The sequence below is a fragment of the Somniosus microcephalus genome, unplaced genomic scaffold (genome assembly GCF_052327205.1).
Source record: "Somniosus microcephalus isolate GS21.2 unplaced genomic scaffold, FLI_Smic_1.0 unresolved_chr4, whole genome shotgun sequence".
NCBI classification, from domain to species: Eukaryota; Metazoa; Chordata; class Chondrichthyes; order Squaliformes; family Somniosidae; genus Somniosus; species Somniosus microcephalus.
In genome coordinates this window covers 4,272,821-4,335,146 of record NW_028225182.1, presented here as the reverse complement: position 1 = coordinate 4,335,146, position 62,326 = coordinate 4,272,821, and the positions used below count along the sequence as shown (strand labels likewise).

The 62,326-nt window shown below is 46.5% G+C and overlaps 3 non-coding genes across 3 annotated transcripts; all 3 read left to right on the top strand.

Annotated features, from left to right (window-relative positions):
* Positions 1-6,258: 6,258 nt before the first annotated feature.
* On the top strand, positions 6,259-6,331 carry trnav-uac (transfer RNA valine (anticodon UAC)). The gene has a single exon. It is a non-coding gene; the product is annotated as a tRNA-Val (tRNA).
* Positions 6,332-9,195: 2,864 nt separating this feature from the next.
* On the top strand, positions 9,196-9,269 carry trnan-guu (transfer RNA asparagine (anticodon GUU)). The gene has a single exon. It is a non-coding gene; the product is annotated as a tRNA-Asn (tRNA).
* A 37,114-nt stretch (positions 9,270-46,383) lies between these two features.
* Positions 46,384-46,455, top strand: trnae-cuc (transfer RNA glutamic acid (anticodon CUC)). The gene has a single exon. It is a non-coding gene; the product is annotated as a tRNA-Glu (tRNA).
* Positions 46,456-62,326: the final 15,871 nt, after the last annotated feature.

Sequence of the window (62,326 nt, the reverse complement as noted above, 5' to 3'; positions counted from 1 at the left end):
TTTTGTAGAATCAGACAGCACAGAAGGAGCCCATTAAGCCCCATCGTGCCTGTGCCGGCTCTTTGAAAGAACTATTCAATTAGTCCCACTGCCGTGCTCTTTCCCCATAGCCCTGCAAGTGTTTCTTTTTCAACTACATTTCCCTTTTGAAAGTTAATGTTGAATCTATGATTCTTTGACTCTGTTTTTATTTTTACACGGCCTGGTTCACAGTTCTGAATATTGTCCATATGCTGCAAGTTGAATTGTTGTTCAGAAGCTGCTCGACCAGTTGTGTATTTTGAGCAGTTTCACAGTTTATTTCCCTGTGATGTGATGATTGTGGGGGCTCGGTGTGTCTAATTGGATATGCTGCAGTCCGCCTGCAGCAGGTGGTGAAAGCGGGCCAGAGACAGTGACTGACAGGTGAGCTAGATTTCCTTACACACCTTGGAATTCAGGAGAACCTGGTTCATGGTTTGCAGAGCAAACTGCTAAAATAAAGTGTGTAAAATGAGAAGGGAAAAAATTCATGACATGAAATTACTGTGCGAAATGGGCCTCGGATAATGTTAATGTCAATATTTTTCTGCCTGACATGGTGGTGGAAGCAGATTCAATATTAACTTTCAAAGGGGAAGGAAATTGAAAAAGAAACACTTGCAGGGCTTTGGGAAAAGAGCAGGGCAGTGGGAATAATTGGATCGCTCTTTCAAAGAGGCACAGGCACTGTGGGCCGAATGGCCTCCTTCTGTGCTGTCTGATTCTATGATTCTATAATAAGTTATTGCAGTTTGTCTGTCACCCAGTAAACTTGTTATTAATTCCTGCAGTGAGCAACACAATGTTGTGGGTTGATTAATGATGATTGAAACAATTATGAAGGGTCTCACTGACTTGAATTATCCCTAAATACCTTTGGTTAACAAAAATCTCTCAATCGCAGATTAAAATGAACAATTGATGTTGTACCTTTGAAAGAGCTATCCAATTAGTCCCACTACGCTGCTCTTCCCGCATAGCCCTGCTGACACTCCTGCCAGTGGAAACTGTTTCCCCCATAATTTTGAACAACTCTCTTAAATCTCCCCTGAAATGTGGTTAATGGAGATCAATGTGGGCAAATGTCAAGTCATCCACTAAGAAAGATCAGTCAGTCTATGATCTGAAAACATTGGCAGAGAATATTTTTTTCCTGTGAAATAGCCGGTCCTGTTTAATTTAACAGAAGTTGCCCCAGATCCCTGCTCTCACAAGCAATGAACATTTGAAAGCATTCTCCTAAAATACGATGTGTAAAATGCGATATGGGTTAAAAGTTCAGCACATGCAAGAGCAAAATAATTCACTGTATTTCAACTGTCCCTCAGTAACCATATTTAAATGTATTTCATTCTGCAAAAGAAAGTTATTGGTTCAATAATGGTTATTAAATCAATTGTTATTTTATCGCATTAGATGCATGTTATTAATTTAATAAAATTACTTCGCATTAATTAATTAAAAACGGTGATAGCAAATTTAATTCCCTAACCGGGAATCGAACCCGGGTCACAGTGTTGAAAGGGATCGGTTATGAATCGTTTAAAGTTGTCCTGGAAAAATTTCACACTGCTAAATTAAAATCACGGTTACAATGTGTTTCGATGTAAAAGGGGATTAAAACTGACAATACAAACGCTAGGCAGCGCCCGCGGCAAGAGCAGTGCTTAAATTTAAACAGGTGTTAGCGAAGTAACCGCTGAGCTAAAGCTGACACCAAGCAACAAGTGAGAAACAACTCGATATAAAGGATGAGATCACAGATATCAGGGCCCGTGAAGTCTGGTCAACGTCAAGCCCCTCCTTTCTTCGTCAGAGACGTGAAAGGGAGTCAGACGCCACAAACTTTAATTAAAGGCACAAATACAAGTAACACTTACTTCCAAATCTTTTCACTGTAAAATTATTTCACTTTATTTTAAAGCTGATCGCGTTGATTCTGCAATTCAGCACAATGGGATTTTATGTTCACTACTGATTCTATTTTCTGTGCACGGTAGAAATAACCGGTCCTGTTAAATTTGACCAAAGCTCCCCAAATTCATGGTGCCATCAGCAATGACCATTTTTAAACCAGACTCCTAAGGTTCAGTGTATATAATGAGATGTGGGCAACGGTACAAATGATTGAACTATCGACACTACCTCAGTTAGCATTTCTTTCATTGTGCAAAAGAAGATTAATTAATGATGCTTTCCCGTGAAAGCAACATAAAAGTTTAACAAAATGCTTTCGCCCAACGTGGGGCTCGAACTAACGAACACTGAAATTAAGAGTCTAACAGTCTGGCGACTGAACTCACCGCGTTTAATCGCTTTAAGCATCTTTGTCGCTGCTTGCAGCCAGGCGCCTGGTGGCTCTGCTCCAGGGGTTTAACTTGTTCTGCAAACCATGAACCAGGTTCTCCTGAATTCCAAGGTGTGTAAGAAAATCAAGCATCAAAAGACCTTTCATTAACCACAGGGGTCCAGGCAATGTTCAGATCGCAAAGCGCCTTTAGACACAAAACTACGGCATCTTTCCAGCAATCTGAGAAGCAGAGTTCTCATCTTCAGTTTCTTCAGGTAATCCACTCCCCAGGTCATTACCTCCTTTATTCAGGGCTATGGGTAGAACCAAGTGCCGAGAGAGGACAGGTGGGCTGGCAATAGCAGCAATCTTTATAAACCCAGTATATCCAGCTCTGTGTTGATAGTTTTTGGGACAGGCTCCAGTTCTTCATCAATGATGACAGGTTCTGGTCTCGGAAACATCTGCTTGTCAATATCTCTTGCCTATTTCCCGGTGTTTCCCGATTCTGTCTGTCTCTCTGGCTCTGTTTATTCTGTGTGTGGCCACCTGCAGGTTGATTTTGAACGAATAACTGTATTTGTGAATAGTAAAATTAAATACATGAGGGCATCAGGCGCTTCTCTCCCTGACATTGGGGAAACAGTGAGACAGACTTTAGAGCAAGGATCTGGTTATTGTGAAACAGCAAAGAAAATATTAACTCCGGGATTATCCAAAAGAACGACGACCTCAACGTGATTTGAACATGCAGCCTTCTAAGCTAGAGTCAGACACGGTACCGTTGCGCCACGAAGTCTACAGGGCAAACAGCGATGTTTGTATATATACACGTACCACAAACACTGTTTCATTTCTCCTGCCTCGGAGTAATTAAAGGGCTTTAAAATCCCCGCCCACTCGAGTCCCCCGGGTGTCAGAAGCAGCGCCCACCTGTCACTCACCGTCTCACGCCCGCTTTCACCGCCTGCTGCCGGCTGACTGCAGCAAATCCAATTACACACACCGAGCCCCCACAATCATCACATCACAGGGAAATAAACTGGGAAACTGCTCCAAATACACAACTGGTCGTGCAGCTTCTGAAAAACAATTAAACTTGCAGCGGGAAAAAAATATTCAGAACTGCAAACAAGGCTGTGTAAAAATATAAACTGTGTGTGTGAGCCGAGGCCCTAAGCTCTGGAATTCCCTCCCTAAACATCTCCGCCTCTCTTTCCTCCTTTAAGACGCTCCTTAAAATCTACCACTTTGACCAAGCTTTCGGTCACCTGTCCTAATATCTCCTTATGTGGCTCGGTGTCAAATTCTGTCTGATAATCGCTCCTGTGAAGCGCCTTGGGACGTTTTACTACTTTAAAGGCGCTATATAAATGCACGTTGTTGTTGTGTATATGGGTCTGGTGTTTATATATAAAATGGGTGTTTATAGAATGAGTACGATTTGTAAATAGTGGTGAACGGTTATTTTTCAGGCTGGAGGGAAGTATAAAGTGCTGTTCCCCAGGGATCGGTATTAGGACCGCTGCTCTTTCTGATATATATTAATGACCTGGACTTGGGTATACTGGGCATAATATCAAAGTTTGCAAATGGCAGGAAACTCAGAAATGTAGTAAATATTGAGACGGAAAGTAACAGACTTCATGAGGACATCTACAGAGTGGTGAAATGGGCAGAGACGCAGCAGATGTAATTTAATACAGAGAAGTGTGAAGTGATCCATTTTGGTAGGAAGATTCAACTGAGGCAATATGATCTAAATGGTACAATTTTAAATCCTGTGCAGGAACAGAGAGACCTGGGGGTGTATTTATCTAACATTGAAGGTGGTGGGACAAGTTGAGAAGGCTGTTAAAAAGCGTACGGGATCTTGGCTTTATTAATAGAGCCATAGAGTACAAAAGCAAGGAAGTATTGCTAAGTCTCTTTACCTCATTGGTTACGCCTCAGATGGAGGATTCTGGGCACAACATTTTAGGAAGGATGGGAAGGCAGAAAAGATTTACAAGCATGTTTCGGGGGATGAGGCACTTTAGTTCCGTGGATAGACTGGAGAAGCTGGGGTTGTTCTCCTTAGAGCAGAGAAGATTGTGAGGAGTTCAAAATCACGAGGGGCCTAGACAGGGCAGTGTCCTAGGCCCAACCATCTTCAGCTGCTTCATCAATGACCTTCCCTCCAAAATAAGGCCAGCAATGGGGATGTTCGCTGAAGTCTGCACAGAAGGAAATGCATTGGATGGTGCCGACATGGATTTTAGGAAGGCGTTTGATTAAAATACCACATAGAAGGCTGGTTAATAAAATTGAGTCTGTCGAAATAGGTGGGTCAGTGGCAGCTTGGATAAGGAATTGGCTTAAGGCTAGAAAACAGCGAGTTGTGGTAAATGGCTGTTTTTCACACTGGAGAATGGTAGACAGTGGTGTTTCGTAAGGGTTAGTGCTGGGGCCATTGCTTTTGTGATATTTATAAATTACCTGGATATTGGAGTACAGAGTATAATTTCTAAATTTGCCGATGACACCAAACTTGGGGGTGTAACAAACAGTGAGGATGATACCAATCGACTGCAGCAGGGCATAGAAAGGGTAGCAGAATGGGCAGACAAATGGCAGATGGAATTTAATACAGAGAGGTGTGAGATGATGCAGTTTGGCAGAAGGAACAGCGAGAGGCAATACACGTAATGGCAGTTTTAAAGAGTGTGCAGTGAAAGAGGAACCTGGGAGTTAATGTGCATAGGTCCTTGAAGGTGGCAGGGCATATGGATAGAGTGATTAACAAACATATAGGATAATGCTTCATAAATAGAGGTATTGAGTACAAAAGTAGAGAAGTTATGCTGAACCTTTATAAAGCGCTGGTTAGGCCACAACTGGAGAATTGCGTCCAGTTCTGGTCACCACACTTTAGGAAGGATGTGAAGGCCATTGAGAGGGTGCAGAGGAGATTTACCAGAATGGTTCTGGGGATGGGGGATCTTAGCTATAAGGACAGGTTGGAGAAGCTGCATTAGTTTTCATTACAACAACAACAACTTCTATTTATATAGCGCCCTTAACATAGTAAAACGTCCCAAGGCGCGGCACAGGTGTATTTTAAGACAAAGGAGGTTGAGTGGTGAGTTGATAGAGGTGCACAACATTATCGTGAGTTTGAATAGGCTAGACGGGGAAAGGCTGTTCCGACTAGTTGATGTTAAAAGGGCTAGGGGCCACAGATTTAACGTTTTGGGTAAGAGATACAGGGGGAACGTTGGGAAAACATTTTTTACGCAGCGAGTGTTGAGGACCTGGAATTCGCTGCCGACAGAAGTGGTGGAAATGGAGACACACACTGCTTTCAAGTGAATAATGGATAGGCACTTGAGGGAAATAAACATACCGGGCTACGGGGATAGAGCGGGGGAATGGGACTGACTGGATTGCTCTACAGAACACCAGCACGAACTCGATGGGCCGAATGGCCTCCTTCTGTGCCGTTATGACTCTATGACTATGGCAGTGATAATGGGGCCTTCAACTATCCTAATATACCTGAGAATCAGGTTCAATATAGAAAGTTCAGAGGAGAAGTGAAAAGGAAAATAAGAGGGGCAAAGAGAGGGTCTGAGAATAGAATGGCAGCTAACATAAAAGGTAATCCTAAAGTCTTCTATAGGCATATATTACCAAGTTTAACGACACTAAGTTAGTGGCAGAGTAAGTAGTGCAGATGGGCGCAGGAAATTGCAAAGGGACATTGATTGAGTGGGAAAACTAGAGGCATCAGATTCAGGAGATTCGAGGGAAGACATTTCGGGACTTTAATGAGTTAGAAAGGAACATTGTTGAAGTGTGCAGTTTTGTTCAGAGAATGTTAGTGATGGGAAATTAAGTCAGAATCTGGGAGTCAGCATTTCACCTACTCCCTGAACAGATTTTTCTGGAAACGGCGTGCATCAGTAGTTTCCGTAGTGTAGCGGTTATCACGTTCGCTTTACACGCGAAAGATCCCCGGTTCGATCCCGGGCGGAAACATTATGGTCGAGAGTATTATTTACGTACAGTAAATTGATATACAGTGTGTAAAATCAGATAGGTGATAAAATTTCATCAATGAATAAAAGTTTCGCAAATTATTAAAGTTAAGTTATTTATTTTCGACTGTCCCTCAGTGTGAGCATTTCTTTCATTCTGCTAAATCAACGCTATCGGTTAATGAATGGTGATTAAGAGAATTAAACCACTAAACTACCAGATAACACTTTAAAGAGTTTATCACAATTGCTGATATTTCTTATCTTTTTTCTTGTGTTTTTTCAGCTCTTGGTCCTTTTCAGCTCCTGACCGGATATTCCTCTGATTAAACGTGAACAAAATGCAATATCTCGGAGCCCCGGCCTCGGTTAACACCAACAGATCTAAGCCGCATTTCAGGCACGGAGACAAACCCATTAATTATTCGCTCTTTCACAGCTCAGGTTGTTATTGTCCATCCCAGTGACCCGGGCCAAACCTCCCCATACACCGAGCACAGGCTCAGGAAGCCCCGAGGGAGATGATAACCCGGTCAATGAGCCTCCGTGCAACATTGAACAAGCACCCGGACTGAAACTTTCTAAATGCGGAAGTGAGAACTTGCAATGGAGCTTTCCAACAGTCAGGCTGGTCGGGAGGTCTATGGCGCTGCGTTCAAATCGCAGTCTCTTCTGGGAGCGTGCGTTCAAATCTCACTTTGCTTATATTTAATTACTAAGTGCAACTCATTTCTTTTGACGCCACTGTGAAACGCTTTGGGACATCCCTCAAAAGTGGGATTCAGCGGTTCAACTGCTCGCTTAACATTCCCATCTGAACTGGTGCTGAAAGTGGAGACGTTTCCGCAGTGTCGGAGCTATCAGGTACGCGGAAACATTTTGTTGGAACTTGCTCCTTATGCAGGTCCAGGGGCGAGTTTGCTCTCCTGTGAAAGGACATAAGAACGAAAGAATTAGGAGCAGGAATAGGCCATATGACTCCCGAGCCTGCTCCGCCATTCAATCAGATAATGGCTGATCATCGACCTTAACTCCACTTTCCTGCCTATCCACATATCCCTTGATTCCACTACAGTCCAAAAATCAATCGACCTCAGCCCTGAATATACTCAACAAATGAGCATCAACAGCACTTTGGGGCAGAGATTTTAAGGAAAGGGGCTGCAATCATTTTAAATCCAACAATGGCTGATGTCACAAGCATTTTTAAGCAAACTCCTAAAATAGAGTGTGTAAAATCAGAAGTGATAAAAGTTCATGACATGCAAAGCATGGAAATTACTGTGTGAAATGGGACGTGGATAACATTAATATCAATATTTTTCTGCCTGACATGGTGGTAAAATCAGATTCAATATTAACTTTCAAAAGAGAAATAAATTGAAAAAGAAACACTTGCAGGGCTTTGGGAAAAGAGCAGGGCAGTGGGAATAATTGGATCGCTCTTTCAAAGAGGCACAGGCACTATGGGCCGAATGGTCTCCTTCTGTGCTGTCTGATTCTATGATTCTATATTAAGTTATTACAGTTTGTCTGTCACCCAGTAAACTTGTTAGCAATTCCTTCAGTGAGCAACACAATGTTGTGGGTTGATTAATGATGATTGAAACAATTATAAAGAGTCTCACTGACTTGAATTATCCCATCATACCTTTGGTTAACAAAAATCTATCAATCGCAGATTAAAATGAGCAATTGATGTAGAGTCTTTGAAAGAGCTATCCAATCAGTCCCACTCCGCTGTTCTTCCCCCATAGCCTCGCTGACCCTCCTGCCAGTGAAAACTGTTTCCCCATAATTTCGATCACCTCTATTAATTCTCCCCTGAACTGCGATTAATGGAGTTCAATGTGGGCAAGTGTCAGATCATCCACTTTGGTGGTAAGAACGATCGGTCAGTGTTTGGTCTGAAAACATTGTCAGGGAATATTGGCCAGGCTTGAACCCAGGCTGGGGAATTATCGTTCAGGCTCACACTGGGTGACCGAGTTACTGCACAAACATTGAACACACCACATCGCTTAAACATTGTTAACTGTTCGTATATACAACTGGGCAGAGTGTAAATCAAAAGTAACAGAAAAAGAGCTCTTTAGTTTAACAAACCTCACTCTAACAATTATGATCGCACCACCGCTGAACAGCCCCTCACTCAGTCCCGGAATAAAAACAGCCGGCGGGACCCCGACTGGATTAGAATCCCCAGCCGGCGGCTGGAGCCGAATCCCCGGCTCAGGATGTGGTTTCACGCTCGTTGCTTTAGTAAACGCGGGTTCAGATGCGATTTTTTTTTCCTGATTCGCTCCTCTTATAGTGAAGGAGACAAAAAGTAACTAAAACCTGCCGAAACCCAGGATCGTCAACCTAACGCTCGCCCAACTAAGCTGTTTCGGCTTTACGGGCTGTGGTAGGTTCGTTGTTCTGCATTCGGTGTGTTACTGACCCCCATATAGAGCAGACAGGGCAGAGTCCCATCATTGGCCTGTGCTCTGGTGTATCTGGTTCCCAGGGCGCCCAGTGAAGCGACCACGTGTATATCTGATCTCCACATTGATGAACAAATACAACAGCAAAAGAACTCGTGGGAAGATTCCAACAGTTGTGAGAAACCCAGACACCGTGTTAATATCTCACCGTCACCATTGGTTGATGAACCGATCTAATGGCTCAAAGCTGGTTTTCAAAACAATTTGTTTAACGGATTTTCTTTCAGCGACTATTTCCATGTTCCGACAATGAATGTTACATTCTTTAATTTGGACAAGTAAACGGAGACTGGACAGTCGCTATCTTGCTCTCTCTGACCTGAGGTTTTATCTCTGTAATCTCCGGCTTTAGTATATGTTGTAATTAATTTCCCAACAGGTCTCTGTGGCGCAATCGGTTAGCGCGTTCGGCTGTTAACCGAAAGGTTGGTGGTTCGAGTCCACCCAGGGACTGTGTTTTAACATTTCCAGGTTTTCAAAATGTGCATTTTGGCTGCAAGATCATGGGATAAACTGCAGCACTGGGTACAATGTCGGTGAGTATGAGATCATCCACAGGGATCCGAAAAAACCGTTTCGTAACATTCTCTTATTGGTGACAGACTAATAGGAACATGAGGAGGCCATTCAGCCCCTCAGCCCTGTTCCTTCATTCAATTAGATCCTGGATAACCTGTATCTCAACTGCATTGGCCCGCCTTTGTTCCATATCCAGTTTCACCAGTTTGGAATGGCCTCATTTTTAGGTGCGCCTGGTGCCGCTCCTGGCCTGCTCTTCTACACATCTCACTGACCCAGGTTTGTTCCCCTGGTTTGACGGTAATGGTAGAGTGAGGGATCTCCCGGGCTAGGAGGCTACAGATTGTGGTTGAATACAATTCTACTGCTGCTGATGGTCCAGAATTGTACAGAGAAAATACACGTGTTTTATGAGATATTTTGCTTTATTGATATTTAATCACAAAATTATTTCAACTTTTTCATATTGATTCAGTTTTAATGGGAAATATTTTACAAAATGTTTCCGCCCGGTTTCTAACGGGACCTTTCGTGTGTTAGGTGAATGTGATAACCACTACACTGTGGAAACTCTGCTCCGTGAGCTGTCACTGGAACATCACAGAAGAGAACCGCAGTCTACAAATGCAAGTAATAGAATCATAGAGTCACAGAGTCACACGGCACAGAAGGAGGGCATTCGGCCCATCGAGTCTGTGCTGGCTCTCTGTAGAGCAATCCAATCAGCCCCATTCCCCCGCTCTATCCCAGTATCCCTGCAAGTTTATTTCCCTCAAGTGCCTATCCAGCCTTCCCTTGAAAACTGAGTGTCTCCGCTTCCACTACTTCCATCGGCAGTGAATTCCAGGTCCTCACCACTCGCTGCGTCAAAAGGTTTCCCCTCACATCCCCCCTATATCTCTTGCCCAAAATCTTAAATCTGTGTCCCCTATTCATTTTTTCTGTTAACTATTCCAAGGAGCATCCAAAAGGTTTAAAATTGGGGATGTTAAAAAGCATCCTTTCCATCGGGGATTATGAAGCCCGGTCTCTCTCGTGACAGGCAAAGATACTCACAACTCTACTAAGGAGAACTAACAAATATAAAATCTGTCAGAGCAACAGTCGAGCTGTGAACAGAGTGAGAAAGGGACAGAAGGGACGGACATAGAGAGAGAAAGAGACAAAGAGAGAGACAGAGACAAAGAGAGAGAGGGACACGCAGAGCGAGATCCTCAGTTTGACGTCTCAGAGTGGGCCCAGGGATGAGGGACTTCAGGTATATGGAGAGAATGGAGAAGCTGGGATTCTTTTCCTCAGAAGGTTAAGAGGAAATTTAATGGAGGTTTTCAAAATAAGGAGAATCCAGTGGCAGGAGGGTCGGTAACCAGAGGACACTAATTGAAGGTAACCGGCAAAAGAACCAAAGGGGAGATGAGGAGAATTTTTTTACACTGCGAGTTATTGTGATCGGGAATGTGCTGCCTGAAAGGGCAGTGGAAGCAGATTCAATAGTAACTTTCAAAAGAGAATTGGTTTACTATTGAAAAGGAGAAATTTCCAGGGCTGTGGGGAAAGAGCAGGGGAGTGGGACTAATTGGAGAGCTCTTTCAATGTGCCAGCGCTGACTTGATTGGCCGAAAGACCTCCTTCTGTGCCGTATCTATCTATAATTTCATGGTCTATGAGTCTCTCCGCCCCGGGGTCGAAGATGCAATGGATGTTCATCCAAATAATTCCCCATTGAGATTCGGTGTGGATTTGTTTCCTTATAAAGTTTGTATTTTAAATTTCATGAAAAACCGTAAATTGCTGAAAATATTCTGGTGACCCGGGCAGGGATCAAACCCGCGACCTTGGCGTTATTAGCACCATACTCTCAGCAATTGAGGTAACCGGCAACCAAGTGCCCCTTGGATAGGTTCGAGCCCAGGCTGGGTGATTGTCTTTCAGGCTCACATTGGGTGGCAGAGTTACTGCACAAACAATCAACACACCACATCGCTTAAACATTGTTAACTGTTTGTATATAAAACTGGGCAGAGCGTAAATCGAAAGTAATAGAAAAAGAGCTCTTTAATCTATTAAGCTTAATTCTGAAAGTTAGTATCACACCACCGCTGAACAGCCGCCCCCCCCTCAAACATTGTCCTGATATAAAACCAGCCAGCGCGACCCTGAGCCGCTGTCACCACAACCGGACTCGAACACGCAGCGGGCGGCTGGAGCCGGATCCAGAGGGTCAGATGTGGTTTACATGTAAGAACATAAGAAATAGGAGCAGGAGTAGTCCATTTGGCCCTTCAAACCTGTTCCACCATTCAATAAGATCATGGCTGATCTTCTATCTCATCTCCACTTTCCTGCACTATCCTCATATCATAAGAACATAATTGATTCCTTTAATATTCAAAAATCTATCGATCTCTGTCTTGAATATAGTCAACGACTGAGCTTCCACAGCCCCCTGGGGTAGAGAATTCCAAAGATTCACCACCCTCTGAGTGAAGAAATGTCTCCTCATCTCAGCCCTAAATGGCCAACACCTTACTCTGAGACTGTTGCCCCTGGATCTAGACTCCCGCAGCCAGGGGAATCATCCTCACTGCATCCAACCAGTCAAGCCCTGTAAGAATTTTGTATGTTTCAATGAGATCACCTCTCATCCTTATATTCTAGAGCATATAGGCCTAGTCTACTCAATCTCTCCTCAAAGGACAATAAACCCAGCCCAGGAACCAGCCTGGTGAACCTTCGTTGCACTCCCTCTATGGCAAGTATATCCTTCTTGAGGTAAGGAGAGCAAAACTGTACACAATACTTCAGGTATGGTCTCACCAGGGTCCTATGTAATTGCAGTAAGAAGTCTTTACTCTTGTACTCATATCCTCTTGTAATAAAGGCCAACATACCATTTTCTTTCCTAATTACTTGCTTAACTTTCCATGATTCTTTTCAAGGACACCCAGGTCCCTCTGAACAACAACATTTCCCAATCTCTCACCATTTCAAAAATACTCTGCTTTTCTGTTTTTCCTACCAAAGTGGATAACTTCACATTTCTCTAGATTATATTCATTTGCCATGTTCTTGCCCACTCACTTAGCCTGTTTATATCCCCCTGAAGCCTACTTGCATCCTCCTAACAACTTTGTATCATCAGCTTACAGGCAACTTACATTCCCATCCAGCTTTGTGTACAACATTTGGTCCCCTCATCCAAATCATAGATGAGGGGACCAAATTAATTCCTATTGGTCTGGGAGGCCGGATTCGAGATCGGAAAATCTCTCCTCTTATGGTGAAGCAGAAACAAATTAAACAAAATTGGCGAGACACTGGATTGAACCAGGGACCTTTAGATCTGCAGTCCAATGCTTTCGCAATGAATTGTAGCCGGTGCGCAATGGCGGACTGCAACTCCCACAATGCCAAGCGACAGCGAAAGGTCCCTATCTCTGTGACACAGGCCGCACTGCACTCTGGGGGCAGAGCTCGCACATGCGCACCTGAGGCACCCGATGAGCCGCCACTTTCTCTCTGCGGCGCGGGACAAACTTTCAGTCTCTCCGTTAAGAGCGAGCGGTGATTTTGCAGGAAACTGACGACACTTTTCCTTTTAATCGCGCGCTTTTATGGCCGCAACAGCGCTCCTGCGCAGTGAGCTGGGTCACAGCAAGATGGCGACCGGGCGGCGAGTGACGCCACAATGCTGGCTGACGTCAGAAGGCCGCTGATTGGCGGTTTGTCCCGGGGCCGAAGGTCAGGGGTGAGGGGGCGGCTCCAGTCTCCGGCCAGAGAGAGCGAGCGGGCGGGCGGGCGCTGAGATTAGAGGGAGGGCGGCCCGGATAGCGGGAGCCCGGGACAACCTGCATTTCCCCATCGTCTTTCACAGCCTCAGCCCGGCCCAGAGCCTCACACACAACGGAAGCCTTGTGAAGGGAGCTCACTCCAGGAAAAGTGGCAGGCACAGCAAGATCCCACAAACAGCACTGTGGGCACAGCAGGATCCCATACACTGCACTGTGGGCACAGCAAGATCCCACACACAGCACTGTGGGCACAGCAGGATCTCACACACAGCACTGTGAGCACAGCAAAATCCCTTACACTGCACTGTCAGCACAGCAAGATCCCACACACAGCACTGTGGGCACAGCAAGATCCCACACACAGCACTGTGGGCACAGCAAGATCCCACACACAGCACTGTGTGCACAGCAAGATCCCACACACAGCACTGTGAGCACAGCAAGATCCCTTACACTGCACTGTGAGCACAGCAAGATCCCACACACAGCACTGTGGGCACAGCAAGATCCGACACACAGCACTGTGAGCACAGCAAGATCCCACATACTGCACTGTGAGCACAGCAGGATCACATACACTGCACTGTGGGCACAGCAAGATCCCACACACAGCACTTTGAGCACAGCAAGATCCCACACACAGCACTGTGGGCACAGCAGGATCCCACACACAGCACTGTGGGCACAGCAGGATCCCACACACAGCACTGTGGGCAGAGCAAGATCCCACAAACAGCACTGTGGGCACAGCAAGATCCCACACACAACACTGTGGCCAATGGCCAAATAATCCACTTTAGTGATGTTGATCAAGGGAGAAATATTGGCCCCGGACCCCGGGGAGAACTCGGCCACTCTTCTTCGAAATGATGCCATGAGATTTTTTACATCCACCTGAGAGGGCAGACAGGGCCTCGCGTTAATGTCCCATCCAAAAGATGGCAACTGCGACAGTGCGGCACTCCCTCAGCACCGCACTGCAGTGTCAGCCTGGATTTTGTGCTGAACTCTCTGGAGGGGGGCTTGAACACACAACCTTTATGATTCTAGAAGCGAGAGAGTGTTACCAATGAGCCAAGGCCGACACCGAGTACTTCAGAACGGTCCTTAATTGTTCCGTCCCCTAACCCAATGTCTCTTTTTTTCCACAGGAGAAGTCTTGCTGAAACTTCCAGGAATTTTGAGAAGGAATTTTCACCGGTGTTGAAGAAATGTTCTGGAAAATACTTAATTCCGACTGGAAACCGCTTTGGATCATCACATGGCCAGGCGGCACCGAGACAATTCGATGAGACTGTGAAGGACGTAAAGTGAAATCAGGGACATGGCGAACAACGGTGTTCAGGTAACTGGGGATCCCCGGGGTAATGGCCACTCTGTTCAGGTAACTGGGGATCCCCGGGGTAATGGCCACTCTGTTCAGGTAACTGGGGATCCCCGGGGTAATGGCCACTCTGTTCAGGTAACTGGGGATCCCCGGGGTAATGGCCACTCTGTTCAGGTAACTGGGGATCCCCGGGGTAATGGCCACTCTGTTCAGGTAACTGGGGATCCCCGGGGTAATGGCCACTCTGTTCAGGTAACTGAGGATCCCCGGGGTAATGGCCACTCTGTTCAGGTAACTGGGGATCCCCGGGGTAATGGCCACTCTGTTCAGGTAACTGGGGATCCCCGGGGTAATGGCCACTCTGTTCAGGTAACTGGGGATCCCCGGGGTAATGGCCACTCTGTTCAGGTAACTGGGGATCCCCGGGGGTAATGGCCACTCTGTTCAGGTAACTGGGTATCCCCGGGGTAATGGCCACTCTGTTCAGGTAACTGGGGATCCCTGGGGTAATGGCCACTCTGTTCAGGTAACTGGGGATCCCCGAGGTAATGGCCACTCTGTTCAGGTAACTGGGGATCCCCAGGGTAATGGCCACTCTGTTCAGGTAACTGGGGATCCCCGGGTAAATGGCCACTCTGTTCAGGTAACTGGGGATCCCCGGGGTAATGGCCACTCTGTTCAGGTGGGCAGTTTAAAAGGAAGTGGAACAGTGCGGGGAGAAAGTTGGCTGAGGATCGAAAGCAGAGGCTCAGTGTTAATGGGAGTTGCTCAGATTGGGGAAGGGTTGGAAGTGGTTACCCCAGTGCTCAGTGCTGGGCCCACTTTTCTTCTCCCTATACAGAGACTGTTCGGATTTTCACAATCTCAACATTTGCTGATGGCACAAAAGTAGAAGGTTTGACAAACAGTAATGAGACTGTAAATGTGTTCAGGAAGACATTGTGTAGAAAAGGAAAAATCAACCTGGCACTTAATTATTTTGGTCTTAAATTGATATCCTCTGGTTACCGACTCACTAACCAGTGGGGATAGTTTTTTTTATCAGTTAATTGAACAAAAACACCCTCAAAATGTTGAACCCTTTTATCTGACCCCTTTTCAACTTCTCTTCTCATAAGAAAAGTTCTGTGAAGTCTCCCGTCCTTGGGATCATCTCAGTGAATCTCTTCTGCACCTCTCCATGGCCCCGACATTCTTACTAAAGTAATGCACCAAAAACTGGAGACAATATTCTGACTGTGGCCCAAACAATGATGTGCCCAGGTGTAGCATTAACTCTCCATTTATACTCTGTGTCCTTATTTATAATTCCTTGTATTCCATGTGGAATTTTGCAAAACAGCTTTATCAACTTGCCTCCCACTTCTAAAGATTTGTGTATCTGAATCCCTGAATCTCTCTGCTCCTCCACTCCTTCTACAGTTTTACCGTATAGTGTCTATTTCCTCTCATTCTTCTCACCTCACATCTCTGCATTAATTTCCATCTGACATCGACCTGTCCAATCTGCTCACCTGTCTACCTCCTCCTGAAGTTGTCTACAGTCCTCTTCATGGTTAACCTCACTCCTTATCTTTGTGGAAGCTGCAATGTTTGATATTGTGCTCCAAACACCCAAATTCAGGTCAATCATATCCACATATATTGAGGTAAGTAATGGTGCCCACACTGACCCCTGGGGATCACTATTGTTTAAATCATTCCAGTGCAAATAACAGCTGTTAACCACAACTCAGTTTTTTGTTATTTACCCATTCTGTCTCTCTCTCCCTCTCCCTGTCCCTCCTATCCAAACTCTCACGTTTTTTATCACTTAGTTCTCGGACACAAACAGACACTTTTCCCCTTTTCTCTGTCCTTCTCAATTATACAGTCTCTCCCCTTTGTCGCCCCAAGTCTCGCTCCTTCTCACTCTTGTATCCACACCATCTCTCGCACTCCCTCCCTTTCTGATCCTCCCTCATTCAGATGCTTACTCTCACACACTGTCTCTCTGAGACTCACTCTCACACACTGTCTCTCTCAGACTCACTCTCTCACACACTGTCTCTCTCAGACTCACTCTCACACACACTTTCTCTCTCAGACTCACTCTCACACACCGCCTCCCTCAGACTCACTCTCTCACACACTCTCTCTCAGACTCACTCTCTCACACACACTGATTCTCTGAGATTCACTCTCTCACACACTGTCGCTCTCACACTCACTCGCTCACACACTATCTCTCTCACACTCACTCTCACACACTGTCTCTCTCAGACACTCTCACACACTGGCTCTCTCAGACTCACTCTCTCACACACTGTCTCTCTCAGATTCACTCTCTCACACACTGTCTCTCAGACTCATTCTCACACTGTCTCTCTCAGACTCACTCTCACACACACTGTCTCTCTCAGACTCACTCTCTAACACACTGTCTCTCTCAGACTCACTCTCTCACACACTGTCTCTCTCAGACTCACTCTCTCACACACTGTCTCTCAGACTCATTCTCACACACTGTCTCTCTCAGACTCACTCTCACACACACTGTCTCTCTCAGACTCACTCTCTCACACACTGTCTCTCAGACTCACTCTCACACACTGTCTCTCTCAGACTCACTCTCACACACTCTCTCTCTCAGACTCACTCTCTCACACACTGTCGCTCTCAGACTCACTCTCTGACACACTGTCTCTCTCAGACTCACTCTCTCACACACTGTCTCTCTCTGACTCACTCTCTCACACTCACTCTCTCACACACGGGCTCTCTCAGACTCTCTCTCACACACTGTCTCTCTCAGACTCTCTCTCACACACTCTCTCTCAGACTCACTCTCTCACACACTGTCGCTCTCAGACTCACTCTCTCACACACTGTCTCTCTCAGACTCACTCTCTCACACACTGTCTCTCAGACTCATTCTCACACACTGTCTCTCTCAGACTCACTCTCACACACACTGTCTCTCTCAGACTCATTCTCTCACACACTCTCTCTCAGACTCACTCTCTCACACACTGTCTCTCTCAGACTCACTCTCTCACACACTGTCTCAGACTCATTCTCACACACTGTCTCTCTCAGACTCACTCTCACACACACTGTCTCTCTCAGACTCACTCTCTCACACACCGTCTCTCAGACTCACTCTCACACACTGTCTCTCTCAGACTCACTCTCTCACACACTGTCTCTCTCAGACTCACTCTCTCTCACACTGTCTCTCTCAGACTCTCACACACTCTCTCTCAGACTCACTCTCTCACACACTGTCGCTCTCAGACTCACTCTCTGACACACTGTCTCTCTCAGACTCACTCTCTCACACACTGTCTCTCTCAGACTCACTCTCTCACACTCACTCTCTCACACACAGGCTCTCTCAGACCCTCTCTCACACACTGTCTCTCTCAGACACTCTCACACACTGGCTCTCTCAGACTCACTCTCTCACACACTGTCTCTCTCAGACTCACTCTCTCACACACTGTCTCTCAGACTCACTCTCACACACTGTCTCTCTCAGACTCACTCTCACACACACTGTCTCTCTCAGACTCACTCTCTCACACTGTCTCTCTCAGACTCACTCTCTCACACACTGTCTCTCAGACTCACTCTCACACACTGTCTCTCTCAGACTCACTCTCTCTCACACACTCTCTCTCACACACTGTCTCTCTCAGACTCACTCTCTGACACACTGTCTCTCTCAGACTCACTCTCTCACACACTGTCTCTCTCAGACTCTCTCACACTCACTCTCTCACACACGGGCTCTCTCAGACTCTCTCTCACACACTGTCTCTCTCAGACTCACTCTCTCACATACTGTCTCTCTCAGACGCTCTCTCCCACACTGTTTCTCTCAGAATCACTCTCTCACACACTGTCTCTCTCAGACTCACTCTCTCACACACGGGCTCTCTCAGACTCACTCTCACACACTGTCTCTCTCAGACTCACTCTCACACACAGTGTCTCTCTCAGACTCACTCTCACACACACTGTCTCTCTCACACATTGCCTCTCTCAGACTCTCTCTCTCAGAAACTCTCTCTCAGACTCTCTCTCTGACTCTCTCTCACACACACACTCTCTCTCAGATTCACTCTCTCACACACTGTCTCTCTCTGACACACTCTCTGACACACTGTCTCTCTCAGACTCACTCTCTCACACACTGTCTCTCTCAGACTCACTCTCTCACACACTGTCTCTCTCAGACTCACTCTCCCACACTGTCTCTCTCAGACTCACTCTCTCACACACTGTCTCTCTCAGACTCTCTCTCCCACACTGTCTCTCTCAGACTCACTCTCTCACACACTGTCTCTGAGTCACTCTCTCACACTGTCTCTCTCAGATTCACTCTCTCACACACTGTCTCTCTCTGACACACACTCTCACACACAGTCTCTCTCAGACTCACTCTCAGACACGGTCTATCTGAGACTCACTCTCTCACACACTGTCTCTCTCGGGCTAACTCTCTCACACACTGTCTCTCTCACACATTGCCTCTTTCAGACTCAATTCAATTCAATTCAATTCAAATCGCTTTATTGGCATGACAAGGTACATCTTATGTTGCCAAAGCATCGAAAAACATTGATGGTTGAACACATAAACGCAGATCTATCCATACAGTGTATAAACAGATATATCCCTGAGTGTATAAATATACATTCGTATAATTTGTATATCCTCTTTTCTTAGATTTAATGGTTGTCCCTCTGTTTATGGCAAGCTGTAACATAGTGTGCCGCTAAGGTTACACAATTTCTCTGTTCCCCTAGTAGGTATGGGAGTTTTTGGTCGTCATTCAAATTTCTGAATTCAGGGCATATTTGTGAGAATTTTTGGTAGAAATTCTCCTTGATGCCCTGATATTTTCCACAAGCTTTGAGGAAGTGCATCTCTGTCTCCACCACTCCCTGACTGCAGTGAGAGCATATCCTGTCCTCTCTTGGCAGCCGGGTCTGTCTGTGTCTGCCTTTTTCGATGGCCAGGCTATGTTCAATAAGTCTGTACATTGTCAAGGTTTTTCTCAGTTTGCTACCCTTTACCGTGGTCAGGTATTTAGCCATGTTGTATTGTCTGTTTAGGGCCAAATAGCAATCGAGTTTGTTTTGGGTTTTTGTTGTTTCTGCCCTATATGACAGAAATTTTTCCTTTTGCTTAATGACAATTGTGTTGGGTCGAATTATCTGTGCTACGATGTCACTGTCCTGGGGCTGGTTATTGTTAGTAGTTACTTCACTGAGTCCCAGGACCAGTTGACTGAGGGTATTCTTCTTTATGGTCCTCTCTTGGCATTTCAGGTCTTCGTAATGATAGCAGTGGGGGTTGCTCATTTTTAGGTGATTCCAAAATTTGGTGGCTCTTTTTTGGATAGTAATTATTAATGGATATTGGCCTAGTTCTGCCCTGCATGCATTGTTTACGGTTTTCCTTTGAGTCCGGAGGATACTTTTACAGAATTCTGCATGTAGGATCTCAATTGGGTGTTTGTCCCATTTTGCAAATTCTTTTTGTGTTAGCGGTCCCCACACCTCACTGCCATCGAGTGCAATTGGTTCAATTACTGATTTAAAAATTTTGAGCCAAATGCTAATTGGGATTTCTATTTGGATAGATTTTTTAATGGCATAGAAAGCCCTTCTTGCTTTCTCTTTCAGTTCATTCACAGCCAGATGAAAATTTCCCATAGAACTGATTTTTAAGCCCAAGTATGTGTAGTGAGTGGATTGTTCAATTTTAGTTGTTCCTAGTGTGAAATTTATTCTGGGTCCCTGATGTCTGGATCTTTGCTGGAACACAAGGACTTTGGTTTTTTGGGAGTTTATTGTCAGGGCCCAGGTCTGACAGAACGACTCTAGCAGACAATCTCTCAGACAATGTTTCTCTCAGACTCACTCTCTCAGACAATGTTTCTCTCAGATTCACTCTCTCACACACTGTCTCTCTCAGACTCACTCTCTCACACACTGTCTCTCTCAGACTCACTCTCTCACACACTGTCTCTCTCAGACTCACTCTCTCACACAATGTCTCTCTCAGACTCTCTGTCACACACTGTCTCTCTCAGACTCTCTCTCTCACACACTCTCTCTCTCAGACTCACTCTCTCACACACTGTCTCTCTCATACTCACTCTCTCACACACTGTCTCTCTCAGACTCACTCTCTCACACACTGTCTCTCTCATACTCACTCTCTCACACACTGTCTCTCTCAGACTCTCTCTCACACACTGTCTCTCTCAGACCCTCTCTCTCACACACTCTCTCTCTCAGACTCACTCTCTCACACACTGTCTCTCTCAGACTCTCTCTCACACACTGTCTCTCTCATACTCACTCTCTCACACACTGTCTCTCTCAGACTCACTCTCTCACACACTGTCTCTCTCATACTCACTCTCTCACACACTGTCTCTCTCAGACTCTCTCTCACACACTGTCTCTCTCAGACTCACTCTCTCACACACTGTCTCTCTCAGACTCTCTCTCACAAACTGTCTCTCTCAGACTCACTTTCTCACCCACTGTCTCTCTCAGACTCACTCTCTCACACACTGTCTCTCTCAGACTCTCTCTCACACACTCTCTCAGACTCATTCTCTCACACAGTCTCTCAGACTCTCTCTCATACACTCTCTCTGACTCACTCTCTCACACCCTCTCTCTCTGACTCACTCTCTCACACACTGTCTCTCTCCGTCTCACTCTCTCACACACTGTCTCTCAGACTCACTCTCTTGCACACTGTCTCTCTCCGAGTCACTCTCTCACAGACTGTCCCTCTCCGACTCACTCTCTCACAGACTGTCTCTCTCAGACTCACTCTCACACACACTGTCTCTCAGAGTCACTCTCCCTCACACTGTCTCTCTCAGACTCACTCTCACACAGCCTGTCTCTCTCAGATTCACTCTCTCACACACTGTCTCTCTCCGTCTCACTCTCTCACACACTGTCTCTCAGACTCACTCTCTTGCACACTGTCTCTCTCAGACTCACTCTCTCACACACTGTCTCTCTCAGACTCTATCTCTTGCACACTGTCTCTCTCAGAGTCACTCTCCCTCACACTGTCTCTCTCCGAGTCACTCTCTCACACACTGTCTCTCTCCGACTCACTCTCTCACAGACTGTCTCTCTCAGACTCACTCTCACACACACTGTCTCTCAGAGTCACTCTCCCTCACACTGTCTCTCTCAGACTCACTCTCTCACACACTGTCTCTCTCAGACTCACTCTCACACACTGTCTCTCTCCGACTCACTCTCTCACACACTGTCTCTCTCCGACTCACTCTCTCACAGACTGTCTCTCTCACACTCTGTCTCTCTCACACAATGTCTCTCAGAGTCACTCTCACACACTGTCTCTCTCAGATTCACTCTCTCACACTCTGTCTCTCTCAGATTCACACAATCTGTCACACACTGTCTCTCAGAATCTCTCTCACACACACTCTTGCTCAGTCGCACTCTCTCACACACACACTCTCTCAGACTCTCTCTCTCCGACTCACTCTCTCAGACTCACTCTCTCACTGTCTCTCTCAGACTCTCTCTCTCACACACGGTCTCTCTCAAACTCACTCTCTCACACACTGTCTCTCTCAGACTCACTCTCTCACACACTGTCTCTCTCAGACTCACTCTGTCACACAATGTCTCTCTCAGACTCACTCTCACACGGTTTCTCTCAGTCTCACTCTCTCACACACTGTCTCTCTCAGACTCACTCACTCACACACTGTCTCTCTCAGTCTCACTCTCTCACATACGGTCTCTCTCAGACTCACTCTCACACACTGTGTCTCAGACTCTCTCTCTCAGACTCTCTCTCTCTCTCTGACTCTCTGTCTGACTCTCTCTCTCTCTGACTCAATCTCTCACACACTGTCTCTCTCAGACTCTCTCTCCCGCACTGTCTCTCTCAGACTCTCTCTCACACACTCTCTCTCTCAGACTCACTCTCTCACACACTGTCTCTCTCAGACTCACTCTCTCACACACTCTCTCTCTCAGACTCAATCTCACACACACTGTCTCTCTCAGATTCACTCTCTCACACACTGTCTCTCTCACACATTGCCTCTCTCAGACTCTCTCTCTCTGAAACTCTCTAAGACTCTCTCTCTGACTCTCTCTCACACACAGACTTTCTCTCTCCAACTCACTCTCTCTCAGACTCAATCTCTCACACTCTGTCTCTCTCACACACTGTCTCTCAGACTCACTCTCACACACTGTCTCTCTCAGACTCACTCACTCTCACACAGTCTCTCTCAGACTCACTCTCACACACTGTCTCTCTCAGACTCACTCTCTCACACACTCTCTCAGACTCACTCTCACACACTGTCTCTCTCTGACACACTCTCTCACACACTGTCTCTCTCAGACTCACTCTCTCACACACTCTCTCTCAGATTCACTCTCTCTCAGATTCACTCTCTCACACACTGTCTGTCTCTGACACACTCTCTCACACACTCACTCAGACTCACTCTCTCACACACTGTCTCTCTCAGACTCAAACTCTCACACACTGTCTCTCTCAGACTCACTCTCACACTCTCTCTCTCTCAGACTCACTCTCTCACACACTCTCTCTCTCAGACTCTCTCTCTCTCACAGTCTCTCTCAGACTCACTTTCTCACACACTCTCTCTCTCAGACTCACTCTCTCACACACTGTCTCTCTCAGACTCACTCTCTCACACACTGTCTCTCTCAGACTCACATTCTCACACACTGTCTCTCTCAGACTCACTCTCTCACACACTGTCTCTCTCAGACTCACTCTCTCACACACTGTCTCTCTCAGACTCACTCTCTCACACACTGTCTCTCTCAGACTCACATTCTCACACACTGTCTCTCTCAGACTCAGTCTCTCACACCCTGTCTCTCTCAGACTCACTTTCTCACACACTGTCTCTCTCAGACTCACTCTCTCACACACTGTCTCTCTCAGACTCACTCTCTCACACCCTGTCTCTCTCAGACTCGCTCTCTCACACACTGTCTCTCAGACTCACTCTCTCACACACTCCCTCAGACTCACTCTCTCACACACTGTCTCTCTCAGACTCACTCTCTCACACACTCCCTCAGACTCACATTCTCACACACTGTCTCTCTCAGACTCAGTCTCTCACACCCTGTCTCTCTCAGACTCACTTTCTCACACACTGTCTCTCTCAGACTCACTCTCTCACACACTGTCTCTCTCAGACTCGCTTTCTCACACACTGTCTCTCTCAGACTCACTCTCTCACACCCTGTCTCTCTCAGACTCGCTCTCTCACACACTGTCTCTCAGACTCACTCTCTCACACACTCCCTCAGACTCACTCTCTCACACACTGTCTCTCTCAGACTCACTCTCTCACACACTGTCTCTCTCAGACTCACTCTCTCACACCCTGTCCCTCTCAGACTCACTCTCTCACACCCTGTCTCTCAGACTCACTCTCTCACACACTCCCTCAGACTCACTCTCTCACACACTGTCTCTCTCAGACTCACTCTCTCACACACTGTCTCTCTCAGACTCACTCTCTCACACACTGTCTCTCTCAGACTCACTTTCTCACACACTGTCTCTCTCAGACTCACTCTCTCACACACTGCCTCTCTCAGACTCACTCACTCACACACTGTCTCTCTCAGACTCACTCTCTCACAGACTGTGTCCCTCAGACCCACTCTCTCACACACTGTCTCTCTGACTCACTCTCTCACACACTGTCTCTCTGAGTCTCTCGCTCTCACACTGTCTCTCTCTGGCTCACTCTCTCATACAATGTCCCTCTCTGACTCACTCTCTCACACACATCGAGACATGGAAACATAGAAGATAGGAGCAGGAGTAGGCCATTTGGCCCCTCGAGCCTGCTCTGCCATTCAATGAGATCATGGCTGATCATCCAAATTCAGTATCCTGTCCCTGTCCTCTCCCCATATCCCTTGATCCCTTTAGCCTTAAGAAATATATCCAACTCCTTCTTGAATATATTTAATGAATGGGCCTCCACTGCCTTCTGTGGTAGAGAATTCCACAGGTTCACCACTCTCTGGGTGAAGAAATTCCTCCTCATCTCAGTCCTACATGGCTTACCCCTTATCCTTAGACTGTGACACCTGGTTCTGGACTCCTTGGCCATCGGGAACATCCTTCCTGCATCCAGTCTGTCCAGTCCTGTTAGAATTTTATATGTTTCAATGAGATCCCCTCTCGTTCTTCTAAATTGCAGCGAATATAAGCCCAATCGACCCAATCTCTCCTCATACATAATTCCTGCCATCCCAGGTATCAACTTGGTGAATCTTCACTGCACTCCCTCCATGGCAAGAACATCCTTCCTCAGATAAGGCGACCAAAACTGCACACAGTACTCAAGGTGAGGTCTCACCAAGGCCCGGTACAACTGCAGCAAGACATCCTTGTTCCTGTACTCGAATCCTCTCACTCCGAAGGCCAACATACCATTTACCTTCTTAACCGCATGCTTCACCTGCATGCTTACCTTCAGCGGCTGGTGCACAAGGACACCCAGGTCTCGTTGCACTTCCCCTTCTCCCAATCTATTGCCATTAAGATAATTATCTGCCTTCCTGTTTTTGCCACCAAAGTGGATAACCTCATTTTTATCCACATTGTACTGCATCTGCCATGCTTCTGCCCAATCACCCAACCTGTCCAAATCATACTGGAGATTCTTGGCATCCTCCTTACAGCACACATGCCCACCCAGCTTTCTGTCGTCTGCAAACTTGGAGATATTACATCTAGTTCCCTAGTCTAGCTCATTTATATATACTGTGAATAGCTGGTCTCTCACGGTCTCTCTTGGACTCACTCTCTCACACACTGTCTCTCTCAGACTCACTCTCACACACTGTCTCTCTCAGACTCACTCTCTCACACACTGTCTCTCTCAGTCTCACTCTCTCAAATACTGTCTCTCTCAGACTCACTCTCTCACACACAGTCACTCAGACTCATTCTCTCACACACTGTCTCTCTCAGACTCTCTCTCGCACAGTCTCTCTCACATTCACTCTCTCACACACTGTCTCTCTCAAAAACTCACTCTCTGATACACTCTCTCTCTCAGACTCACTCTCTCACACACTGTCTCTCTCAGACTCTCTCTCACACACAGTCTCTCTCCGACTCACTGTCTCACACACTGTCTCTCTCAGACTCACTCTCTCACACACTGTCTCTCTCAGACTCTCTCTCACACACTGTCTCTCTCAGACTCACTTTCTCACCCACTGTCTCTCTCAGACGCCCTCTCTCACACACTGGCTCTCAGACTCACTCTCTTGCACACTGTCTCTCTCAGACTCACTCTCTCACACACTGTCTCTCAGACTCTCTCTCTTGCACACTGGCTCTCTCAGACTCACTCTCTCACACACTGTCTCTCAGACTCTCTCTCTTGCACACTGGCTCTCTCAGACTCACTCTCTCACACACTGTCTCTCAGACTCTCTCTCTTGCACACTGGCTCTCTCAGAGTCACTCTCCCTCACACTGTCTCTCTCCGAGTCACTCTCTCACAGACTGTCTCTCTCCGACTCACTCTCTCACAGACTGTCTCTCTCAGACTCACTCTCACACACACTGTCTCTCAGAGTCACTCTCCCTCACACTGTCTCTCTCAGACTCACTCTCACACAGCCTGTCTCTCTCAGATTCACTCTCTCTCACACTGTCTCTCTCAGACTCACTCTCTCACACACTGTCTCTCTCAGACTCACTCTCACACACTGTCTCTCTCCGACTCACTCTCTCACAGACTGTCTCTCTCCGACTCACTCTCTCACAGACTGTCTCTCTCAGACTCACTCTCACACACACTGTCTCTCAGAGTCACTCTCCCTCACACTGTCTCTCTCAGACTCACTCTCACACAGCCTGTCTCTCTCAGATTCACTCTCTCACACACTGTCTCTCTCAGACTCACTCTCACACACTGTCTCTCTCCGACTCACTCTCTCACACAATAATACAATACAATACAAATCGCTTTATTGGCATGATAAGGTACATCTTATGTTGCCAAAGCATCAAAATACCTTTATGGTTGAACACATAAACGCGGTTCCATTCATACAGTGTATAAACAGGTATATCCCTGAGTTTATAAATATACATTCGCCTTGTTTATACATACTCTTGTCTTAGTTTACTGGTTGTCCCTCTGTTCATGGCAAGCTGTAACATAGTGTGCCGCCAGTGTTACACAGCTTCTCTCCTCCCCCAGTAGGAATGGGAGTTTTTGGTTGTCAGTCAGATTTCTGAATTCAGGGCATATTTGTGAGAATTTTTGGTAGAAATTCTCTCTGATGCCCTGATATTTTCCACAGGCTGTGAGGAAGTGCATCTCTGTCTCAACTACTCCCTGACTGCAGTGAGAGCATATCCTGTCTTCTCTTGGCAGCCTGGTTTGCCTGTGTCTGCCTTTTTCGATCGCTAGGCTATGTTCGCTAAGTCTGTACCTTGTCAAGGTTCTTCTCAGTTTGTTATCCTTTACCATGGTCAGGTAATCAGCTATGTTGTATTGTCTGTTTAGGGCCAAGTAGCAATTGAGTTTGCTTTAGGTTTTTGTTGTTTCTGCCCAATATGACAGATATTTTTCCTTTTGCTTAGCGACGATTGTGTTGGGTCGAATTCTTTGTGTTACCCTGTCACTGTCCTGGGACTGGTTATTGTTAGTATTGTTATTAGTTACTTTATTGAGTCCCAGGACTAGTTGACTGAGGGTATTCTTCTTTATGGTCAGCACTTGGCATTTCAGGGCGTCGTAGTGACAGCATTGGGGATTGCTCATTTGTAGGTGATTCCAAGATTTGGTGGCTCTTTTTTGGATAGAGATTATTAATGGGTATTGGCCTAGTTCCGCCCTGCATGCGTTGTTTACTGTTTTCCTTCGAGTCCGGAGGATACTTTTACAGAATTCCGCATGTAGGATCTCAATTGGGTGTTTGTCCCATTTTGCAAAATCTTGTTGTGTTAGTGGTCCCCAGACCTCACTGCCATAGAGTGCAATTGGTTCAATTACTGATTTGAAAATTTTGAGCCAAATGCTAATTGGGATTTCTATTTGGATTGATTTTTTGATGGCATAGAAAGCCCTTCTTGCTTTCTCTTTCAGTTCATTCACAGCCAGTTTGAAGTTTCCCGTAGAACTGATTTTTAAGCCCAAGTATGTGTAGTGAGTGGATTGTTCAATTTTGGTTGTTCCTACTGTGAAATTTATCGTGGGTCCATGTTGTTTGGATCTTTGCTGGAACACAGGGACTTTGGTTTTTGGGGGATTTATTGTCAGGGCCCAAGTCTGGCAGTACGACTCCAGCAGGTCCAGGTTCTGCTGTAGACCCTCCTTAGTTGGTGACAGCAGAACCAGGTCGTCGGCATAGAGGAGGAATTTAACCTTGGATTCATATAGGGTGAGGCCGGGTGCTGTAGATTGTTCAAGTAGTTTTGCCAATCCATTAATGTAAATATTAAAGAGTGTCGGTGAGATTGGCGAGCCCTGCGTCACCCCCCGCCCCTGTGGGAAGTATTTTGTTTGTTTGTCTCCAATTTTAACTGCACATTTATTGTTTGTATACATTGATTTAATTACATCATATGTTTTCCCTCCTACCCCGCTTTCGATAAGTTTCAGGAATAAACCGTCATGCCAGATGGAGTCGAAAGCCTTCTGGAAATCTACAAAGCATGCGTAGATTTTGCTTTTGTTATGGTGAACGTGTTTGTCAATTAGGGTCTGTAGGGTGAAGATATGATCGGATGTTCTATAGTTTGGCAGGAATCCAATTTGGCTTTTACTCAAGACATTGTGCTCTTCAAGGAAGTTTATAAGTCTTTTGTTTATGATGCTACAGAATACCTTCCCCAGGTTACTGTTTACACAGATGCCTCGATAGTTGTTTGGGTCGATTTTGTCCCCACTTTTGTATATGGGTGTTATGAGTCCTTTGTTCCAGATGTCAGGGAAATAACCGACACTCAGAACCAAGTTGAAGAGTTTTAGTATAGCCAGTTTCAGTTTGTCGTCTGCGTGTTTAATCATCTCGTTTAGTATGCCGTCTGTCCCGCAAGCTTTTCCTGGTCGCAGGTCCTTGAGTTTTTCAAGAAGTTCTTTTTCTGTTATTATGGCGTCTAGTGGGTTTTGGTTATCTTTTATGGCCATTTCAAGCTTTTCCAGTTTTTTGCGTATTTGGTGTTGCTCTGGCCTTAGTGTGTTTTTCTGGTATAATTTTTCAAAGTGGTTTACCCATGTGTCCCCATTTTGAATGGACAAATCGTCATGTTGTTTTTTGTGGAGTGTTTTCAAGTTGTCCCAGAAACAATTCGACTCAATGGACACACTGTCTCTCTCCGACTCACTCGCTCACAGACTGTCTCTCTCACACTCTGTCTCTCTCACACAATGTCTCTCAGAGTCACTCTCACACACACTGTCTCTCTCAGACTCTCACACAATGTCTCTCTCAGACTCACTCTCTCACACACTGTCTCTCTCAGATTCACACAATCTGTCACACACTGTCTCTCAGAATCTCTCTCACACACACTCTTGCTCAGTCGCACTCTCTCACACACACACTCTCTCAGACTCTCTCCGACTCACTCTCTCAGACTCACACTCTCACTGTCTCTCTCAGACTCTCTCTCTCACACACGGTCTCTCTCAAACTCACTCTCTCACACACTGTCTCTCTCAGACTCACTCTCACACACTGTCTCTCAGACTCACTCTGTCACACAATGTCTCTCTCAGACTCACTCTCACACACGGTTTCTCTCAGTCTCACTCTCTCACACACTGTCTCTCTCAGACTCACTCACTCACACACTGTCTCTCTCAGTCTCACTGTCTCTCTCAGTCTCACTCTCACACACTGTGTCTCAGACTCTCTCTCTCAGACTCTCTCTCTGTCTGATTCTCTCTGACTCAATCTCTCACACTCTGTCTCTCTCACACACTGTCTCAGACTCACTCTCACACACTGTCTCTCTCAGACTCACTCACTCTCACACTGTCTCTCTCAGATTCACTCTCTCACACACTGTCTCTCTCAGACTCACTCTCTCACACTGTCTCTCTCAGACTCACTCTCACACACACTCTCTCTCAGACTGACTCTCACACACTGTCTCTCTCAGACTCACTCTCACACACTGTCTCTCTCAGACTCTCTCTCACACACTCTCTCAGACTCACTCTCACAAACTGTCTCTCTCTGACACACTCTCTCACACTCTCTCTCAGACTCACTCTCTCACACACTCTCTCAGACTCACTCTCTCACACACTGTCTCTCTCAGACTCACTCTCACACACTCTCTCTCAGATTCACTCTCACACACTGTCTCTCTCTGACACACTCTCTCACACACTGTCTCTCTCAGACTCACTCTCTCACACACTGTCTCTCTCAGACTCACTCTCTCACACACTCTCTCAGACTCACTCTCTCACACACTGTCTCTCTCAGACTCACACTCTCACACACTGTCTCTCTCAGACTCACTCTCTCACACACTGTCTCTCTCAGACTCACTCTCTCACACACTCTCTCTCTCTCAGACTCACTCTCACACACTGTCTCTCAGACTCTCTCTCTCACACACTGTCTCTCTCAGACTCACTCTCTCACACACTGTCTCTCTCAGACTCACTCTCTCACACACTGTCTATCTGAGACTCACTCTCACACTCTGCCTCTCTCAGACTCACTCTCTCACACACTGTCTCTCTCAGACTCACTCTCTCTCACACTGTCTCTCTCAGACTCACTATCTCACACAATGTCTCTCTCAGATTCACTCTCTCACACACTGTCTCTCTCAGACACGCTCTCTCACACACGGTCTCTCTCAGACTCACTCTCTCACACACTGTCTCTCTCAGACTCACTCTCCCACACTGTCTCTCTCAGACTCACTCTCTCACACACTGTCTCTCTCAGACTCACTCTCCCACACTGTCTCTCTCAGACTCACTCTCTCACACACTGTCTCTCTCAGACTCTCTCTCCCACACTGTCTCTCTCAGACTCACTCTCTCACACACTGTCTCTGAGTCACTCTCTCACACTGTCTCTCTCTGACTCACTCTCTCACACACATAGAGACATAGAAACATAGAAGATAGGAGCAGGAGTAGGCCATTCGGCCCCTCGAGCCTGCTCCGCCATTCAATGAGATCAATACTGATCATCCAAATTCAGTTCCTTGTCCCTGATTTCTCCCCATATCCCTTGATCCCTTTAGCCTTAAGAAATATATGCAACTCCTTCTTGAATATATTTAATGAATTGGCCTCAACTTCCCTGTGTGGCAGAGAATTCCACAGGTTCAGCACTCTCTGGGTGAAGAAATTCCTCCTCATCTCTGTCCTAAATGACCTTCCCCTTATCCTTAGACTGTGAGCCCTGGTTCTGGACTACCGACTATCGGGAACATCCTTCCTGCATCCAGTCGGTCCAGTGCTGTTAGAATTTTATAAATTTCAATGAGACCCCTCTCGTTCTTCTAAACTGCAGCAAGTATAAGCCCAATCGACCCAATCTCTCCTCATATGTCATTCCTGCCATCTCAGGTATCAGCCTGGTGAATCTTCGCTGCACTCCCTCCATGGCAAGAACATCCTTCCTCAGATAAGGCGACCAAAACTGCACACAATACTCAAGGTGAGGTCTCACCAAGGCCCGGTACAACTGCAGCAAGACATCCTTGTTCCTGTACTCGAATCCTCTCGCTATGAAGGCCAACATACCATTTGCCTTCTTCACCGCATGCTGCACCTGCATGCTTACCTTCAGCGGCTGGTGCACAAGAACACCCAGGTCTCGTTGCACTGCTCCTTCTCCCAATCTATTGGCATTAAGATAATTATCTGCCTTCCTGTTTTTGCCACCAAAGTGGATAACCTCACTTTTATCCACATTGTACTGCATCTGTCATGCTTCTGCCCAATCACCCAACCTGCCAAATCATACTGGAGATTCTCGGCATCCTCCTCACAGCACACATGCCCACCCAGCTTTGTGTCATCTGCAACCTTGGAGATATTACATCTAGTTCCCTAGTCTAGCTCATTTATATATATTTTGAATAGCTGGTCTCTCACAGTCTCTCTCAGACTCACTCTCACACACACTGTCTCTCTCAGACTCCCTCTCTCACACACTGTCTCTCTCAGACTCACTCTCTCACACACTGTCTCTCTCAGACTCACACTCTCACACTCTGTGTCTCTCCGACTCATTCTCTCAAACACGGTCTCTCTGAGATTCACTCTCTCACACACTGTCTCTCCGACTCTCTCCCTCCGACTCTCTCCCTCCGACTCGCTCCCTCCGACTCGCTCCCTCCGACTCGCTCCCTCCGACTCGCTCCCTCCGACTCGCTCCCTCCGACTCTCTCCCTCCGACTCTCTCCCTCCGACTCTCTCCCTCCGACTCTCTCCCTCCGACTCGCTCCCTCCGACTCTCTCCCTCCCACTCGCTCCCTCCCACTCGCTCGCTCCCTCCCACTCGCTCCCTCCCACTCGCTCCCTCCCACTCGCTCCCTCCCACTCGCTCCCTCCGACTCGCTCCCTCCGACTCGCTCCCTCCGATTCGCTCCCTCCGTCTCGCTCCCTCCGACTCACTCTCTCACACACTGTCTCGCACAGACTCACTCTCTCACACACTGTCTCTGTCAGACTCACTCTCTCACACACTGTCTCTCTCAGACTCACTCTCTCACACACTGTCTCTCTCAGTCTCACTCTCTCACACTGTGTCTCTCAAACTCACTGTCTCACACACTGTCTGTCTCCGACTCTCTCTCACACTGTCTCTCTCAGACTCACTCTGTTACACAATGTCTCTCTCAGACTCGCTGTCTCACACACTGTTCCTCTCAGATTCACTCTCTCACACACTGTCTCTCTCAGACTCACTCTCTCACACACTGTCTCTCTCAGACTCACTCTCTCACACACTGTCTCACTCAGACACACTCTCTCACACACTGTCTCTCTCAGACTCACTCTCACACACTGTCACTCTCAGACTCACTCTCTCACACACTGTCTCTCTCAGACTCACTCTCTCACACACTGTCTCTCTCAGACTCACTCTCTCACACACTATCTCTCTCAGACTCACTCTCTCACACACTGTCTCTCTCAGACTCACTCTCTCACACACTATCTCTCTCAGACTCACTCTCTCACACACTGTCTCTCTCAGACTCACTCTCTCACACACTATCTCTCTCAGACTCACTCTCTCACACACTATCTCTCTCAGACTCACTCTCTCACACACTGTCTCACTCAGACTCTCTCACACACTTTCTCTCTCAGACTCACTCTCTCACACACTGTCTCTCTCAGGCTCACTCTCTCACACACTGTCTCTCTCAGACTCACTCTCTCACACTGTCTCTCTCAGACTCACACTCTCACACACTGCCTCTCTCAGACTCACTCTCTCACACACTGTCTCTCTCAGACTCACTCTCTCACTCACTGTCTCTCTCAGACTCACTCTCTCACACACTCTCTCACAGACTCACTCTCTCTCTCACACTCTCTCTCAGACTCACTCTCTCTTACACTGTCTCACTCAGACTCTCTCTCTCACACACATAGAAACATAGAAGATAGGAGCAGGAATAGACCATTCGGCCCCTCGAGCCTGCTCCGCCATTCAATTAGATCATGGCTGATCATCCAAATTCAGTATCCTGTCCCTGTCCTCTCCCCATATCCCTTGATCCCTTTAGCCTTAAGAAATATATCCAACTCCTTCTTGAATATATTTAATGAATTGGCCTCAACTGCCTTCTGTGGTAGAGAATTCCACAGGTTCACCACTCTCTGGGTGAAGAAATTCCTCCTCATCTCAGTCCTAAATGGCTTACCCCTTATCCTTCGACTGTGACCCCTGGTTCTGGACTCCTTGGCCATCGGGAACATCTTCCTGCACCTAGTCTGTCCGGTCCTGTTAGAATTTTATATGTTTCAATGAGATCCCCTCTCGTTCTTCTAAACTCCAGTGAGTATAAGCCCAATCGCTCCAATCTCTCCTCATACGTCATTCCTGCCATCCCAGGTATCAGTCTTGTGAATCTTCACTGCACTCCCTCCATGGCAAGAACATCCTTCCTCAGGTAAGGTGACCAAAACTGCACACAATACTCAAGGTGTGGTCTCACCAAGGCCCGGTACAACTGCAGCAAGACATCCTTGTTCCTGTACTCGAATCCTCTCACTACGAAGGCCAACATACCATTTGCCTTCTTAACCGCCTGCTGCACCTGCATGCTTACCTTCAGCGGCTGGTGCACAAGGACACCCAGGTCTCGTTGCACTTCCCCTTCTCCCAATCTATTGCCATTCAGATAATAATCTGCCTTTCTGTTTTTGCCACCAAAGTGGATAACCTCACATTTTTCCACATTGTACTGCATCTGCCATGCTTCTGCCCAATCACCCAACCTGCCCAAATCATACTGGAGATTCTCGGCATCCTCCTCACAGCACACATGCCCACCCAGCTTTTTGTCGTCTGCAAACTTGGAGATATTACATCTAGTTCCCTCGTCTAGCTCATTTATTTATATTGTGAATAGCTGGTCTCTCACGGTCTCTCTCAGACTCACTCTCTCACACACTATCTCTCTGACTCTCTCTCACACACTGTCTCTCTGACTCTCTCTCACACTCTGTCTCTCTGACTCTCTCTCACACTGTCTCTCTCAGACTCACGCTCTCACACACTGTCTCTCTCAGACTCTCTCTCACACTGTCTCTCTCAGACTCACTCTCTCACACACTGTCTCTCTCAGACTCACTCTCACACACTGTCTCTCTCCGACTCACTCTCTCACACACTTTCTCTCTCAGTCTCACTGTCTCACACACTATCTCTCTGACTGACTCTCACACACTGTCTCTCTGACTCTCTCTCACACACAGTCTCTCTCAGACTCTCTCTCACACTGTCTCTCTCAGACTCACTCTCTCACACACTGTCTCTCTGACTCTCTCTCACACACTGTGTCTCTCCGACTCACTCTCTCACACACTTTCTCTCTCAGTCTCACTCTCTCACACACTATCTCTCTGACTGACTCTCACACACTGTCTCTCTGACCCTCTCTCACACACATTCTCTCTCAGACTCTCTCTCACACTGTCTCTGTCAGACTCACTCTCTCACACACTGTCTCTCTGACTCTCTCTCACACACTGTCTCTCTCAGACTCACACTCTCACACACTCTCTCTCTCAGTCTCACTCTCTCACACACTGTCTCTCTGACTCTCACACTGTCTCTCTCAGACTCTCTCTCTCACACACTGTCTCTGTCAGACTTACTCACTCACACACAGCCTCTGGGTCTCTCTCTCATGCACTGTCTCTGTCAGACTTACTCCCTCACACACAGCCTCTGGGTCTCTCTCTCACACACGGTCTCTGTCAGACTCTCACTTCTTCTTAGGCAGTCCCTTGGAACAGAGGATGACTTGCTTCATTACTGATAATTAGTTCTCAAGTGACTGATGTGTCCAATGCAGGAACTACAGTCTCTGTCACAGGTGGGGCAGACAGTGCTTGAAGGGGTGGGTGGGTGTGGTGCCTGGGTTGACGTGCGCTCCTTCCACTGTTTGCGCTTGGCTTCCGCTTGCTCCCGTTGAAGAGACTCGAGGTGTTCGGTGCCTTCCCGGATGCTTCTCCTCCACTTTGTGTGGTTTTGGGCCAGGGATTCCCAGGTGTCGGTGGGGATGTTGCACTTTTTCAAGGAGGTTTTTAGGGTGCCCTTGAAGCATTTCCTCTGCCCACCTGCGGCTCTCATGCCGTGTCGGAGCTCCGAGTAGTGCGCTAGTTTTGGGAGTCTCGTATCGAGCATGCGGACGATGTGGCCCATCCATCGGAGCTGATCGAGCGTGGTCAAAGCTTCAATACTGGGGCTGTTGCCTGAGCGAGAGCACATACATTCATGCGCCTATCCTGCCAATGGATTTGCAGGATCTTGCGGAGGCAGCGTTGGAGATACCTTTGCAGGGATTTGAGTTGCCTGTTGGACATGGTCCTGGCATAAAAGGAAATCTAAAAAGGTGACTCAACCGTGGATAACAGGGGAAATTAGAGACAGCATAAAATCCAAAGATAGGGCGTATAAAATAGCCAAAAAAAGCGCCAGAGCGGAAGATTGGGAACAGTTTAAGATAGAGCAAAGGAGGGCAAAGGGCATAATCAAGAGGGGCAAAATAGCTTACGAAAACAAGCTGGCGGAAAATATAAAAACTAACTCCAAAAGCTTTTATAAGTATATCAAAATGAAAAGACTGGTGAAAACCAAAGTTGGTCCATTGCAGTCAGATACGGGGGAATATATAATGGGAAATAAGGAAATGGCAGATCAACTAAATGCATACTTTGGGTCAGTCTTTACGAAGGAAGACACAAAAAACCTCCCTGGGATATCGGGAAAAATAGGGACATTGGCAAAGGAGGAACTGACGCAAATCAATATCTCTAAGGATATGGTGTTAAGGAAGCTAAAGGGATTGAAGGTGGACAAATCCCCAGGGCCTGATAACATGCATCCTAGGGTACTGAAGGAGGTGGCCCTAGAGATAGCGGATGCACTAAGGATGATTTTTCAGAATTCATTAGACTCGGGAACAGTGCCGATGGATTGGAGGGTAGCTAACGTTACCCCACTATTCAAAAAGGGGGGTAGGGAAAAAGCAGGTAATTACAGACCTGTAAGCCTTACATCAGTTGTGGGCAAAATGCTGGAGTCCATCATTAAGGATGAAATAGCGGAGCACTTAGCAAATGGGGACAGGATAGGACAGAGTCAACATGGATTTACAAAGGGTAAATCGTGCTTGACTAATCTATTGGAATTTTTTGAGGGAGTAACTGGTAGAATAGATGGGGGAGAGCCAGTAGATGTGGTGTACCTGGACTTCCAAAAGGCCTTCGATAAGGTCCCACATAAAAGATTAGCATGGAAAATTGAGGCTCATGGGATAAAGGGGAAAGTTTTGGCGTGGATAGGGAACTGGCGGTCAGATAGAAAACAGAGAGTTGGAATAAACGGCTCATTTTCTGAATGGCAGGCAGTAACAAGTGGGGTACCACAGGGATCTGTCCTGGGCCCCCAGCTGTTCACAATTTACATTAATGACCTGGATCAGGGAGTCGGATGCAGCATTTCCAAATTTGCAGACGACACTAAACTAGGAGGGGGGGTGGGCTCAGAGGAAGAGACCAGGAAGCTCCAGAGCGATTTGGACAGACTGGGCGATTGGGCGGATAAATGGCAGATGCACTATAATGTGGACAAGTGCGAAGTTATCCACCTTGGGTGCAGGAACGGGAGGGCAAATTATTATTTAAATGGCAATAGATTGGGAGAGGGGGAAGTACAGAGAGACCTGGGTGTTCTTGTACACCAGTCACTGAAGGCGAGCATGCAGGTGCAACAGGCGGTCAAGAAGGCAAACGGTATGCTGGCCTTCATAGCAAAAGGGTTAGAATACAGGAACAGGGATACCTTGCTGCAGCTGTACAGGGCACTGGTGAGACCACACCTCGAGTACTGTGTACAGTTTTGGTCGCCTCATCTGAGGAAGGATGTTCTTGCCATGGAGGGGGTGCAGCGGCGATTCACCAGGCTGATACCAGGAATGGCGGGAATGACCTATGAGGAGAGACTATGTAGTTTAGGGATGTACACACTGGAGTTTAGAAGATTGAGAGGGGACCTCATAGAAGTGTATAAAATTCTGACAGGTCTAGACAGACTGGATGCAGAAGGAATGTTTCCCTTGGCGGGTGAGAACAGAACTAGAGGACATAATTTAAGGATAAGGGCTAAACCATTTAGGACAGAGATGAGGGGGAATTTCTTCACTCAGAGAGTGGTGAACCTGTGGAACTCATTGCCACAGAGGGCAGTGTATGCCAGCTCATTAAATATATTTAAGAGGGAATTAGATATATTTCTACGGGCAAAAGGGGTTAAGGGTTACGGAGAGAAGGCGGGGACGGGATACTGAATTAAAGGATCAGCCATGATCTCATTAAATGGCGGAGCAGGCACGAAGGGCCGAATGGCCTACTCCTGCTCCTATCTTCTATGTATCTATGTATCTATGTATATCTCTGAAGCATACAGGAGGGCGGGAATCACGACTGCACTGTAGACCATGAGTTGGTGCCGGGTTCGACGTCCTGGTCTTCAAACACGCTCTTCCTCAAGCGACCGAAAACTGCACCAGCAAACTGAAGGTGGAGTTGGACTTCATCATCTGCCTCTGAATCGCACTCTCTCACACACCGTCTCTCAGACTCACTCACTCTCTCACACACTGTCTCTCTCAGACTCACTCTCTCATACACTGTCTCTTTTAGACTCACTCTCTCACACACTGTCTCTCTCACACACTGTCTCTCACAGTCTCTCTCAGACTCACTCTCTCTCAGAAGGTTGTGGTTTCAAGTCCCATTCCAAAGACTTGAGCACATAAAGCTATGCTGACACTCCAGTGCAGTGCTGAGGGAGTTCTGCACTGTCGGGGGTGCAGTCTTTCAGATGAGACGTTAAACCGAGATCCCGTCTACTCTCTCAGGTGGATGTAAATGATCCCATGGCACTATTTCGAGGATGACCAGCGGTCCTGGCCAATATTTATCCCTCAACCAACATAACAGAAACAGATTATCTCGTCATTATCAAATTGCTGTTTGTGGGAGCTTGCTGTGCACTAATTGGCAGCTGCGTTTCCCACATTACAACAGCAACTCCACTTCAAAAGTACTTCAAAGTACTTTCTTTGTTATTATAGCTATTGTCAGATATTCCTATCGCACTTTTGCCCTGAATTACATTGAATTTACAGCACAGAAACTGGCCATTGGGTCCAACTGGTGTATCGCGGTGTTTGTGATTGACACAAGCCTCCTCCCAGCCCTCTTCACCTCACCTTTCAGCATCTCCTTCTATTCCTTTCACCCTCAGCTGCTGATCAAGCTGCCCCTCAAATGGGCCTGTGCTGTTCACCTCAACTACTCCTTGTGGGAGCGAGTTCCACATTCTAACCACTCTCTGGGCAAAGAAGTTTCTCCTGAATTCCCGGTGGGATTTATTAATGGCCAGCTTGTATTTATGGAGCCCAGTTCTGGTCTCCCCCCACAAGTGGAAGAATCTCTCCACGTCTACCCTATCAAACCCTTTCATAATCTTATAGAACTCTGAGCTCACCCCTCAGCCCTCTCTTTTCTACAGGCCTGTTCTGCCTTTCCTGATAATTATAACCTCTTAGTTTTGGGATCATCCTTGTAAATCTATTTTGCACCTTCTTCAGTGTCTCTCCATCCATTTTATAATATGGAGACCAGAACTGTGAACATTAAAGTTAAATGTGGTCTAACCAAGGTTCAATACAAGTTTAACAAACCTTGTCTGCTTTTCAATTCGATCCCTTTAGAAACTAACTCAAGGGGTTGGTTTGTTTTTTTTGGCCTTATTAACCTGCGTCGTTACTTTTAGTGATTTGAGTATCTGTCCCCCAGATCACTTTGATCATCTGCCCCAGTTAGACTATTAATTTCCAAGCAGCCTGTGGCCTCCTTATTTTTCATACAAAAATGTAAAATCTCTCGCTTATCTATATTGAAATTAATTTGACAATTACACGTCTATTCTGCAAGTTTATTAATGTTCTCTTGTATTTTCTCGCAGTCTTTCTCAGTATTAACTAAACTCCCCCAATTTGGTGTCATCTGCAAATTTTGAAATTGTATTTCCGATTCTCAAGTCCAAATCGTTTGTGTAAGTTGTGAACAGTGGTCCCAGCACCGATCCTTGTGGAACACCACTTCCCAACATTTTCCAGTCAGGGTAGCTCCCATTAACCCCGACTCTCTGTTTTCTGTTCTGCAGCCTGCTTGCTATCCATTCTGCTACCAGTCCCCTGACTCTACATGCTATGACCATAGTCATGAGTCTACGATGCGGTACTTTATCGAAGGCCTTTGGAAAATCCAAATCTATTACATCTACTGTATGATCCTTGTCTTCTCTTTGTTACTACTTCACAGAATTGAATAAGGTTAGTCGTGCATGACCTTCCCTTTTGAAATCCGTCCTGACTATTCTTTATTAAGTTTTCTGTTTCCACATGTTTTTCTACTGTGGGTACATTGCAGGATATTGTCATACATCCTTATTGGCCGTATGTGGGGGTAACATAGATATTGTTGACATGAATCAACTGAGCAGCCTGCGGTTGGTGCTGTCCAGGGAGAGTATGAAAACTAGGGCACGGGCCCAACTTGCGCAGGACATACTTAACAGGAACTAGTGAAGGACACAACTGGACCTCCATCTTATAAAGCATTTGATTAAAGCTTTGTTTAATGCTTAGACCAAGTGCCCAGTAGTTTTCTTACGTCAATTGTCATATTGCTTTTCCTGTTCTGTGGGTGTATTGTAGGATTTGGGATCTACCTCAATCATCCATTGCCTTTATTACCTCTAGACTTAATGATTCCAACGCTCTCCTGGCCAGCGTCCCACCTCCCCTCCGTAAACTTGAGGTCATCCAAAATTCTGCTGCCCGTGTCCAAATCGCACCAAGTCCCGTTCACCCATCACCCCTGTGCTCGCTGACCTACATTGACTCCCGGTTAGGCAACGGCTCAGTTTAAAATTCTCATCCTTGTTTTCAAATCCCTCCTGGGCCTCGCCTCTCCCTATCTTTGTAATCTCCTCCAGCCCCACAAAAATCCCTCCGAGGTATCTGCGCTTCTCTAATTCTGGCCTCTTGAACATCCCTGATTTTAATCACTCCTCCATTAGTGGCCGTGCCTTCAGCTGCCTAGGCCCTGAGCTCAGAATTTCCTCTCTAAACCTTTCTACCTCTCTTTCCTCCTTTAAACCTTTGAACAACATTTTGGCCACCTGCCCTAATGTGGCTCGGTGTCAAATTTTGTCTGAAATGCTCCAGTGAATCATCCTGGGACTTTTTACCATTTTTACTACGTTAAAGACGCAATATAATTACAAGTTGTTGTTGTATTGCCCTCATGTCGAAGCTTTGTAGAATATTGTCATATATCCCCATTGCCCTTATTGAGGTATTGGAGGATATTGTCATATACCCCTATTGCCCTTATTGAGGTATTGGAGAATATTGTCATATATCCCCATTGCCCTTATTCAGGTATTGTAGGATATTGTCATATACCCCTATTGCCCTTATTGAGGTATTGGAGGATATTGTCATATATCCCGATTGCCCTTATTGAGGTATTTGAGGATATTGTCATATATCCCCATTGCCCTTATTGAGGTATTGGAGGATATTGTCATATATCCCCATTGCCCTTATTGAGGTATTGGTGGATATTGTCATATATCCCTATTGCTCTTATTGAGGTATTGGAGGATATTGTCATATATCCCTATTGCCCTGATGTGGAATATGAGAAACACAGGACATAGAAACAGGAAGAGGCCCTTCAGCCCATCGAACCTGTTCCTTCATTCAATGAGATCGAGGCTGATCTGTGTCCTAACTCCATCCACCCGACTTAGCTCCAGATCCCTTAATACACTTGGCGATGATAAATCTCTCGACCTCAGATATGAAACTATTATTTGAGCTGACATCGACTGCTTTTTGTGGGAGAGGGTTCCACACTTCTACCACTCTTTGTGTGAAGAAGTGTTTCCTAAATTCTCTCCTGAGTGGCCTGGCTCTGATTTTAAGGTTATGACCCCTTGTCCGAGATTCCTCCACCAGTGGAAAAAGGTTTTCTCTGTCTATCCGATCAATTCCTTTCAGAATCCTGGAAACCTGAATCAACTTGCCCCTTAACCTTCTATATTCCAGGAATAGAAGCCAGGTTTATGTAATCTCTCCTTATAATTTAACCCTTTGGGCCCTGGTAACATTCTCCAAGGCCAGGATATCCTTTACAAGGTGCGGTGCCCAGAACTGTACACAGTGCTCCAGATGTGATCTAACCAGGGCTTTGTATAGCTCGAGCAATCCCCCTTGTATTCTGGCCCTCTCGATATAAAGGCTCACATTCCATTGGCTTTGTTGATTATTTTTTGTACCTAATCACTATATTTTAGTGATCTCTTTACACAAACCCCTAAATGTCTTTGGACCTTCACTGTTCCCAGCTTTCCACCATTTAAACAATACTCACATCTGTCTTTCTTTGGTCCAGAATGGATGACCTCACAGTTAACTGTGTTGAAATCCACCTGCCACAGTTTTGCCCACTCAGTTAATCTATCAATGTCTCTTTGTAATTTTATGCTCCCCTCTACACTACTTACTGTGCCACCTATCTTTGTGTCATCGGCTAACCTGGATATATGGCTCTCTATTATGTTATCCCTGTCATTAATAAATATAGTGAATAGTTGACCCCCCAGCACAGATTCTTGTGGACACCACAAGTCACTTCCTTCCAATTTGAGTACATTCCCACTGTCCCTACTCTCTGTCTCCCACCACCTGACCAATCTCCCAACCAGGCCAATAATTTGCCTTCAATTCCATGACCTTTAATTTTAGCTAACAGTATCTTATACGGAACCTCATTGAATCCATTCTGGAAGTCCATATACAACATATCCACAGACATTCCTCTGTCTACTACTTCAGCTAATTCCTCAAAATTCAATGAGGTTCGTTAGACATGACCTGCCCTCTACACATCCATATTGCCTCTCTCTAATCAACTCACATTTCTCTCCGTGCTCAGTCACTTTGTCCTTGGCTGTAGGAGATTGTCATATATTCCTATCCCCCTTGTGGATGTATTACAGGATATTGTCAAACATCCTTTATCTCCAATACAAGTTCGAGGTGAAGAGAAACAGTGAAAAAACCTTTGACTTCGTTCAATAAAGTTATAATCAATCAGATACTGAAATATAACCCCTTCCATGCAGTGTATATGTGATATCGGTACCAATAAAACTCACACACCCCAGAGATACCGGCTTTGCTCCTCAAAGAGTCGATTTGAAGAGTTCCCCTTTTTTTATTACTCTGAGCTTCAGATTGCTGTATTCTTATATTTTTCATATTGGGACACGTGTGTGAATCATAAACCATCACTCCCTCCCTGTGTGTATCCTGATGATACAGTGGTTCTCATTTGTTCGGGAAGCCTTGGATGTTTGATCGCTTCCAACCTTTATTACAAAGACAACGTTTGTCTCTTCTCCACACGAGCAGTCGAAATTCCTGCTTCACACTCCCCCCTGCTGTGATAAAAGTCTGTCCCTTTCAGTGTGTGTCTTTCTCTCGTGTGTTTTAAACTTGCTCAATCCGGATGGACGACCCGGCATCGAACTCGGCACCAGCTAAGAACACGGCAACGGCACACCCAGCCCCGTCGACCCTGCAAAGTCCTCCTCACCAACATCTGGGCAATTGTGCCAGAATTGGGAGAGCTGTGACACAGACTAGTCAAGCAACAGCCTGACATAGTCATAATCACAGAATCACACCTTTCAGCCAATGACCCAAACTCCTCCATCACTATCCCTCAGTATGTCCTGTCTCACCGGCAGGACAGACCCACCAGGGGTGGCGGCACTGTGGTACACAGTCAGGATGGAGTGGCCCTGGGAGTCCTCAACATTGACTCCGGACCCCATAAAAGTCTCGTTGCTTCAGGTCAAGCATGGGCAAGGAAACCTCCTGCTGATTACCACCTCCCTCCCTCCCTCAGCTGATGAATCAGTGCTCCTCCATGTTGAACACCACTTGGAAGAAGCACTGAGAGTAACAAGGGCACAGAATGTACTCTGGGTGGGGGACTTCAATGTCCATCACCATGAGTGGTTCGGTAGCACCACTACTGACCGAGCTGGCCGAGTCTGGAAAGACATATCAGCCAGTCTGGGCCTGCGGCAGGTGGCGAGAGAACCAACATGAGGGAAAAACCTACTTGACCTCGTCCTCACCAATCTACCTGTCGCAGATGGATCTTTCCATGACAGCATTGGCATCAGTGACCACCGCACAGTCACTGAGGAGACGAAGTCCCGTCTTCACACCGAGAACACCCTCCATCGTGTTGTGTGGCACTACCACCGTGCTAAATGGGACAGATTCAGAACAGATCTAGCAGCTCAAAACTGGGCATCCATGCGGCGCTTTGGGCCATCAGCAACAGCAGAATAGTATTCAACCACAATCTGTAACACCAAGGCCTGGCCTGGTTCAATAAGGAGTGCAGAAAACCATGCCAGGAGTAGCAGCAGGCGTACCAAAAATGAAGTGCTAAAAAGCGGAAGCAGCATGCTATAGACAGGGTGAAGTGATCCCACAATCAACGGATCAGATCAAAGCTCTGCAGTCCTGCCACATTCAGTCGCGAATGATGGTGAATAATTAAACAACTAACGGGAGGTGGAGGCACCATGAATATCCCCATCCTCAATGATGGCGGTGCCCAGTACATGAGCGCAAAAAACAAGGCTGAAGTGTTTACCACCGCGTTTATCACCACCTCACCCCCTCTCTCTCTCTCCCTCCCCTCTCTCTCCCTCCCCCTCTCTCCCTCCCCCCTCTCTCCCTCCCTCCTCTCTCCCTCCCCCCCTCACTCCCTCCCCCCCTCTCTCTCCCTCCCCCCCTCTCTCCCTCCCCCCCTCTCTCTCCCTCCCCCCCTCTCTCCCTCCCCCCCTCTCTCCCCCCCTCTCTCCCTCCCCCCCTCTCTCCCTCCCCTCTCTCTCCTCTCTCTCCCTCTCACACTATCCCCATCTCATCTCTCCCCTCTCCCACTCCTCTCTCCCCCTCTCTCTCCCTCCCCATCTCTCCCTCCCCCCCTCTCTCCCTCCCCCCCTCTCTCCCTCTCTCCCTCCCCCCTCTCTCCCTCCCGCCCTCTCTCTCTCCCCCCCCTCTCTCCCTCTCTCCCCCCCCTCTCCCTCCTCTCACACTATCCCCATCTCATCTCTCCCCTCTTCCACTCCTCTCTCCCCCCCCTCTCTCTCCCTCCCTCCCCTCTCCCTCCTCTCACACTATCCCCATCTCATCTCTCCCCTCTCCCACTCCTCTCTCCCCCTCTCTCTCCCTCCCCCCTCTCTCCCTCCCCCCTCTCTCTCCCTCCCCCCTCTCTCCCCTCTCTCCCCCTCCCCCCTCTCTCCCCCTCCCTCCCCCCTCTCTCCCTCCCCCTCTCTCCCTCCCCTCCCCCCCCCTCCCCTCCCCTCTCTCTACCTCCCCCCTCTCTCCCTCCCCCCTCTCTCTCCCTCCCCCCTCTCTCTCCCTCCCCCCTCTCTCCCTCCCCTCTTTCCCTCCCCCCTCTCTCCCTCCCCTCTTTCTCCCCCCTCTCACACTATCCCCATCTCATCTCTCCCCTCCTCCCCCCTCCTCCCTCCCTCCCTCCCCCCTCTCTCCCTCCCCCCTCTCTCCCTGCTCTCTTTCCTTCCCTCCTTTCCCTCCCTGTGTCTCTCTCTCCCTCCCCGCTCTCTCTCTCCCTCCCCCCTCTCTCTCTCTCTCTCGCTCCCCCCTCTCTCTCTCTCGCTCCCTCTCTCTCTTTCTCTCTCGCTCTCACTCTCCCTCTCTCTCCCACCCTACGATTCACACTGTTGTCTCCCTATTAATGTGTCCAGTTTTAGATGTGGCCGTGTAATAATACTGTGTAATGTCGATGTAATGAGTAGACTCTGAGCACAGAGCTTCCTGTGGGGAATTGGGGAGATGAACGCCAGCAGACTCTGCAGGAATTCCCACTGGGAGCACAAATTCATAACATCTACTAGTTTATGTCGATTAGATTTGATTGGCTTTCAGGGAAATAATTTTACATCAATTTAAACATCAGCCCACAGCTGTATGACGGGGTTAATTATGAGGTCATCATCAGCAGTGAGGTCATCAGCTGGCAGGTCAGGTGACCGCTTGAGCCACAAGGCATCACAACCCGACCTGTGACTGGGCTCAGAGCCCAAACCCTGTCACAATGGCCTTTTCAAATCAACTTACTGGCTGTTGGAAAACACAGCCGGTAAACTTTGTGTTTGACCGCGAGGAGAGCGAGTGAGAGATTTACAAAACACAATCACATCGTGTGAAGATCAGTGAGTAAAGGCTGAGAGCTCTGTGCTCCAGCAGACCGTGAGTTTATCAATAGGAGCTAGGCCGAGAGATTCCTTTCCCCGAGAATGGGTGCGGGGATCGAGATGGGCTCGCAACCCAGGCCCGTTCGGAGGACTGCAGGCAGTTTGCCAACTTCATGCTGCCGACTCTGCTGAGCGTCTGAACACTGAGCACGGGGGGCGAATAACGCCAAGGGCGCGGGTTCGATCAGCGGATGGGCCATCAGCCTAATTTTACGGTTTTTGCGAAAATATAAAATACAAACTTTATAAGGAAGCCAATGTACACAGAATCTCACGGGGGATTTATTTGGATTAACATCCATTGCACCTTTGCCACGGGGGCTGAGAGACACATCTTTCTGTTCATTTGTCTTTCTGGGTTTGCTGTTGAAAGTTGAACAGACGGCATGTTCCCGATAAGGGTCACAGGCAGGTAATAGACAGGCAGAGCGGCTCTGACCCCGCGACATGGGCAAAAGGCTTCAGTTCAGGACAAATGCATCAATGAAATGTTCGCCGGCCCCGAGAGAGACAACATCCAGAGAAAAACACAGGAGGAAATCGATTTCAAGTGGATGCCTAGCTGCACTTGGTGCCGTGCTTTCGCGAACACGTCTGTTGTGTTCATAAGTAAAAAATATAATTTTGTCCGAACAGTTTGCCTGGCGCGAAATGATCTGAATTGCAAAGGAGCAGGCAGGAAAAACTGTGTTGCTGGCAGGAGGTTGGCTGCAGCTTCCCTGGTGGTCTAGTGGTTAGGATTCGGCGCTCTCACCGCCGTGGCCCGGGTTCGATTCCCGGTCAGGGAATAGTGCGTTTTCGGTCTGTTTGAATTGCCACCACACAACTTTCCACACCACTGCTGAATATCACTCTTCATGCAGCGATACCAAATACACCGGTTTCAAAGTCAGCAGGAATTGATTTCTGTCAACTTTTACACTGGCTGACTTTAAATGTTGCCAACATTTAACTGCAGCTCACAGTGTCAGGGCAGTCACGGTTTTTATCAGTCTTCCGTGTATCTTCTTGCCCACTGCATCTCCCTAACAAACTTACCTTATCACAGGCACGGCTATCAATCAATTCATTGCCAGTGTGAAAAATGCAATATTTGAAACTTAGCAACGTGTGCAAGACTGGAATCAGAGAGTCCGTGGCCCGTGATAACTTGAGCATTAAGATGGTCATTAGCCCTTCCTGTATTGCTCAGTAGCCCACTGTGTGAGGAACTAAGAACCACAGGCATTTTCACTTCTGTGTCGGGCTCAGCACCATACCTGCAGCTGAAGATTGAACTTGATTTGGCTCGTGATCAGTGCGGCTCAGTGAGACTTCGGCCCGTCTCTCCCTTCACAACCCATCAATGTGGAGAAAAGAACAGGGAATTTTACACATGTGTTGTGCTCTGTAACTTTATTTGAACATTGCATTTCACGCTGTGTCCAACACGGTGAGGTCCACCGTGCTGTGTCAGCTTTGTATCTTTATCAACACTCCAGCTTTACTTTAACACAACCTGAGCTCCGAGATCTGGTCGGGTCACATTGCCCGAAGTGAGGAATGAGCGAGAGGGGCAATTCAACCCGGGGTTAGAAAATCCTCCAAAAGAACGACAGAATAGGGATTTGATGTGAAGCCGAAATAGCTCAGTTGGGAGAGCGTTAGACTAAAGGTCCCTGGTTCGATCCCGGGTTTCGGCAGATTTTAGTTACTTTCTGTCTCCTTCACTGCGAGAGGAGCGAATCAGGAGAGATTTTACGCTCCTGCTGCCGCGTTTCCCAAACGAATCGGAGTGAAACCACATCGGACATGCTGGGTCCGGCTCCAACCGTCCGCTGCAGGTTCGAATCCAGTCGGGGTCCCGCCGTCTGCTTTTATACTGGGACAGTGTTTGAGGGAGGGGCTGTGGTGCGATAATAAATTTTAGATGAGGTTTGTTCGACCATAGAGCTGTCTTTCTGTTACTTTCGATTAACACACTGCCCAGTTGTATAAAGGAACAGTTAACAATGTTTAAGCGATGTGGTGTGTTCAATGTTTGTGCCGTAACTCGGTCACCCAGTGTGAGCTTGAAAGACAATCTCCCAGCCTGGGTTCGAGCCTGCCCCAGCAGAGCATTGTGGCCGGTTAGCTCAGTTGGTGAGAGCGTGGTGCTAATAACGCCAAGTTAGCGCGTTCGATCCCCGTACGGGCCATCGGAACATTTTTATAATTTTACGCTTTTCCCGCACATTTAAAATACAAACGTTATAAGGACGCCAATGCACACAGAATCTCCCGGGGGATTTAATTGGATTAACATCCATTGCACCTTTGCCACCGGGGCTGAGAGACACATCTTTCTGTTTATTTGTCTTTCTGGGTTTGCTGTTGAAAGTGGAACAGGCGGCATGTTCCCGATAATGGTCACAAGCAGGTAAGAGACAGACAGAGCGGCTCTGACCCCGCGAGATGGGCAAAAGGCTTCAGTTCAGGACAAATGAATCAATGAATTGTTCGCCCAGCACCGAGAGAGACAACATCCAGAGAAAAACACAGGAGGAAATCGATCAATCTAAAACGTTATAAATAATTCCCATTCCCATAAATAAGTCTGTCTATTCAATCGCTAATCCTTCAGTGCCAGAAAATAACTCCTGATTAAATCGTTCAGTTCGAGAATGGCAGCGGAAAGTAACTCGAATGAATTGAAAACTGTCGAATCCCGGGATTGAATCCGGGACCATTATTAAATCTGTGGAGAGAAAAACAGAGTTAACGTTTCAGGTCGATGACCGTTCGTCTGACGTTAACTCTGTTTCTCTCTCTACAGATGCTGCCTGACCTGCTGAGTATTTCCAGTATTTCTGTTTTTATTTCCAATTTCCAGCATCCGCAGTATTTTGCTTTTGTACTTTTATAAATCTTCAAGTCGCTCCTCCCCACTGAGCTATTGCGGTTACGGAGCAACCTACAGTGTGTCATCCTCTCGGAGGGAAAGGGAAGGGTTTGTGTCCTGAAACCGCTGCGTTTCCATCAAGCATCGAATTCACCTGCAGGCTGGAGGAGCAGAGGAAGCTGGAGGGAAAGAAGTGATAGGAGCACAAGGAGAAGACATTGGAAACTGGCAGTATCTTGTGTCTGACTGTTGTTTCAAATGATGCAGGGCAGCCCTGCGTGGATTTGCAGTTTTCCCAGGAGCTGCATTGTTCGGTGCGTGCATTTTAGACATGGAAACATATACATCTGGAGCTTGTGCTAATAGTTCACCTCACTGCCTTTCAGGTAGATGCCTACCCGCACTTGGTGCTGTGGTTGCGCGAACATGTCTTTTGTGTTCTCACCTGAAATGTCATTTTGTAGACACAGTTTGCCTGGCGTGATATATTTAAAAAGTGGACTTAGACTGAAATGGACGGGGTTGCTGCGGTGGGTGAAATATGGTGACGATCTATGGTTATTATCCAAGGCAACGCTGCAGGATCCTTTAACGAGCTCCCATGGATCCACTGAAACCAGCCGAATGTGCAGCTTTGAGAGGGGCTTTCTGCACCGTCAGGGCAGGAAACGGGAGTGAGGGCGGGACACTGTCGGCATCTGTGCTGAGTGTGAGTCTGTGCAGAATTGTACAGAGAAAATATACGGGTTCTGCGAGATTTTTCACTTTATTGAAATTTAACCACAAGATCAGTTGTTCCTTTTTTATATATTAATTCAATTTTAATGGGGAACGTTTTCAAAATGTTTCCTTCCGGTTACAAACCGGGGAATTTTCCCGTGTTATGCGAATGTGATAACCACGACACTACGGAAACTCTGCCATTGGTTGGGCCAAGAACATCACAGAAGAGAACTGCGATCTGCAAACGCAGGTCCGGGATTAACTTTTGCATTAATACACTTTATTATCTGAATTTGACAAAGCTCAATAAACTCTTTAAAAAGGTGAACAATTCTTCTAATTGACGAATCAACTTTCTGTTTCAGACTGAAGGAAATCCTAACATGGTCACCGAGTGACAGGCAAAACTTTCATAAGTGTTTTGTCTTTTGCTTGTGATGAATTTTCACCAGTTCTCATTTTACAGACGGTATTTGAGGAGTTGGTTAAAAATGTTCAGTGTTTATCACACCGGGAATCTGGTGCAGCCGTTGTTCAGTTTAACAGGGACCGACAATTGTCACCGCTTTTACACAGGGGAAGAAACTCGCCCCTGGAGGTTCACCTGGAGCAAGTTCCAAAATCATTCATCCCGCCCTGGAGCGGAACCGGGGGCATTTCGGGTGTAAGTCGAGCGGGATAATTGCTACAGTCCCGAAAGCTCTGCTCAGTTTGTCAGCCGCGAGTCAGAAGGATGTGTTAAGGGAGAAGGTGACCCGCTGACTCACCTCTCTCTGCACTGATTGAGATTGTGTCGCTTCTCCGTCAAACAACATCACTTCTGTCCCACACTAAAAACTTTCAATCCTTCTCCTCCGCTCGCTTTCTATTCAAGTAATTGGACAATGAATCAGTAATAAGGTTCCATCGGGCTTTTGCTGGTGGATTTACTGATAAACCGGGGAATTGAGAGGAAACTGGAGCACAGGCAGGGTCCTTGCGACAGACCAGTCCGGCTAGCCCAGTCGGTGGAGTGTCGGATACTTCATCCCCACGGCGGGGAGTTTGCGCTTAAAATTTTTGGGCTGATTTTAAAGGCGATTCCCAGCTCGGTCAATGAGTGTTTCATATAAATGCGGTTCAACAAAATAAGAAAATCTCTCCTTGATTCCGGAATCTTGTCTCTCTTCAGCCGCTCGCTGCTAAAGATTGAACTGACTTTAATTTCACCTTGGCTCGGGGTCAGTGCGGCTCAGTGGGACTTCGGCCCGTCTCTCCCTTCACAACCCATCAGGGCCGACAAAACAACGGGGAATTTTACACACGTGTTGTGTTCTGTAACTTTTTATAAACACTTCAGTGTATTTCACTCTGTGTCCAAGACTGTGAGGTCTTCCCTGGTGTGTCCACTTCCGGTGTTTATAAACACTTCAGATTTCCTGATAATGTTGTTGAATCACATTTTTTGAAAGAGTCATTGACCGAGAGGTGCCGGGGGATTTAGAGCCGGGGATCGCCGGGTGAAACCAGCCCAATAATTTGAAACACAAACCGCCCCTGAGATTAAGAGTCTCAGGCTCTACCGACTGAGCTAGCCGGGCCGGTCTGACCCCGCGCACTGCTTGTGTTACAAACCATGGACCAGTTTCCCCTCAATTCCCAGCTTTACCAGTAAATCGGCCAACAAAAGCCCGAGAGAACCTTATTACTGATACTTTATCCAATCACTTTAATATGTGTTTTCTGGTGAGCAACACTTCTGCCGCTGGAAAATGTTCTCCTTACTTACTTTATTAAAACTCTTCATGATGTTGAACACGTTGACAAAATCTCCCCTTATCTTCTCTGCTCTGAGGAGAACAACCTCTTCTTCTCCACTACTCCACGGAACTGAAGTCCCGCATCCGTCCTAAAGCGCAGTGCCCGAATTACACACAATACTCCAAAGGTTTGGTATAACTTCCTTCCTTTTGCCCTCTATGCCTCTGTCTGTAAAGCCCAGGATTCCGTTTGTTTTTCTAACACAGGACAAAATGCTGCGGATGCTGGAAGTTTGAAATAAAAACAGAATTCGCTGGAAATACTCAGCAGCTGTGAATGGTAGGCGAGTTGGAAAAAAGCGATATGGCCTCAAAAATGCTGTATAAGGGTTTCATGCTGCAATGGGGAGCATTCTGGACTTTGAATCCAGCGATCTGAGTCTCGGTGGAACCAGGTTTCTTCTTGTCCCAGCTGGGGACAAATAAAACAAATTTTGATCGCAACTGTGTGATTGGCTGCTCAGAAGTGGCAAAGTGTAGACGCTGAAGGTGTGGATGAGAAAAGGCCGGGCCAAAATGGAATGGTGGAGTTAAAATTGTCCAGTTCTTCCAATATTGCTGCTGGACGGGGTTTGCAAGTAGCCTTGAGAGGGCAGTGATGTATCGCCATTGCAGTGCTGGTCCCCGACACATACTCCGTTCCCGAGCCACCGACTTCATCCCAATCCCTGGCCACTGAGACTGAACCAGACAGCTTGCAACCTTGGTATTTGTCCCCGAGATGAGCTTCTGCCCAAGATGGTCTACTTCCACCTCCGTATCATCACCCGACTCTGCCTCAGCTGATCTGCTGCTGAAACCCTCATCCTTGCCTTTGTCACCTCCAGACTTGACGATTCTAATGTACTCCTGGAAGGCCTCCCACCACCCTCCCTCCATAAACTTCAGCTCATCCAATCCTCTGCTGCCCGTATCCTAACTCGCACCATGTCCCGTTCACCCATCACCCCGGGTCTCACTCGCCTACATTGGCTCCCTTCAGGCGACAGTTCAGTTTTCAAATTCTCGTCCTTGTTTTCAAATCCCTCCATGGACTCGCCTCCCCCTATCTCTGTAACCTTCTCCAGCCCTACACCCTCTGTGATCTCTGCACTCCTCCAATTCTGGATTCTTGCACATCCCCGATTTTAATCCTTCCACCATCTGCCGTGGTGGGATTGTGAGCTCAGGTCTCCAGATCATCATGAAGTCTGCGGCTGAGGAACAGTTTGTGGCGGGACCAGCACTGCAATGGCGATTCATCGCTGCCCCCTCCAGGCAAACCTCTCCACCAGCAAGCACTGGACAATTTTCTCCCCACCATTCCACTATTCCTCTGGAATACTGGTCGATTAACAAACTCACTGTGCCGCCCTACCTCATAAATAATTGATTGAAGATTCGTTAATGAGCAGCGCAGTCTGAACCAGGATCTGTTAGAACAGTGAATTCAATGTCAAATCAGGCACAGAAAGCGAAATAAATAGAGCGAAATAAAGGTTGGATTTAGAGAGAGAAGAAAAATAGAAAAATGTAAAAACATTTTTATTATATAAAAAATATTCAACAACAATTTATATCTGAAGGAATGAGATTCCACACTTATAAAATATATTTTCAGTGCCAGAGAGGTTATTTGGCAGTAATTAAGACTGTTAAAAAGGGGGGACTTAGACTGAACTGGTCGGAGTTGCGGCGGTGTGTGAAATATGGTAATGACCTATCATTATTAGCAGAGGCGACTCTGCAGGATTATATTAAGATCTCCTGTGGATCCACTGAAACCAGTCGAATGTGCAGCTTTGAGAGGGGCTTTCTGCACCATCAGGGCAGGAAACGGGAGTGAGGGAGGGACACTGTCGGTATCTGTGCTAAATTTGAGACTGTGAAGAATGGTGTGGGCTCAGATAATATACGGGCTCTATAAGATATTTTATTTTATTGATATTTAATTACAATATGAATTTTTCCAATTTCATATTTATTCAATTGAAATGGGGAAGGTTTCTTTCCAGTTTTGAACCGGGGACCATTTATCGAACATAATGCTTGCGCCCGGGATTGAATCGGGGAGTTTGCACTTGTGAGGTGAACGTGATAACCACTACAATATGGAAACCTCTGTTTAGCTAAATGTCCAGAAAGAACTGTTCAGCGAGAAGGTGAAATGCTGGATCCCAGATTCTGGATTCATTACCTTTCAGTAACATTTCTCTGGCCGAAACTGCACAAGTCAAGAATGTTCCTTTCAAAGTCATTAAACTCTCGAATTTCCGCGTCGCCCCCGAATCCTCTGAATCAGATGCCTCCAGTTTTTCCACTCAATCAATGTCCCTTTGCAATTCCCTGTTCCCATCCACACTAATTATTGTGCCACTGTCGATCAGTGATAATTGATAGTCAAAGTGATCAGGCCATGCTTGCTCAGTCGGTAGCAAGCTCCTGGGTTCGTGCCCACGTTGGTTGAAGGTTTTTGTTAAACTTTTTCTTTGTTGCTTTTACGGTAAAGCCTCATGAATTAACCGACAATTTTCTTTGTCACAATGAAAGAAATACTAACTGAGGGAGAGTCAACAGTTCAATAATTTGTACTGTTACCCATATCTCATTTTACACACTGTACTTTAGGAGTCTGGTTTAAAATGATCATTGCTGATGACGCCAGGAATCTGGGGAACTTTGGTCAAATTGAACAGGACCAGTTATTTCTACCATGCGCACAAAATAGAAGCAGTTCTGAATTTAAAATCCCATGGTGCTGACATTCAGATTAAACGCAGTCAGCGTTGAAATAAAGTGAAAGAATTTGACAGTGAAAAGATTTGTCAGTAAGTATTTGTGCCTTTAATTAAAGTTTGTGGCTTCTGATTCCCGCTCATGTCTCTTCTTCCTCTGTTGAATAAAAAACAAGGGATTTGACATTTGACTGCACTGCGCCTGGTATCTGTGAGCTCATCCTTTATATTGAGCGGCTTTTCACTCTTTGATCGGCGTCAGCTTTAGCTCAGCGGTTACTTCGCAGCACCAACTTAATTCTAAGTTCGAGCCCTGTTTCACCGCGGGCGCTGCCTGGCGTTTTTTTGTCATTTTCAATCTCCTTATTTTACACCGAAACAAATTGCAGCCGTGATTTTAATTTAGCAGAGTGATATTTTTCGAGGGCACCTTTATATGATTCAATAAGCTATTCTGATCCGTAAGTGTGACCGCGTTCGATTCCCGGTTAGGGAAGTAACTTTGACATCACAGGTTTTAATCAATTAAAGCGAAGAAATTTGAGTAAATAAATAACATGCAACTAATGTGAAAAAATAAGAAATGTTTTAATCGCCATTAATTAACCGACAGCCTTCTTTTGCAGAGTGAAAAATATTATAATATGGTGACTGAGTGTCAGTCGAAACTTCAGTCATTTATTTTGCTCTTTGCATGTGCTGAACTGTTAACCCATATCTCATTTTACACATTGTTATTTAGGAGAATAGTTTAAAATGTTCATTGCTTGTGAGAGCAGGGATCTGGGGAAACTTTTGTTAAATTAATCAGGACCGTTTTCTTCACAGAAAAAATATTCTCTGACATAGTTTTTTCAGACCAAGCACTGACCGATCTTCCTTAGACCCAAAGTGAATGATCTGACACGTGCCCACATTGAACTGCATTAATCACAGTTCAGGGGAGATTTAATAGAGTTGTTCAAAATTATGGGGGAAACAGTTTCCACTGGCAGGAGGGTCAGCGGGGCTATGGGGGAAGAGCAGCGGAGTGGGACTAATTGGATAGCTCTTTCAAAAATGCTCCATCAATTGTTCATTTTAATCTGCGATTGATAGATTTTTGTTAACCAAAGGTAATAAGGGATGATTCAAGTCAGTGAGACTCTTTATAATTGTTTCAATCATCATTAATCAACCCACAACATTGTGTTGCTCACTACAGGAATTGCTAACAGGTTTACTGGGTGACAGACAAACTGTAATAACTTAATATAGAATCATAGAATCAGACAGCACAGAAGGAGGCCATTCGGCCCATAGTGCCTGTGCCGGCTCTTTGAAAGAGCAATCCAATTATTCCCACTCCCCTGCTCTTTTCCCAAAGCCCTGCAAGTGTTTCTTTTTCAATTATTTCCCCTTTGAAAGTTAACATTGAATCTGTTTCCACCACCATGTCAGGCAGAAAAATATTGACATTAATATTATCCAAGTCCCATTTCACACAGTACTTTCCATGCTTTGCATGCCATGAACTTTTATCACTTCTGATTTTACACACTCTAATTTAGAAGTTTGCTTAAAAATGTTCGGTGCTTGTGACATCAGCCATTGTTAGATTTAAATGGATTTCAGCCGCTTTCCTTGGAAATCTCTGCCCCAAACTGCTGCTGATGCTCATTCGTTGAGTATATTCAAGGCAGAGATCGATAGATTTTTGGACTGTAGTGGAATCAATGGATATGTGGATAGGCAGGAAAGTGGAGTTAAGGTCGATGATCAGCCATTATCTGATTGAATGGCGCAGCAGGCTCGGGAGCCATATGGCCTACTCCTGCTCCTAATTATTTCATTCTTATTTTCTTATGTCCTTTCACAGGAGAGCAAACTCGCCCCTGGACATGCATGAGGAGCAAGATCCATCAAAATGATTCCGTGTATGTGATAGCTCCCACACTGCGGAAACGTCTCCACATTCAGTACCGGGTCAGATGGGAATGCTCAGCGAGCAGGTGAACCGCTGAATCCCACTTTTGAGGGATGTCCCAAAGCGCTTCACAGTGGCGTCAAAAGAAATGAGTTGCACTTAGTAATTAAATATGCAGAATGTCAGCAGTGGGATTTGCACACACGCCTACCAGAAGAGACTGCGACCTAAACGCAGACGCCTTAGACCGCTCCTCAATGCTAGAAAACTCACTTGCTCACTTCTGCATTTAAAATGTTTCAGTCCTGGTGCTTGTTCAATGTTTCTCGAAGGCTCAGTGACTGTGTTATCATCTCCCCTGGGGATTTCCTGAGCCTGTGCTCGGTGTATGGGGAGGTTTGGCCCGGGTCACTGGGGTGGACAATAACAATCTGAGCTCTGGAGCTGGGGAAGAGCGAATAATTAATGGGTTTGTTTCCGTGTCTGAAATGTGGCTTAGATCTGTTGGTGTTAACCGAGGCCGGGGCTGCGAGATATTGCATTTTGTTCACTTTAAATCAGAGGAATATCCGCAGTTAGGAGCTGAAAAGGACCAAGAGCTGAAAAAACACAAGAAAAAAGAGAAGAAATGTCAGCAATTGTGATAAACTCTTCAAAGTGTTTTCTGGTAGTTTAGTGGTTCAATTGCTTTAATCACCATTTATTAACTGATAGCGTTGATTTTGCAGAATGAAAGAAATGCTCACACTGAGGGACAGTCGAATCTTCAATAACTAAACTTTAATAATTTGTGAAACTTTATTCATTGATGAAGTTTTATCACCTATCTGATTTTACACACTGTGTATCAATTAATTTCACATAAATAATAGTCTCGAGCATAATGCGCCCGCTCGGGCTCGAAGCGGGGATCTTTCACGTGTTAAGCAAACGTGATAACAGTTAACCTACAACAACTGATACAGAACTGCTCCAGAAAGATCTGTTCAGCGAGAAGGTGAAATGCTGAATCCCAGATTCTGGTTTAATTTCCCATCACTAACATTTCTCTGAACAAAACTGCACAAGTCAAAAATGTTCCTTTCAAACTCATTAAAGTCCCTAAATTCCTTCTCCCGAATCTTTTGAATCAGATGCCTCCGATTTTACCCACACAATCTATGTCCCTTTGCAATTTCCTGCTCCCATCCGCACTACTTACTCTGCCACTATATTAGTGTCGTTAACCTTGGTAATATATGCATATAGAAGACTTTTGGATTACCTTTTATGTTCGTTGTCATTCTATTCTCATACCCTGTCTTTTCCCTCTTATTTTCCTTTTCACTTCTCCTCTGAACTTTCTATATTTAGACTGATTCTCAGATATGTTAGGGTAGTTGAAGCCCCCATTATCACTACTCTATAGTTCATAGTCATAGAGTCAAAACGGCACAGAAGGAGGACATTCGTTCCATCAATTCTGTCCTGGCTCTCAGTGGAGCAATCCATTCAGTTCCATTCCCCCACTCTATCCCCGTACCCCAGTACGTTTATTTCTCTCAAGTGCCTATCCAGTCTCCGCTTGAAAACATTAAGTGTCTCCGTTTCCACCAGTTCCGTCGGCAGCGAATGCCAGGTCCACACCAGTCACTGCATAAAAAAAGTTTACCTAACGTCCCCCCTGTATCTCTTGCCCAATACCTTAAATCTGTGTCCCCGAGTCCATTAACATGAACTAGTGGGAACAGCCTTTCCCCATCTAACCTATCCAAGCTCATCATAATCTTGTACACCTCTATCAAATCACCCCATAACCGCCTTTGTCTTTAAATACTCCTGTGCAGCGCCTTGGGAGGATTTACTACGTGAAAGGTGCTATATAAATACACGTTTTTGTTGTTATAATGAAAACAAATGCAGCTTCTCCAACCTGTCCTTGTAGCTCAGATCCCTCATCACCGTGAACATTCTGGTAAATCTCCTCTGCTCCCTCTCAAGGGCGTTCACATCCTTCCTAAAGTGCAGTGACCAGATCTGGATGCAGTACTGCAGTTGTAGCCTAACCAGTGCTTTATAAAGGTTCCACATAACTTCGCTACCTTTGTACTCATTACCTTTATTTATGAAGCCCAAGATCCCATATGTTTTTTTTAACCACTCTCTCCATATGTCCTGCCACCTTCAAGGACCTATGCACATTAACTCCCAGGCTCCTCTGTCCCTGCACACACTTAAAACTGTGCCATTAAGTGTATATTGCCTCTCACTGTTCCTTCTGCCAAAATACATCACCTCACACTTCTCTGTATTAAATTCCATCTGCCACTTGTCTGCCCATTCTGCTAGGCTTTCTATTTCTTGCTGCAGTCGATTGGTATCATCCTCACTGTTTGCTACACACCCACGTTTGGTGTCGTCGACAAATTTAGAAATTCTACTCTTTATTCCAATATCCAGATCATTTACAAATATCACAAAAGTAATGGCCCCAGCACTGACCCTTGGGGAACCTCCTCCAGTGTGAAAAAACAGCTATTTACCACAACTTGCTGTTTTCTGTCCTTAAGCCAGTTCCTTATCCAAGCTGCCACTGACCACCTATTCCATGAGCATCAATTTTGTTAACCAGCCTTCTATGTGGTACTTTGTCAAACACCTTCCTAAAATCCCTGTGGACAACATCCATTGCATTCCCTTCTGTGCAGTCTTCAGGGAACATCCCCATTTCTGTCCTTATTTTGATGAAGCAGTTGAAGGTGGTTGGGCCTAGCACACTGCATTTCTTTCTTTTTTAAGCATTTATGGGATCTGGTCGTCGCTGGCAAGGCCAGCATTTATTGCCCATCCCTAGTTGCCCTTGAGAAGGTGGTGGTGAGCCGCATTCTTGAACCGCTGCAGTCCGTATGGTAATAGTGCTCCCACAGTGCTGTTCGGTAGGGAGTTCTAGGTTTTTCACCCAGTGACGATGAAAGATCGATGATATACTTCTACATTAGGAAGGTTTGTTACTTGGAGGGGAACTTGGAAGTGGTGTTGTTCTCATGTGCCTGCTGCCCTTGTCATTCTAGGTGGAAGAGATCGCGGGTTTGGGAGGTGCTGCCGAAGAAGCATTTGCGAGTTGCTGCAGTATATCTTGTAGATGGTACACACTGCAGCCACGGTACACCAGTGGTGGTGGGAGTGAATCTTTAAGGTGGTGGATGGGGTGCCAATCAAGCGGGCTGCTTTGTACTGGCTGGTGTCGAGCATCTTGAGTGCTGTTGGAGCTGCACTCATCCAAGCAATTGGAGATTATTCCATCACATTCCCTACTTGCGCCTTGTACATGGTCGAAAGGCTTTGAGCAGTCAGGAGGTGATTCACTCGCCACAGAATACCCAGCCTCTGACCTGCTCTTGTTGCCACAGTATTTATGTGGCTGGTCCAGTTACGTTTCTGGTTAATGGGGACACCAAGATGTTGATAGTGGAGGATTCGGCGATGGTAATGCCATTAAATGTCAAGGGGAGGAGGGTAGACTCTGGCTTCTTGGAGATAGTCATTGCTTGGCACTTCTGTGGCGCGTATGTTACCTGCCACGTATCAGCCCAAGCCTGAACGTCGTCCAGGTCGAGTTGCATGCGGGCATGGACGGCTTCATTATCTGAGGGGTTCTGAATGGCGCTGAACACTGTGCAGTCATCAGGGAACATCCACAAATCTGACCTTATGTTGGAGAGAAGGTCATTGATGAAGCAGCTGAAGATGGCTGGGCCTAGGACACGGCGCTGAGGAACTCCTGCAGGAATGTTCCGGGGCTGTGATGATTGACCTTCAACCACCACAACCATCTTCTTTTGTGCTAGGTATAACTTCAGCCAGTGGAGCGTTTTCCCCCTGATTCCCATTCACTTCAGTTTTACTCGGGCTCCTTGATGTCAGACTCGGTCAAATGCTGCCTTGATGTCAAGGGCAGTCAGTCTCACCTCACAATTGGAATTCAGCTCTTTTGTTCATGTTTGGACCCAGGCTGTAATGAGATCTGGACCCGAGTGTTCCTGGCGGAACCCAAACTGGGCATCAGTAAGAATATTATTGGTGAGTAAGTGCTGCTTGATAGCACTGTCGATGACTACTTCCTTCATGTTTTGATGATTGAGAATAGACTGAAGGGGCGGTAAAGTGCCGGGTTGGATTTGCCCTACATTTTGTGGGCAGTTTTCCACATTGTGGGATAGATGCCAGTGTTGTAGCTGTACTGGAACAGCTTGGCCAGATGCGCGGCTAGTTCTGGAGCACAAGTCTTCAGCACTATTGCCGGGATGTTGTCCGGGCCCATATCCTTTGCTGTATCCAGTGCGCTCAGCCGTTTCTTGATATCACATGGCGTGAATGGAATTGGCTGAAGACTGGTTTCTTTGATGGTGTGGATCTCGGGAGTAGGCCGATATGGATCATCCACTCGGCACTTCTGGCTGAAGTTGTTTGCAAACGCTTCAGCCTTGTCTTTTGCACTCACGTGCTGGGCTTCACCATCATTGAGGATGGGGATATTCTTGGAGCCTCCACCTCCCATTAGTTGTTTAATGGTCCACCAACATTCACGACTGGGTGTGGCAGGACTGAAGAGTTTTGATCTGATCTGTTGATTGTGGGATCGCTTAGCCCAGTCTATTGCATGCTGCGTCTGGTATTAAGTCCTGTTTTGCAGATTCCCCAGGTTGGCACTTCATTCTTAGGTACGCCTGGTGCTGCTCCTGGCATGATCTTCTACACTCGTTGTTGAATCAGGGTTGGTCCCCTGGCTTGGTGGTAATTGTAGAGTGAGTGATATGCCTAGTCATGTGATTACAGATTGTGGTGGAATACAATTCTGTTGCTTCTGATGGCCCACAGCGACTCCTGGAGGCTCAGTTTTGAACTGCTAGTATGTTCTGAACCTATACCATTTAGCACAGTGGTAGTGCCACACAACACAAAGGTGGGTGTTCTCAGAGTGAAGACGGGACTTCGTATCCACAGTGTTTTTGCGGTGGTCACTGCTGCCAATGCTGTCATGGTCAGAAGCATCTGCGACAGGTAGATTGGAGAGGAAGAGGTCAAGGAGGTTTTTCCCTCACCATCTGTCACAGTCCCAGACTGGCAGTTATGTCCTTCAGGACTCGGCCAGCTCGGTCAGTAGTGGTGCTGCTGAGCCACTCTTGGTGTTGGACATTGAAGTCCTCCACCCAGAGTACAATCTGTGCCCTTATACACTCAGTTCTTCTTCCAAGTGGTGTTCATATATTTTGGCCAGTAAAAGCAGCAAACCTGAGGATTAGGAGCAGTTTAGGATTCAGCAAAGGAGGGAAAATGGATTAATTAATAGGGGAATAAAGATTATGAGAGTAAGCTTACAGGGAACATAAAAACTGACTGTAAAAGCTTCTATAGATATGTGCAGAGAAAAAGATTGGTGAAGTGAAGCATCGGTCCCTTGCAGTCAGAATCAGGGGAATGTAAAATGGGGAACAAGGAAATGGCTGACCAATTAAATACATACTTTTGTTCTGGCTTCACAAATGAGAACACAATTACCCTCCCAGAGATATCGGGCAACATAGGGTCTAATGAGAGGGAGGAATTGACTGAAATCAGTATTTGTAGGGAAATGGTGTTAGCAAAATTGATGGGATTGAAGGCCAATAAATCCCCAGGGCCTGATAATGTACATCCTAGTATACTTAAGGAAGTGGCCCTAGAAATAGTAGATGCATTGCTGGTCATCTTCCAAAATTCTATGGACTCTGGAACAGTTCCCATGGATTGGAGGATAGCTAATGTAACCCCACTATTTATAAAGGGTGGTAGAGAGAAAACAGGGAATTATAGAATGGTACGCCTGACATTGGTAGTGGGGAAAGTACTAGAGTCAATTATAAAAGATGTAATAGCAGAGCACTTGGAAAACAGTGACAAAGTCAACATCGATTTACCAAAGGTAAATCATGCTTGACTAATCCAGTGGAATATTTTGAGGATGTAACTGGTAGAATAGATAAGGGAGAACCAGAGGATGTTGTGTATTTGGACTTTCAGAAGGCTTTTAATAAGGTCCCACATAAGAGATTAGCGTGTAAATTTAAAGCACCTGGGATTGGGGGTAAGTACTGACTTGGATAGATAACTGGTTGGCAGACAGGAAGCAAAGAGTTGGAATAAACGGGTCTTTTTCTGAGTGGCAGGCAGTGACTAGTGGGGTACCGCAGGGATCGGTGCGAGGACCCCAGCTATTCACAATATATATAAATGATCTAGACAAGGGAACTAGATGTAATATCTCCAGGTTTGCAGACGACACAAAGCTGGGTGGGTGTCTCTGCTGTGTGGAGGATGCAGATAAACTCCAGTATGATTTAGACAGGTTAGGTGATTGTGCAGATGCATGACAATTGCAGTATATTGTGGATAAATGCGGGGTTGTCCACTTCGGTGGCAAAAACAGGAAGACAGATTATTATCAGACCGGCAATAGATTGGGAGAAGGGGAAGTGCAAGGAGACATGGGTGTCCTTGTGCACCAGTCGCTGAAGGTAAGCATGCAGGTGCAGCAGGTGGTTAAGATGGCAAATGGTATGTTGGCCTTCATAGCGAGAGAATTTGAGTACAGGAGCAAGGATGTCTTGCTGTAGTTGTTCAGGGCCTTGGTGAGACCAC